Source organism: Mastacembelus armatus, chromosome 3 (assembly GCF_900324485.2).
Source record: "Mastacembelus armatus chromosome 3, fMasArm1.2, whole genome shotgun sequence".
In the NCBI taxonomy this organism is placed as follows: domain Eukaryota; kingdom Metazoa; phylum Chordata; class Actinopteri; order Synbranchiformes; family Mastacembelidae; genus Mastacembelus; species Mastacembelus armatus.
The window spans coordinates 20,268,207-20,340,295 of record NC_046635.1 but is presented as its reverse complement, the minus strand read 5'-3'; the positions used below and the strand labels follow the sequence as shown (position 1 = coordinate 20,340,295).

The 72,089-nt window shown below is 38.6% G+C and overlaps 1 protein-coding gene across 1 annotated transcript; it reads right to left on the bottom strand.

The window, feature by feature from the left end:
• Nucleotides 1-25,529: 25,529 nt before the first annotated feature.
• insyn1 (inhibitory synaptic factor 1) lies at nt 25,530-67,480 on the bottom strand. Its single transcript, XM_026293971.1, has 2 exons — nt 66,354-67,480; nt 25,530-26,374 (listed from the first exon to the last, which is right to left on the bottom strand). The coding sequence occupies exons 1-2, from the start codon at nt 66,495-66,497 to the stop codon at nt 25,565-25,567; spliced, it is 954 nt and encodes a 317-aa protein (XP_026149756.1). The 5' UTR covers nt 66,498-67,480; the 3' UTR covers nt 25,530-25,564.
• Nucleotides 67,481-72,089: the final 4,609 nt, after the last annotated feature.

Below are 72,089 nucleotides of genomic sequence, written 5' to 3'. Positions count from 1 at the left end.
TTATGGAGTATATGTATATGATCCACACAGTTTACTATTTGCAAAATGCTTCTCATGTTTATAGCGCTTGCACGCAACTTTTAAGTAGCTGGAAATTCAAAAGACAAAATTTCCAAATACTGCTGTTACAGGTGAATTCCAGTTTGATGTGTATATTTTCTCTACCTTTAACCTTATACAATATTTATACCAGTGTTTTTGCAGTTTGGTGATATATATTTGTTTGCTTTACCAAACCTCACTGCTCGTTTAACCCATTTTCTAATGTCAACTCAGATGCAGTGCATCCACAGTAATCCCGACTATAAACTACTACATAACTCATTCCTGTGATGGGCTGGTGACCTGTCCAGGGTATACCCCTGCCTTCCTTCTGAAGAGCTGGGATAGGCTCCAGCAGATCCCTGTGACCTTAAACATTAATAAACATGTATAGAAGATGGGTGGATGGATGGATGGATGTTACATCTTCTAAATTTATTCTCCCCCTCCATTTGACTAAATTGCTGGACTGAAAATTAATGCCCTGTGTGAGAATAAGAAGACTGTAAATATGAATAATAAGAAGAATGTAAATATTATACCTTATACTTTTTCATAATTCGGATTTTTGTGAGGACCTTAAATAGAAAGCATGGGAACAATCTTCCTCTGCCTCTTTCCATCTCTTCAGTCCTAGATTAGCCAGTCCTGCTAATCAATGAAGTTTTAAGGACAAGCGTCAAGTCAAACACTAATTTGTGGTTGAAGTTCAACAATGTGGTCTTAGTGCATCCACGACAACCACTGACCTGCTTTCTGTTTGTGAGATTTATTTAAATGTTCTTTTGTAGGTTTCTGACATTATTGGCTATAGGCTGCTGGTAATGGCCATCACTATGAACTGTAGACAGTGATTGCTTGTTTTTTCCATAATAGAGGAGACAACTAAGTGAAGAGACATTTAAAATTGATCTGTTTGCTAAGCAATGGAAATCCAACCCATTGCAGGATTCAGTTGGTGAACTTCTTTAATGTGATGTGATACACCCAAACATTTACCAATAACCTTTTGCCATTTTTAGCTCATGTGCCTATTATAAATACATTTTTTTTTTAGTAGATGGATTATGTTCATTTTGCAGTAGCTGCTGTTTTCATTGATCAAAATGGTTTTTATTACAGGGATTTTTAGAAGATCTATTTCTAAAATTTCAGTGAACAGGTTGTGCCATTGCTATTTATAGTTGCCACAGCTTCTTTTCTTCTCCCTCTCTTCTGGCCAGGTTAGATATAATGTATAGAAACTGTACTTATAGATAGATACAATTAGTGACAGGTTCATCAAATTTAAAGAAACTGGGATGCTTTTGTGTCAACATTGTGTCAAAAGTTAAAGCCCACAGCATGCACACTGGATGAAACCTCACAATTTGACCTTTATGATCAGATGTAAAAACTTGCTACAGGTGTAAAGCAGTGGATGTGATGCTCTGAAGCCAAACTGTGTAAATAAGGATTAAATGAGGAATCGAAAAGGAAGGGCAGATACAATTGTGCCATTCTGTGACACTGCCAGTGGCAGGAAGAAAAACAGAAATAAATGATTGCTTGTAGAAAAGCAAGAGGTGGGGTCAGTGTGACCTAACCGAGGGATGGTCATGGACGAAAACAACATTTACATTCAATGATTCTCATCAAAACACAGTGTATCCTTTAGGTTAGGCAAACATGTTGAGTGGGTTTGCTTCTTCATAAAACATTTTCAAAGTTGATATTTTTCAAAAAATATATTTCAAGTTGCATTGTTTACATATATTTACTAGCCTGCAGCCTTTCCTTTAGATGATCTTGCATAGTTGTCAATCTCCCAGTCAGGAAAAATGGCGGATAACTGCCAGTAATGACTAGATCACTTGATAACAAAGAATATAGATAAAGATAAATTCAATTACCCTCTATGCTTTTGCCCACATTCACGCAACATTGGGAGTGTGCATGTGGGAATTTGTCATCAGGAGACATTGATTAATTATGCCACACACAATTAGCCCATCAAATCGAGTGTGTCCTCCTCTCCTGTGGAAAGGTGATGTCAGAATTTTATGGGGCGTTAGGCGTTAGTGCAGCTTGTATTTTCTTTGAGATCATCAGAATAAGAGCCCTGAAGGAAAGGTGTGTTTGCAGGCTGTTTTTGTTAAGAATAGGGAATCGTGAGGCCTGCAGGGTAAACAGAAGGCTAACTGATCCTCTTAGGTCATTGTCAATACTGATACCCATCACTGTTTGCACTCCCAGCAGGGTCCATGGCCTGCCTGTAATGTCTGTGGCATCACAGTGATTGAGAGGAGAAATGACAGTGAGACAAATTAAAAGAGTGTGCGTAGATGGCTGCCTCTATATCTTCTCGATCCTGACTGCGAATTGTCTCCTAATACATTGTTTCTAGTTGACACTGAGTACAGAGGACTTGGAAAATTATTATGTTCTTTGTGCTAATGTTGCCAATAGATTTGGTTGTATAGTATTTTTTTCACTTAGCTCTCTACATACTGTACAATATATAATTTACCTTTAATACATTGCACATTCCCTCAAAATCTGTCGTCATCTTTATTATATGTGAGGTCCACTTACCACTTTTCTGCTCTTACAAAGTCTGCCTGTGTTAGGACTGTCAGATGTCAAGTTGCCAACATGTTGCCTCATCACAAGACATAAAGTCTTGTGTAAGTTGTAATCTTCAGTACCTTCTAAAATTTCTTCTTTTGTGATAAGCAGTGATTGCTGCACTCTGCAGAGATCAGTTGTCAGTCAAAGACTGTATAGTGAGCACATCTGTATACTTGAGCATCAGATCCCCTATTACAGGCTTTTTCTGATGGTCGCTGCCATCAGAAAATTTACATGTTCTTTTATTTATCCAAGATACACAGTTTCTACTACATGAAAATGCAAAACTTGGTCACTTTCTATGCACAAGAGGATGTTTCTCCAGTTCCACAACAAGATATGTAGAATGTACCAATAGATTTGTCATACACAGGGAATAGGAAAATGGCCATTTCCCTGTAGGTATGTATGTATCGAAGTATTTATTTTATGATTAGGAAAGTTTCTGTGACTTTTTATTAGATTTGTTTTAATGAATACAGGTTATTACATAATCCTGCTCATTTTCAGGATTCATTTTGTATTTCTAATTTTTGTATTTTTATGTATACTTCAGATGACCACTGTAAGCAAGTTTGCTATATCTACGTGTTAGCTGCCAATGAGGATGCTATAAAAGAGCATCATAACATATCAAATAAATTTCTCATGGAGCTCATAACAAGACTCCCTCAGGCAGCTATTGTGCTTTTGTCTTTGATTTTTGTGTTGCCAGACATTGTGGTTCTGTGCCCAAAAAATGTCCTGCAACTTTGCAGGGTATGAAAAAGCTTTAGTTAACCTTTATTCATCCCTTATTTCTTTTGTACTTACAGCCATTTTTAAGATGAGAAATCTATACAATATGTGAGTGCCATCAGTTCCTAAAGCCTTTACAAATTACTTTACAAAAATGACTAGACTTTTTTGGAATGGGATTGTTGTTCAGTCACTTGTGTTCTTTTTCATGTGATTGTCGTTTTAGTTTTGAAGGTCATTGTACAGTTAAGCACCATAGGCCATAGTCTAAAAAAGCATTTCCATGACAACCATTTGCTAAGGTACTTAGTATGAATGCACAAGGTAACTTGGCAATCTGTGCACATTGGTTCTGCATCGAAGAGAGTTGCTGGTAGGTAAGGGAAATCACAGCATTTTCAATGTGTAAAAACACTTCCAGAAACATCCAGGATGATCAGCCAAGCAGTTAAGCTGTCTCTGAATGAGCTTTGGGCTTTCCATCCTTTTACTGTGATTGAATTCATGAAAAGAAAGGCAGTGTATAGTATCAGTGTGATAGTGTGTAAACATTGCCTTGAGAGTAAAGCGGGCAAAACAGTAATAAATAAATTCAGGTATGTGTGTGTGTGTGTTTAAATGCTGACCACTCTATGAAGTCTATTTAGTACCATAATGCAAAAGTTACACTGAACTCTCAGTAGGCAGTGGAGATGTAAACTGGACCATTAGAGCCAGTAGTCTTCTTGCAGGAACCTATTGATTTCCCCTTTAAAATGAAACATGGATCCACACCTTTCAGTGTGGCCAAGGATAATGGCTTGATGAAGTATATATATATTGTATGAACTGTATAAATATTTGCACAGCCTTCTTTTGGAGAGCCATAGTAAATGTCTGTGTGCATGCAGAATAGACTTCTCCATGAGCAACATCTCCAACATGGGTCATTTTTGCAATGACATTATATAACATACCCAGATGAATGTTAGATTTTTATGGTCAGTCGGTGCCGGTGCCTCCTCTTGTGCAGATGGCTTGGAGGGATAAGGGGGGCAGTCATTTATGTAAGGGTCATTTTATAAGATAAATACTACTCTTGTGCCATTATTATGCTGCCTCTTTTCAGAATAGAAAAATAATTCCCTGAAGCTAATCCATGAATGCACTTGCCTGCCCTTGCACACATACACATGTCCATATTTTATAAAACATCCAATCAATACAATGCCAAACCTGCATCTTTATCAGATTAAAGCAGAAGAGTCTGATCATAATTTTAATTTAAGTAGACATTCCTTGTGGTAAGGGTTGGTGTTTTAACACCAGAGTAGATGTTATTCAACCTTGCAGAAATATTGATTATATTTAGAATATAGTACCACATGGGGGTTCTTAATGCACACTGTGTCAAGAGCAAGACATATAAACATATTTAATTAGCTTTTGATGCGGAAACGTCAGTCTTTTTTTAATTAATTGGGCGCTGTTTTTACCTCGGCTTTGCTATGGAAGTTTAGTCATAATTGATGAAGGTCTAATGTACTTATTTATTTGTCCAGCCCCCAAAGAAGAGGGTAAAAGCTGCACCTAAAGATACAAATGTATAATAAGCAGAAGCAAAGCCTTGTCTAATCCCCACCTTATGCAAGTAGTTAATTTCTTCTGCAATCACATAGCTCCTTTCTGTTAATCCCCGCACCTGAAACACATCATTATTTAAGGTCCATTGCACTATGCACTTAACTTATTGTGGAGATGCTTAACTGGTCATTGTACCCTTTTTTAACACCATGGAAGAAATTGTAAAAATATTAATCCTGTCTTTTATTATTGTGCATTTTGGTAATTATATAAGGCATTTATGTTGTTAGAAAAATTATTGAGTTTATTGTATTCTTATATTGGTGTGTGTATGTAAGTATGGACATGCATTAGTGGTTTGTCTTCTCTGACTTCCTTTCTGAGATAGCAAGCAATAAATGTGTCACTTGGAGACTAAGGCATGGCTCTAAGGGAGATTTCAGATCCACCTCATATCATTTGTTAGACAGAGAAAGGGACAGAGAGGTCACTGAATTCACAGCTTTTTTTTTTTTTTTGTCTGCTCCCCACTTACTTATAACCATCTGCCTCTTGGCTCAACCCATTTAACTAAACTAAAAGCCTTTAGGGAAAGAAGTGGGTTTCTGGTTGTAGAGGTCAAGCAAAGGGCTCAAGTCTTATATTTTCCAGTGTCCTTTAGATTCAAGGCCAAATGGTAACACTGAGGGAGGTGCTCAGATTTTCTTCTATGATATTCTCTTAATGAAATGGGAAGCCTGAGATTATGCATTAACAAAGACAAAATGACTGAATGAATGTATTGTGTTTGTCGTAAGAAATCATAAAATGCTTCATAAATGGTAACCTTGTGGTACTAGTGCTAAAGACGTTTTTTTCCTTGATCCATGATCTAAACTAATCACCAGTTTTCAATGAGTTGTATTAAGTAATTATGAATAATTCCCTAAATACAAAACACACAGTACCAAACACATACAGTGCACTTGATGTGTCCACTTATGTCTGTTGTTCATTAATATACTGGAAAGAAGTGTAATTTACAATCATGTGATAATTTCTAGGACAATTGTTTTTAAAAAAGGATTTATTTTTAAGGTCAAAATGATCTATCCAGGTTCCATGTTTTATTCAACCAACATTTCCAAACCCAAACAGATTTAAATTTCTTATGAAGCTGTAAACATCAAATGATTTTCTTGATTAAAATAATTGAATTGTTTAATAGTTTCAGATTATTTTCTGAATGTTGACCGATCAATTATTCTGGTTTTCATTGCAGCTCTGATACTGGGGAGCTTATTGTTGTCTTTGCGTGTTAGGCACGATTAAATCAATACCTGTACAAACACAAAACTGATAATATTCACTTGGCATTTCACGCATTCCTGATGAATATGAGACATATCATCAAAGACACGTTTTGTTTGGCACTTAACATTTGCATTTTGAGGTAATCAAACACAGTAATACATGAATATATAAGTGCCAGAAATAAGACTCATACATTTAAATTTGCTTGTGACTTAACAGGATTTTTTGAAAGCTTTGCTAGTATGACAGGGAATTTAAATAGACTGTATTCTGGATATTGGGCCATGTGGGTAATGACAATTGCACCCTTGTGGAGCACCCTGAAATAGCACATATGTTCAACACAACTCCAACTATATTGTAGCTTGTCTTGCTGAGGCTCAATGTCAGCCTGTACAAGGGTCTGGCGATATCACTGACCTTTTTACAGTGTTGAATGTGTCTCTTCAACATCAGTAGCTAAAATGCAGGAAATTTAACAATTAAAAACTGATTAGAGTCTAAGCTTTTTATAGAAACAGTATGATTAAATATCCTTCAGGCTCCTTAAAAGGAGCGCTAGAACTAAGCTTAAGACTATAAATATTAATTTAATGATATACATTTCCAAAGGCAGTGTACCAGATATTGTTGCATTCAGTGCTGTGGAAAATTCTTGTTCTTTGTGTCCTTGTTAAGTCTTATTAAAAGCTTGGTAACCTGCTGTCCCAAAGATTTTGGATGATGAAATAGCTCTTTCATAATAGTAACCTGTAATGCATCACTGAAAACACATCAGAGTGAACATAGGTTCATATTGTAAGCTTATCATTAGGTGCGTGCAGTGCAATCTTTTCATGTCTTCTTACCAGGTTGGTAGGAATGTAATTACCGTTGATAATCCAAAGATAAAATGTACCACTTATTGGACCGATGTGTCAGAGTAGCGTCCAATTAGACAGGATAATGAGCTGGACAATACCAGGGGGATCCTCCCCACGCTGTGCTGTGCTGATGTGTGTTCAAAGGAAACATCTGGCCTTTGTCAACACTTTGGCCCCTCTGAGACTGTCACTTCCCAAACCTTCATGTCATTGTGCCGGAGGAACATTACTGCAGAATTCTGCACATTCTGTACTTGTAAAGCCATGTTAAGAAAATTTGAAAGAGCAATAACTTTGTTTACAGTAGTGAGAGGACGGATGTTTCTTCTATATTTAAAGCCCACAAAAGCTTGATACAAAAGTGAAAATTGTCCTAAATCTGCAGAACTGAGGAAAAATCATAAACTAAACTGGGAGTGGGAGAGCAGTTTCTATAGAATTAATATTTAAGGGATTAGATGCTGCAAGAATCAAGAGAGCAAAGTTTTCATTTGACACCAGAAAAATACTTGGCCTTCCTCATGCCATTCTGTGGGTTAGCTCTACTGTGAAATGATACAGCAAAATCAAAATGGTACATTAACCATGAAAGCACGACTTGGGATTCTGTATTCAGGTATTTCTCTCTACGGCTCTACCTCTTCAGCCAAATATGTGCTGACAAACAGAAGCAGGGACACTGCACTGGGCCTCTGGAAGGAAATATAATGCACGATACAGACCTTCAAGAGAAGTAAATATCCACTTAAGTGTTTCTTCCTCCTGTGTCATTCTCTCAGTGGTGATAGCTCAGGTGCTGCGAGCAGTTAGTGATACTCCGAAGAAAAGGTGAAGCATGTTGGGAGAGCCTCTCTGAGAGGCTGAGGGTTTCAGTTTTTTCAGTTTATCTTGGATCTCAGCCAGAAACGCTCCTGTCTGTAATTTCATTACCAGTTTTTACTATGTTATTTATTTTGTGACATCTGTGCTGGAGTTTACTCCCCGTGCAAGTGTGAGACGCTGGCGCTAACTGTGATTTTTAATAAGATGTGTACTTAGTTCCTGTTCTAATTAGCATCATGCAGAAGCTGACTGATGCACATTTGAGTTGACAGTGCTTATATACTTTAAGATTACAGGTTTTAATAATCCCCCCTCTTCATGCTTAATTTCCACTGATCACCAGCTGGTGGGTCAATTGAATAATTAAGAATTTAATTAAGCTTCAGTTTGGATCACAATCTTATAACACAGTCAAGACTTGTACTCTAAGCATTAGTAGCAGAGATCAAAGAGGAAAGGGATGATGTGCTAAGCAAGAATTTTAGAGATGTGAGCTCTATCATCCGCTGAAATGGAAAGGTCTGAAGTGGCTTATCTATTTGATCTCTGAATCCTCCAGTTCCACTCCACAGAGTGAGGCTGTTATTTTTCTGCTTGCCCATATTATGCTGCAGATTCCAGTGCAACCCTCTAAGGTATGCAGCATTTCAGTCTATATTATCCCTTTGGACTGCTCCCCTCATCATTGCCAGCATGTAATACAATACTTTCTATTGACTTCTTGGAAAGCAGCTCTCACAGTGAATTGACTCTGTTGCTATGGCCTGAAGTTGGCTAATTTCACTCAATGGTGCATGAGTAAATGTTAAATGAAGCTACTGAACCCTGCAATATGAGAATATTTTATCCTCATGGTGTGTCTCCATATGTTAATGCCCATGTTTTGATGTTTATTGTGTGTGCAGAGCTAAGTACTGCAATTGGCTGTAGTATTAAAATGTCCCTTCACAGTTCAACTAAAAACAAGCCATATATCATTCTGAGTTACAGAAATCCATGCTGCATCTTGCAGTTATGGTTGTAGTGTATTATCATAAGTTGGTTCTCCAACCGTGATGTTGAAGAAGACTTCTCAGAATTCACTTAACATAATACTGCAAATCTGATTTTAACATACTAGACTTATGTTGGTCAGATCAGCATCCCATTGTCTGTGCTGCTGAGACTAATTTCCATCAACATTTTATTGCTAAGATGTGCAGAAATACAATTAGAGTTGTCCTTTCCTAAGCACTTAATCATCACTATTATATAGCCTGGTAATTCAGTATAGTGTGACATAAAAAGAAACATATGGCCAAATTATGGAAGTAATGTGAGAAGTGTGTTATCAACTGTAAATGTGCTGATAAGAGTAATAGCGCTATCCAACAGAAATTATCAGTTTGTTTACAAAGTAATCAAAGGCTTTCTGAAAGTATTTAATGCTCCATAGATCTTTGTGCACATGCAGGTGTTATTTATATTTACATAAACTAGGAAATGGCCTTTTTTTTTTTTTCAAATAAGATTGTAATACTCTATTACACAGAGAACATACACATCACCTAATTCATGTGGCCCCTCACCAGTTTGTTTGTTTACAAATGATTTAGGAAGTTCACCCATTTTTTAAAATATTAATACCAGAGGACAAAATTACACAGCTTTGTTTAATTAATCATAATTGTATTTTCTTTAAACTCAATGCCAGCAGTGGCTCCTGTTGGTATACAGTACAGACATACTCTTCAGGCAAACACACACACGCACATACATAAAGCCTGATTTAGTACTCTGTACACATTGTGCTGACACTGAAAATCACACTATGCATCACGGCACCTGATGAATAGACCCGGTGTGAAGTTATAGTTGGGTTGTAACCCTATGATATATGCAAGTTACAAAGCTGTATGAAGACTGCTTACACATAAAGTAGTATTTCTGGAGCGCTGATAAAACTTTACTTTCTAGACGTTTTATATGGTGTATTAAGCAATAAACTGGCAGGTGCAGGAGTAGATTAAAGGTCCATGAATTGTTGCACTAATTACATATAAATACAGTAAATTTCAAACTAACTCCAGAATATCACAGTAATCAAAATGTACCCTTTACTCAATTGGTGGATCAATTATATTGTTTTAATGACAGCTAATAATGATAATAATAATAATCTAACAATTAAAACACTGACCTAACAGGGTTATTTCCTAGCACCAAAAAAAACTTAAATTGTGCCAAGGATATGGGATATCATTAACATGAAGTACTAAATAAGTGAGTAAATAACTGCCATTATGCTGAGTTTTGCTAATACTGTCTTCTTTTCCTTTCGGCTGCTCCCTCCAGGGGTCGCCACAGTGAATCATCTGCCTCCATTTAACCCTATCCTCTGTATCCTCCTCACCCACAGCAACTATCCTCATGTCCTCCTTCACTACATCCAAGAACCTCCTCTTTGGTCTTCCTCTAGGCCTCCTTCCTGGCAGCTCTAACCTCAGCATCCTTTTACCAATGTATTCACTGTCCCTCCTCTGAACATGTCCAAACCATCTCAATCTGGCTTCCCTGGCTTTTTCTCCAAAACATCTAACATGAGCTGTCCCTCTGATGTACTCATTCCTGATCCTATCCATCCTCGTCACTCCTAGAGAGAACCTCAACATCTTCAGCTCTGCTACCTCCAGCTCTGCCTCCTGTCTTTTTCTCAGTGCCACTGTCTCTAAACCAGACAACATTGCTGGTCTCACCACTGTCTTGTACACCTTTCCTTTCATTCTTGCTGACACTCTTTTGTCACACATCACGCCTGACACTTTCCTCCACCCGTTCCAACCTGCTTGCACACGTCTCTTCACTTCTTTTCCACACTTTCCGTTGCTCTGGACTGTTGAACCTAGGTACTTAAAATCCTCCACCTTCTTCACCTCTACTCCCTGTAACCTCACCGTTCTACTTGAGTCCCTCTCATTTACACACATGTACTCTGTTTTACTGCGACTAACCTTCATTCCTCTCCTTTCCAGAGCAAACCTCCACCTCTCTAGATTTTCCTCCACCTGCTCCCTGCTCTCACCACAGATGACAATGTAATCTGCAAACATCATGGTCCACGGAGGCCTTGCTACCTTTCCACCTGGTCTCCTGAACACACAAGATATCCACCTTTCTTCTCTCCATCATATCAGCCAACTCTCTAGTTTTCCCTGACAAAGTCCCCACATTCAAAGTCCCTACTCTAAGTCCTACATTCCTGCCCTTCCTCTTCTCTCTTTGCCTATGAACACGCCAAGGAGGACCTCTCCTTCTTTGACACTGTGTATGAAAATAAAAACAAAAGAAGGACATTTAAAATCTGTCAACATTTTCAGTTACGTATATGATGTAGTTTTTTGGTGGGTGGTTACAAATGAATGCATTATTTTGTCAGCTGTGAGTCTCCCACGGTGATACAAAAATGGTCAGGTTCAGTAACTTTTAAAGATGTGCTCATATTTGAATTTCAAATTCCTGCCTGATTGTGGGTTTTACCATGCAAAGAAAGATACATTTCACTCATTATCTCTTCTCAAATCATGCCCACAATCACACTACAAGTTCAAAAAAATAGTGCGTCACAGACTACAGGATATTATAAAGATTATCTTTATAGTAGGGGCACACATCACCTAACTTTCTCTCACAAACAGGCTCATCTGTCTCCCTCTTTCTATCTCTGTCACAGCTGCACACACACACACACACACATTTACACTCATATTCACCTCCAAGTCTCCATCTCTCCTTTATCTGTACACTGAAGACACATTGAAACCACTACAATTTTGAGCACATGTCTGGCTGCCTTTCCCTTGTAGTTCAAACTTCAAACCCACAGATAAAACCAGAATTTTGTTTCCATTTCTAACATCCTTTTTTTGTTCTCTTTAATTAATTGCTATTTTGGTCTGTTTTGACCTACATTTTGTCCAGATTCTTCTACAGATGTCAAGTTAAGTCTGTGGTTAGAATTATATGTGAAATTGCGGGTGAATTTTCACCAGGAGGTGATAGCAGTTTAGTTTAGTAGCACATGAAACAGTTTGCTAGTTAACAGAGGCCTTATTGTTTCAAAATAGTATATACAGTACCTGCTCAGTTGTCTGACAGCGACAACAGTAAAATATGGCAATGAGAATAATTTGTGGTGCAACTGGCTTTGCCTAAATATAATGTAAGTTGTCATGAAGACCGGAGGCAGGAGAACAGGGAGGCTGTACCACTCTTTGCTACAACATGGCTATATGCAAAAATTTGTGGTTCACTACGTAAAAGAGAAGTGAGAGGTTTATTTGTCATTATTGAACGTTACTGACATCACAGCACTGATGGAAAAATTATTAGTGAAAATGGCAAGTTCAGTAAGCTTGTTGTCATAAATGTTAATATTTCTAACATGTGGATTCGTATACCTGCTTGGAACTAAGGATATGTCAGTCTTTAAGCTGTCTTCAATCCCATCAGAGAATAGAATTTAATAAAATTGATAAAATCCTTTTGTTAATGTCTAAAAGTAAGAATACATATAAGGACTGACGTCCTCCTTTGAGACAGCAGATAAATAAGAGCCCTGCTTTAATTTATTCAACTGCAGCAGCAAGTCAGGAAACAAGCTGAAATAACACATATCAAAACCCATTTCCTTGCGATTAGGCATGCTTCTCAGCTGCTAAAGGGATTTAAGACATGATAATAAAGATAAAAAGGCGACATTAATAATTTTGTTATGTTAATTAAAGGCAAGAGGATTAACAACAACACAGGAGCTTTGTAAAGCAATAAACACACAAGGGCTCTGTCATTTTCCCAAAACCACTAATAATAAATGAATTCGGTCCCTGCTGTGATCAAACAAATCATATGGGATGAGGAAAACACTAACACTTGATATTCCAGTGTCAGGAAAATCTAGCAGTCACTTTTTGTTGATACATTTTTTTTTTTTTGTTCCTTCAGTGTGTCTGCACCAGTTGGTATTGTTAACATAACTGCAGCCAATTATAACAAATGCGTCTTTGTCATAGTTTTCCTATTGCTTTTTTTCAGTGAACACAACTAGTGGAATATTCCCTCTCAGCTGTGAAACTGCAACCCTGATCGCATGCTTGACTGTCAAAGACTGAAAACGCTTTAGTAATTAGTACCATACATGGTATAATCTTGTTCTTTGTTAGTAGCCTAGATTGTTTGTAAACCAAATGAATCGTTTTACCCTCAACCTTGTATGTTGATATTCATCATGTGTTACAGTGAAGTGTCACGACACGCACTACAAACTCACTCTAAAGTCACACTCTAAAGACCTGACTGTTGTTCATTGGTGTTAACACTTTGTTGTACTTGAGGGCAGATGTACTGTATGTAAATTCACTTGATTACTTTTGATGTGAAGTTGATGGTAAGTCCCCGAATGCACCTTTAAGTTCAGTCTATATAAAGCTGGACAAAACAGGTAAAGCCTTGTATGGCTCACCTTAATGGGTTGTCTCCTTTGAAAATTCCTTTCTTGACAAATACAGTCATTATCACATTTTGTATTGAACCTGAAGGACAGTTCCACAACAAAGGTCTGTCTGGGCATCATATCGCAATGATGCTGTATGAAGATCACCGTGGCAAACCAAATTGTTGATTTCTTTTTCCTCTTCTTCATATCCCTCAACCTTTGGAACATTTTGCACCTAGAGCATATAAACTACTCATAATTACCTTAACAACCTCAGATTACTCTTACCCTGCGCCTCTTTTAAGCATTCACACTTGCAGCTGTGGCAATTATCCTGTCTGTCTTCTTATTTTTCTTGTCATTTTTTAAAAAAAAATCTAATTTTGTTGTCTGTCATTTAATGTAATGTTTTGCTCAAATAGACAAATGATAATCTAGAAACAGTCTTGTTTTGTCCCTAAAATACCTTTATATTCAGACACAAGGCTTTGCTTAGGTCTAGCCTTGCTTGATCTTGCATTGTTAACGGTAATCTGTGACATCTGTATTGTGAACTTACTTGTCGAACACAATCAGCTTTGACACTTATGACATTTAGTAATATTTGCTGTCCATTTAGGTGTACCACTGTTAGGGTGTTGGCATACTGGCTCATACATGGCTTACTCAAAGGCCTCAATGTAACAGAGCCATCATTAATATTATTAGTTACACCTGTTCTTTTCCTGCAGGTCAAAATGTCTGCACCGAGAAAAGGTCTATTGGGTGTTTAAAGGTTAATGATGAATGTAGAGCCATAGATGCGTTTTGTAGTCATACCGCAAGTGGTGGTTACTGCTACTCACTGCTGGTGATGGTCACTGATTTCTAGACAAATGCCATAGAGGGCTGCAGACAAATTGAAATGCTAGCTGCTGGAAAATTACAGACATTGAAATAGACAGAGCTGTGAGGAATGAACAATATTAGTTTAAACTGCTGCAGTCACTCCGGATAGCAATGTGACATTAGCCCCAATGACATGTGCTTGTGGGTTTTAGCCTGCTCGATGCATTAGATTGGTTGTCTGAAACCTCATTGTTTGAGGGGTTAATAGCACAGGATCCAGGTTGAAGATTTCGCTTGTTCAGAGCTGATTGACATGTTAAGATTGATTTTGCATTAGTTAGCAAAATGAAATGGCCTGTTTGATATCATCTTCGGTGGTTTGGTTACTGACAATGAAAGGCTAATGGAAATTTAACAAAGGCAGCAATGTTTGCTGACCCTTAGCAGTCAGAGGTGGATTAGATACTCAAGCTATCCAGTGGAGGTTTCATAACATGTAGCCAGTGACAACACTCTTTTCTGGATAGACCATGTTTTTGTGACAAAAAAGTGACTTTGTGTATTACTTACATTTTATTAATTATTTTTTGTGAAAATCAAGAGCTCTTAGCCGATTTTAATTCTCAACTTGATGTTGGAGTTGGCTGTGCTTTTGTTTAATTGATTTTTATCTTTAGTTTCTGTGGGTGGTGAAAGCTTATTAACAGGGCAAGATAAAAGCTATCACCGCTGTGTTCAGCTGGTTTAGTCTGTATTCTCTGTGACAAAAGAATGACATGTCCTGCACCGTGTTTTGAATGCAAAACCCTGGCTGTGTATCTAAACAGCTGTGCTTATTTAGAGAACAGAGAGTATTATTGAAATCATATTTACACCTGGGCAGTGGGCGGCTCTCATCATTTAAATGATTCTAATTCCCTAACCATTTGAGTAAATGTCACAAACGCTGTATTCAGCTTGGGGACTGGCTGCCTGTAACAGCTGGCACGAGCTCCTAGTTAGTGTGCCATAGTTGACTGTGCCTGGGCTCCTACTCTCATCCTATTTTTTTCCTCTTCTTCTACAAAAAAAAAAGAAAAAAAAAAGAAATCATAGTTATGTTAGCTGCCCCAAAATAAGGAAATGTGAGTTTGAGGTGTGGGTGATCATAGTGCATAACATATTTAATGACAAACTGAGAAGAAAGGAAATGACTTGATTCTGTGTGGAGGTAGAGACAGCTGTGTAAAGGGCGTGGGATAGGTGAAGTGGCTAGTGGGGTGATTCCCTGGGGGGCACACCCCACCCTGGACATACCCATAAAATGTATGAAAAATGATTAGGCTGTGACTAATTACCCGTTTACTGTCACCGAAAGTTGTTAAACACACCATTGCCTTTTAATACCTAAAGTAAGGAACGGGATTAATTAAGCAGAAATGTATTCTTCTACTCTGCCAAGCCTCTTTCTCGCAGTCTCTAAAAAACTATGTGATGGGGTTTGCACCTCAGGGAAATATTTGGTAATGGCCTGAGAAATTAATCTCCTTTTCTCCAAACGCTACTTCTTTTTAGGTAGATGAATGAGTGAATAACGACATAAAATAAAAGACAAAAGGAAAAATGGCAATTAAGAAGACATTACAGCAAAACTGTTCCTTTTAAAAAGCAGAGTTTTTAAAGGTGAAATGCATAATGTTTTTAACAAATATATTAAACTACAGTAAAGAGTAGAAAACCACTTCAATTAGCACACCGGCTACAGCAAGCCTGAGAACATTCTACTCTGTATTCTATTGCTGAGAAATTTTATTTGTTGTAACTTGGAGCATCTATCTATGATGATAACAATGCTGTCTAAATTCATTGCTTTAGTAACACTTCCAGCAATCACTGACATTTATGCTGTGGGTAAAAAGGTGAAACAAGTTTACAAACACAAGATTTGTTGCTTTGTCAGTGATTTAGCCTTTTTTTCTGTAAAGTGTGGATTTATGTAAAAGTACGAAAATTCTTACATTTATTTGAAGTGGATATGTTTTCATAATTTTCATATTTTATTTCTATAAAATCTTTACACGGCTAAGCTATTGGCCAATTGTCAGTGTTGCTGTCAATGTCTTTTAGGACATCATGCTCAACTGAAGGTGTCACGAACAACTGTATTGTGTGCCTTCATACATATATGGCCACAAATTTGAAACTTTCCAAATATCAAATATGCTTAATTCTTGTGCAGATGGTATTAGGCTTCTTACAAATTAATTGGTGTGGATTCGTTCAGTATGGACGTAATTCTTGGGGATACTCGGAACAGTTTTTAGACTTGTGTTCATTCAGAAACACTTTTGTAGGTTTCCAGTATTTATTATGTTTTATATATCTACGTTATAAAGAAAAATGCTGTTGTAAACGAATGTGTTAGACTGGCTTACCAGCTCTTAAGTCAGATGCAGTAGCTTTGCTGGAAGATACTGACAAAAAAGAGGAAACAATTCCTCTGTCATGTTAAAGTTGTTTTTGTTAACTTTAGAATGAGTGTATTCTGTGACTGTCAGATCCAGTTCCCCTTCAGGTAATGCTAAGTCCATTGTGCATGTAAAATAGCAGTGACTGAGTTATTTAATTCATACTCACAGAAGGATAAAGTTGACAGTTTTATTTGTATTTCTGCATGAGCAAGGAAACTTGAATGAGGACAGGGTTAACCTTTTAGCACAGGGGTAAGACTAACCCATAGTTCTTTAGTGTAGTTCATATTAGTAAGTTAGTCTGGAAATAAGTCTATAATCAGAACTAATATAACCAATAGAGCTCAAATGATTAGAAAAAGCTAGATTCATAAGCAACATATTATCTCTTTTGTTACACAAAGCACTTTCATTTGTTGTGCCAAGTTATTATTTTTTTTAACTAATAAACTTCTTAATCAGATTTGATAAGGCTTTCAAAAGGATTAGGATTCGAAAATTTCTGAACTGGATTTAGATTTGATAAAATGCTATCGATCCACATGCATCTCTATTGTACACAGGCACTTAAAATTTCTTTTATTTTTCAAACAGCTTTATTTTGATTACTCTTAAGATTGTGTTAATTGCACTGTGCTGTGACACTGTGCTATGATTACTAATCTAAGCTTTCATACAGTCTACATGCAATTATTAATAGCAGGTGGTGGTACATTTTGCTGTACGGTAATTATTGTCCATAGGTGCATAGGTATATGTGGATATACGTACATACATTTTTGAATGTCTGTGGGTGATTGTCTGCTGCTAGATTTATGAAAAATAAACATATATGTGCACAGTTTTGCACAATTTTCTGTTGTACCTGACTCAGGTTAGCAGCAGACAGGGCCAAGTGCAGTCATCCTCAACATAAGATTACACCAGATTGCCAATTATACACACCTCCTAGTGCACATCTGAACAATTTGCTATATCAAAATTCACCAAAATACCTGTCAGATGCAGGTGAAACACAACAGCAAAATGCCACTTAAGAGTTTTCTAGCTGGCTGCTATTGGTCATTATCCACCTGCAAATTACATAATAAATTCAAACTTACTTTTGTAACTGTCCTAATGAAATGTTATCTTCATGCAAATTATGTAGACACAGGGAGTGTACTGTAAGTTGTCACTGTTATTGTTGTTTGTAAAAAGGCACTGTATGCACAGTGTTAATTTCCTGTTGTAAATGGCATGTTGTTACAGCTGGCTTTTTATAGCTCAATGCAAGGTGGTAAATCCGGTCTGAAGACAGCAGAGATCAGTCTTACAACTTGGAGATTTACTCTTTACATGCTCTTGAAGTCCTGGTCCAACACAGAGGGTGCCAGATTGCCTGACATCAGGCCAGCAAAGGGCCCACACAGCCATTTAACGGCTGTGCTTTTTAGGCTTTATAGCGTGTGCTGATACACAAAGGACGCAAGCAAAAAAGAACATAGATTCACCACTTGATCAAGGCCAAGATGGCATAACTTAAAACTGTGGCTTTATTGCTATTTTTATAAGCTACAGTACTGTCTGCCTTTGGAACAGTTTTAATCAAACAGTAGTGGTGTTTGTGACGTAAATTGGCATCCCACCAAGCACGCTATATCCCACAATAATTCCTTACTTAATACTTCTGTTAGTACTGGGAGGAAATTTTAGTCCAACAAAAAGTATGTTGCAAATTGGTATTCTATCTACACTCTGTGGAGACTGTACAGTGTCTTCATGGATCCATTAGGTGAAATGAAACCTGACCCTAGATGGAGCAAGTCCCAGTTATACTCAGTCTTGTTGAGTTGGGTGGAATGTTGTTTTAATGCCATCTTTTGACTTGGATTCAATCTGTCAAATACTCAAGTGGATCTGAAAGCATCTGAGTGTATTTATTATCTGAGCATGTGGCACACATAATCACAACGGGAGAAAAAGATTTAATTGTTAAACTATTAAACAGCAGTTATTTTGTGTAATTTTATTTACACATATTAGATTATAAATTAGTAGTAATACAGAAATGGAAATAAGGTGCTTCTATAACTTGATATTTTTATGACTTTACATTTACATTGTTAGGGCATTCATATTACTGTGCATTGTTACTTTAGAGTTGATAGCACATTATGCTCTTTCTATTCATGCCTCAGGTTGGGCAGCTAAAGACCACTGCCACATACTATGCAAATGATTACAATATATTGACAAAAAGCCAACAAGATTAAAAAGACATTTTACTTCACATTTAGTGCTTTGATGACTTTGGTTGTTATGTGTTGTTGCACTACATGTCAGGACCTCCTTGATATCAGTACCTGAATAATAAAATAGTCACTTTTTTTTTTTTTTTTTTTTTTTGAAGTTCAGCAAGTTGAACCAAAAAAAAGAAAGAAAGAATTTTGGATCTCAGGGTGAAATAAGCACTTTTTAGATGGTGTTTCTTTTTAAATATTGCTCATTATAGTTTTGCAACAGTTCTGTTATATATGAAAATACCAATTAAAGACCACTTTCAGCTGTGACTATAAAAGTATGTCTAGGTCAATGCTCAAAGCTATTCACGGGTATTGTTTTTGTTTTCTGTTGTTTTTTTGTTTTATGAACTAAATTTAAAATCAGTAAAAGTTTTAATTCACTTGTCTTTATTCTGCCTGTTTCTTTCAAACACCTGACTTAATGTAATCCCACAACTATTAATCTTTTGACTTACCTCTGAGCTACTTTGTCAGCAAACCACTGAAAGAGTGCAAACCAAGTCTGACATTTGACTAATTGCAGTCATTTGAGAATGATCACTGCTGTAATGTATTAGAAATGCACAGCAGCCATAACACAACATTCAGGCACCATTCTCTCTGGTGACCCACTTTGCAGTTAGTTTTAGTAGTAATCTGTTAAACTACCAGTGTTTCCCCTGGGTTAATTGGTCAGTGAAGGTGATTATTTATTTATTTATTTGCACATGACGACTTTGTCCACAACCCTGGTTTCTCTCACCCATCCTGTCTCCTTTACTTTGTACTGTGTGTCTGTGCATAGTGCAAATTATACAGTGACATCTGAGGGGTTGTTTTTCTTCATGGAGGGGTGTACACATCATACTCATGCCCCACTGAAATGAAATGAGTGCACATAAATTATGTTAATTTCATGATGTGATTGCTTTGTGCCATTTTTTTTTGGGGGGGGCAAGAATCACTGATGACAGAAACCGGTTCATGACACAATCAGTCATTCAGTGCTGCAGCATAACCAAACTCCAACATATTCTCCTCCCTTCTGTTTCATAGGGCAGCTTTAGAAGAAGGACTCTTACCTGTCCTTGGCACCCAGCGAATTGCTGTATATTTGATGAAGTCCTCAGTCACAGCCTTCTGGACTAGAGTGGAGAGCTCATTACAGCCAGAGGAGACAAGTGCATAGGAAAGAATGAATATAGAGGAGAGCTTCTATACGTGTTTGAGAGAGAGAGACATGGAGAGAACAAATGAGAGTACAGGGTTTAGACTGTGGAGAAAGTACTAAATATGAGTGATGGGGAAAGCCCTTTGTAAGGTGAAATAAGGGACACTTGGGGACTCGCCTTGTACATTGCACCTGTCTTATCATCATTTAACTATTATTTGTTGGTCTTACTAAACTGTCAGCAATTCCTTGCCTTCTTGGCCTTTACCTGTAAAATGCCAGGGAAATGCTGACAGTCTGCCAAACTGGAGCTGTCTAGAAAAGGCTGCCCCTGCCTTTTCTATGACTTCTACCACATATTGTCAGAATTAGATATACACACACAGAGCTGCACTCAGCTGCATTTACATTCTACAGTTTGCCTTTCAAATACAAATTCATATAACAGTGACTTCTCAAATTGACTCCTTGCTTTTACTACTCACCAGTAACTTTAATACTTTAATACATATTTTCTGATTATGTGGTTCTCTGAAACATGCTTCACCTGTTCCTGCATTTTGTTTAAGTGATGCTTCCTGTAATTGTGTATTTTTCTGGACCGATTCAATTGTCTCCTCATGTATTCCTCGCTCAGCTGAGCATGTCATTACACACATCATTTCTGTGCAAGATAACGCAGTATGCAACAAGGTTACATTTCTGTGGTGGTTCAATTTGAGGACTCGAAGCATTTCAGCTGCAATCATTTCTCTGTCTCTTTTTCTCACCCGCTGTCAGAAATTGTCTCTCCATTGATTCTGTGCTCTTCTGCCTTACTTGGTCATGCCACATTTTAAGTTCACATTGGGAGATATTCCAGTTATTCATGTAAAATGATGAAAATGGTAACTTTCTCTCTTCAGCCTGTGTGTGCTGATCAGTTCTTCTGAAGTGCACTGCATCATGAATTTATATCCATCTGTTACTTTCTATTTTTTTTCAGGGGATATAGTGGTTGTAGAATTTATATGATTATCACTGTGGCAAGTGGCTTTTTGTTTTCTGGAATGCTTGTGTTGTGGAATTGTAAGGACTGCAGTTATCTGGATCAGGCAGAATTAGCCACTACGCTTTCTTACAGCTTACTACCTTAAAGTCAGTACAACCAAATTTGGACAGGCACAGGATTGTAGTGAAGCATGAAGTTTATATATTGTTTATTGTCTATTACTTGAGCTGCACTAATAAAGTACTCTCCAACCAAGGCCAAATATAAACACTAAAAATGATTTGGTAGCTTTATTTGATTAGCACCTTATGGTTGCCCTTTTTTTGACCTATGATATAATAATTATTGCCTCCTATTACCTTTCTTTGTTTTGCCTGACACACTGTTCAATCACAATCCCACGATGTATGTGAAAGTGACAGGGTTCTCATTAACTTTAATTACTATGTGCCAAGTCATCTGAAGGCAGTTTTTTTGTTCCAGGAATCGCTCAGCCCCCCTCCACTTGCAGCCGCAGGCCCCGTCCTTCATCACCTGTGAAGGTGTAATCTTATCTACGGCTGTTGCATGGCCCTTCATTAATCACTCCCCTGGCCCAATCAGATGGTAACTGATGGCTGACGTGGCCTTGTCCAGCCATCCCTCAGGTGCTGGATGGTCTTTTTTGGTTGGCTGGGGGACAATGCATTATAGATCTTGTGACTGATTGTCAGTAATGTGTGAGTGTCCACAGCCATGATGGTGTCTTCTACATGGGGTACACTATGTGCCACGTAAACCTTTCCTAACTGTCCAGTCCTCCTGAAGTTCAACATATTGTTCTGCTGCTGCTGAACGTCTCTTAACGGGAGCTGTGAGATCTTGGCTTTTTTTAAGACTTCAAGCCATGCCATCTTTTGGAAAGCTCAAGAAGAGCTGTGACTGACCAACAATATCATGAATAGAAAGGGGTGTGTATGATGAAAGGGGTTTCCAGGTAGAAGGAGGAGGGTGATGAAATATATATAGTTTGTTCTTGTAGTGGCAGGATATAAATGGCACAAAGATGAAACAAATCAACCTTAGGTAGCACCGGCTGTTAGCCAATCCATAGTAATCAGTGAGGCTGCATTGAGTTCTCCGCTTCATGAACCCTTACCAATCAGCAGCAGAAACACATATCTGTCATTTCTTTTCCTCTGCAAGGGCTTGGGGCAGTGAGAGTGAAGTGTGACAATTATATATGAAAGGTGGTAGGGGTAAGGTGGCAGGGTAGGTGCTGGGAGAATATGTGGTTGTGTTTTGTGTCATAATCACCTTTATAATGTAGTTTTGCACACAATATATGTCAGTCACTCAACGGGGTGTGATGGTGGAAGTGATGGGAATTGGTCAGGAATGTTAACTAATATATGACCATTACTGATGTCAAAAACAGATGGCATGACTCACTTTGCAGCATTCTGAAAGAGATTTTGTTTAATCTCGTCTTATGGACAAGTCTGGCCAAATTGCTTCCAGGGGGATGTGCATCATCCGTCTGTATTGATCTCCATTAATTGCTGTGACAGTAAAATATGAAATTAAATGTGAGGCGATCTGTAATTCAGAAGACATCACTTCACTCCTCACACAATGTGCATGCAAAAAGGCTGTGAACATGCAGACAAGAGATGCTCATGTATGCACACACATATAAACATACAACATCTGTTTTGTATGCAGTGGCATCTCAAAATTATCTTCTTGGTAGGCAAATGATTTGGCATCAGTGTGCTCAGGTTTTCATAACCTTTGGATGCCTCCCATCCTTGTCCTACAGAGAACTGAGGACAAAGCCCTGCCCTATTAGAGATGAATAATGAGCCTGTTGGCAAAAGAGACGTTGCTAATGTTTTGTCCAAATATCTCAAATCTGTTCCCAATGATAATGTATTCTGAGATAGAGCCAAACAGCTCTATATTTGAAGAGGTGATTTTGTCACAGATAGGACTTATAAAATCTTTGAACTGTAAAAAGAAGAAAAAGACATTGACATTTCACTTTGAAATGTCTGGCGGTTGTATAGGCAACACGGGTCTCAGTTTGTTCTTATGTAATTGATGCTTTGTTTGTGTGGGCCTATGGCTTTGTTTATGCTAATGGATGGGATGACCTGTTGGACCCAATCTAACAAGAAAATGGCAGCCAGTGCTTTGGGGAGTGAGCCATTGATCTTTCTTCCATGGCTTTTTTTTTTCACAGGTACTTGGAATTAGTTGAGTGAAAGTGGACCAAAAGAAAAATAATAATAAAAAAAAAAAAAATCACCAAAGTACTTCTGGTATCTTCATGTATAGCACATCAGCTTCAGGCTAATTGATGCATGTAGGGCTTATACCAAGCTGCTTCGTGTAAAAGTGCTCACTCTGCTTCTCTTATATTGGACTCTTGAGGCTTGATGCTCCCTAAACAGCACAGCTGTAATTCCCCTAAGCACTGCACTCTGCAATAACTGTTATACATGAACAAACAAAAACAAAAGGTGGTCTGGAATGGATGTGCTTCTCCACAAAACTTAATAATCCATAGTGTTGTAGTAGCCAGTTGTAGAAGATTGGGCACATCCCAAGCAGTGATTGATAGAATCACATAAGAACAATATACTCACTCTACCTGTGGTGAAATTACTAATTCTAGGCAGAATCCATGTGATTATGTCACTAGTTCAATAGTAAAACTTATTGTTTTTCCAACTGCAATTGCTTGTCTGTCAAAATTGTGAAATGTGCCCTACAGCAAGGTTTAAATTATTTTACAATCTTGTACTGCTTCAAGCAGATATTTTTCAGTTTGTACCAGGTTACAACAGTATGATATTTGCATGTGTACTTTATTAGTATAAAGTTGTCATTTGAGAATATTTCTGCTGACCTGGCTTGCCTTATCTACATGGATTTAATAAAATATTCTAATGATAAATTAACTTGTGCTAAAAAGAACAATCACAAAAGTAGTAGTTACAGAAGGAATAAGCCTGTGATTCAGGGGTAAAAAACACATGCATCAACGTGAAAAACTAATTCACCAAGCTTCCTTATAAAAGAAGAAAGCACTGAAAATGTTAAGAGTATGGAAGAGTAATGTGAATACATACGATGCTTTGACCATGTCTATTGTGGAAGGTTATGCCCACGCTAGGAGATCAGAGGCACAAAGGTCAGGCTTCACAGGAATCAGCAAAGATTTTCTTCTTTATGACTCCAGCATTTTCTTTTCAGAATGGAAAACACAAAATTAGGAATGTAAGGATGAAGTGACCAGGGGAACAGGCTCACAAAGCTGTTCCCTGTGGTAGATTATTGCTTGGTTTAAAAAAAAAAAAAAAAAAAAGAAAAAGAAAAATCTTTGAGCAGGAACACTCTTTCTACCATCAGCTTGCACTCCTGGACATGCATTTTTTGAAATGTCAGTTCTTTAGAGCCACAGTTCTAATTTTTGTTCCACTCAGTGTAAGTAAATACGTCTGACTGTGAGTTTTTGTTCACAGATCCCAGGAGAGTGGCATGCATGCTCAGCAGAGACCTCTCACTGTAACCTCCCTCTAACGTATTGATCAGGAATGGCTATTGGCGTTAGCTCTGTGAATAAAATGCTGTTCTACTGAATTTAGCTCCCCACTGAGCAACCGAATGGAGAGGCAAAACCTTTAGCACTTTTTTATGTATTTAGCTCAACTCCTAAGCCTAATGATGTCACCACCAGGCATAGAGGAAATTCAGAAATGTCACTTTTGTGGACGCGCATTCTCAAATTGATGTTTGCATTAGGTTTTTTTTTTTTTTTTAGCCTGCCACTCTTATTTTCCAGCTTCTGCAGCAGACCAAGAAGAAATTACATTTAGATGATTTCTAAATTAACTGGCAGGTTATCAGTGTTTTCTGACTCTCTGCTCAAAGTTTTGACACACACTAAAGAGAGGCTTTGACATGTGATTCTGAACATTTCTCTGAGGAAAGCAATAATTCCTTTGACATTTGAAATAACTGGACCATGAAAAAAAGACAATATTTATACAGGTTCAGAGTACAGAATGTGCATCGTTTTGTATCGACATAAAGGAACAAGCTTCTACTATGGTATGAGGAGAGAAAAGAACCTCCTTATGCTTCACTTCCGATTTTGAATGCTTAAAATCTTCTAGTAAAAATGGTTGAATTTTGTAATCTGCCAGAGATTATTACAAATAAAGAATCCATTCATTGTATAATTTAACAGGCACTAACCTTTTGGTCCACCAGTACCTTTCATGATCTGTAGTTTCATGTCATTGTGTTTTCCCTGAGCCTCAGAATGACTTTAGGTAGTCAAGTGATTTCCCATATATCATTTATTTATTTAGTAATTAATTTGTGTAATAATCTATGAGCTATGTATTTAATATTAAATAATGCACAGTCCTCTTCATGGGATTTTTGTATGATAAACTTAGGGGCTTTCTCAGTGGTCCTTTGTTTTTTGTTTGGTTGGAATATAGGGCAGTACGGTTTGGGTGCTCTTGTCAGAGACAGTTTGTGTGCTGCTATTTCGTAACAGTTTTTTGCGGCAGCCGGGATTTAAGAGACCTTTCCTGGGTAGTGTGTGAGCTCCTGCTGTCCCCTTCACTGGCGAGGAGATATAGGAAGGGTCCAGACAGTTATGGAGGAGTGAGTACTCAGAGGAAGAACGTTTTGGAGCGACTGAGCTCGCCAGGAGACTGGGCTCAGTATCGCTATCTGGTGTAGCACAGCCACTCTTGTCCTCCTGTAATTCCTCTTGCTCTTCCTCCTCCTCATCATCGTCACAGCACAATGCATGGTACAGAATTTTGTCACTGAAGCGCACTCTTTCTCTCGTGCCGGAGGTACGGGAAGTTTTGTGGCTGTGCGTGGAGCTACTGGCCTCCTCACTGGATGAATCTGGAGTAATAATACGGGGCCCGTTGGGAATGGGCAGTCCACCATTCATCTGGGAGTAGACCGAGGCAGTGGTGGGGGTCTGTGTCTGGGTGGGGATGGTCCCACGGCCCAGCTCCGGCCGTAGATCCACTGGTGGCTCACCAGATCTGCGGGCGGCTGCCCCAGCAGCCTCCAGGTAGCTGCAGAACTCCCAGCTATCAGAAAGCACATCTGCATTGAGGAAGTCTAGCCTGAAGGCTTCTCCCAAACCCCGCTCACTGCTGGATGTGCTGCTGGCTGTGGCCACAGTCCAGTCATCTGGCTCCAGGTCAAAGTCAAAGTCGGACGTTAGTTTATCGATCTGACCCACCACCTGTAATAGAAAAAATAAAAAGTGATGAAAAACTGAAAGATATTTAATTTTGATGTGCATATGATTCACACTTAAGTATATCAGTGACTGCTGGATTGCCATGAAATCTGGTGCAGACATTTACAGTTTATGCAGCACCATCCTCTGGTCAAACATTTGATCAGAAACATGTACTAGTGACATATTTTGTAATACCTGCAAAATGAGTGGAATTTCCATTGTTCTCAGCTGCACCTTTAGTGTAATGTTACAAAGATTACTTTTAAAACTAAGATGGTGGACATGGTAAACATAATACCTGCAAAATAACACCATAATATATAATTAGAAGTATGTTAGCATGCTGGCAAGAGCATGTAGCTCAAATCACAAGCAGGTATAACAAAAGCTACAATTTATTCACAGTTGCTAATAGAGTGTTTGCCTTTACAGCTTTCTGTTACACTATCCTTCATCCATAAATCCTTAATTGTTTGTTCATGGTTTTAAAATTGTTTTTATTTCCACAAAGGTCTCCCATGGACAGGTGTTGTAAATTAGCTTAATGCTACATGAAAAAAAAAAAAAATCCTCAAAATGAGGTTGTAGCATTGAAGATGTGTTACAACTTATCAAAGAGGCTTCTTCAGCTCTGTGAGAATGCATGAGACAGCAACTGAAAATGCCTCTGAGATGAGTGGTCAAAGCTGTACATCCTCAGTCCAATGGCTGATTCAGTTTGTCTTCATTTTTGCACTGTAGCTCTAAGGATGAATGAGATTAACCTACATAGACATGTAGCTTTACGGTACACTTAATCCAGGGCTTTTATTGGTACATTGATGTATATTTTAGCGCAGTGCAAACAAAAATAAACTCAGTTTTTCACATAATTTAAGAAACGGTGTCAAAGGCATTTCGTTTATCAAATTTAACCTCAGTGCTTCTGTCATCAGCAGAGTAGAGTTGAGAGTAGAGTTATGAATAGAAAGCACTTTAGCGGAAATTACAGTGGTTTACTGACAACATCTAAAATCCATGCTCCCCATGCTTGACATTTCAGCACCTTCACTCAGCATGTTGTCCTCTTAACAGTCTGTATTGTTTAACACCAACGCTTAGCGTTCATTTAGCTTGTAAATGATACATTTCCCCAAGCCATTCAGCAAGCCTAGGGGTTGGAAGTCCAAAAAGGTTTTTTGAACATGCACATACAGGTTTGCAACATAACTGCAGCTGAATAACAAGTTTTACCCAGCGTTTTGTGGAAGATGATCCCTTTTTCCTTTAAATGTAGTGTTTGCTTATTTCTAGGTGTTATGACCACAAATGAGTGTGATTGTATCAACAACATAAAGTCTTAGAATTTAAATTCTTATTTATTCTTTGTCAAACATGAAAAATTCTAACTCATTAAAAATGCAAACATAATGATAAAGGAGGAGTAACGTTCGGCTTACTAAAAGCTAAGGTGAAGGCAAGTGTGGCAACTTAAGTTTATAATCTTGTCTTGTGCAACTATCGCAAGATGATTTGGAATATAAATTTGCGAACCAAATGCTTGAATCAAAACTAAGAATTCTGAATTAGATTACCGGCTAAGACAGAAGAATTAAAAAAAAGAATATGACTTACTGCTGCTGCATTTTGCATAAGTCTTTACCTTGTAATAAAGAAACATTGTGCTGTTGCATCAAACCCCCTGCATTTGAATCTGATTGTATTTATCTACAGTGTCTCATCTCATTTTCTCTTCAGATCTGCCAGTTCTGGCATCATATATGTCATGAGTACCTGATCTCTTCCTCTCTGCTGGCAATCTGCCTGGTGGGAACTGAGTTATATGAATTCTCTAATCCTTACATTACTTAACCTATTAGCTGTGTGATCTGCTAACTTTTTATTCGTGGGGTTTTAAATGGATGATGTATTTAGGCCCAGAGGAGGCTGAATAGCTTTGTTTACTTGATTTCTTGCACGAAGAACAACATTTAATCAGTGAATTAGAAAAAAACTAACATGTTTTACCCTAGAATAAAGTATCTATATATCTATCTATCTATCTGTCTATCCTGCCATAACACCAGCTGGTTAACCATTACTGATTGCTGGTTAACAGTTGCTTTGAATGTGCAGCAGGTTGTCTTAAATGAATCTTGCGTCTTGTTAAAACACATGGAACACAAATGTTATAAAGAAAAGGTGAAAGGAAGTTGCCCAACATCACCTGTATATTGCCATTTCTCTGCAGTGGATTAAGACCTTACTTATTTTCTATTTTAGAAAACATTTCTGAATGTTAATGGTAAGCTGTGCCAGCTTCTGCTGCTGGTTAGCCTGACCCTGCCTGCGGCACGTAGGCTAATTTAGTTTGATAACTGTCTCAGCTTGAAGGGTTTGCTGAATCTTTCTAGGTCACAATAGAGCACATGCTCAATGCAGCAATAATGAACACTAGTCTCAGCTTCTTCTTCCGTTCACAGAATGTCTGACGAAGGAACTGTGAAGTGAATTGGAGAAGCAGATTGCTTTAGCACAAAAGATGAATGAAGATGTCAGGAACCAGTCATTAGCAATGTGCACAATGTGTTTGAAATAGAAAACGCATTATGAAAATCTACAAGCTAAAAGTAATTATGAGACTTTACTATGAAATATTTTACAGAGAAGTATTATTGTACCATTATAACATGTCACTGGTGGAGAACACAGTTGTCTTAGAGATTTTTCTGTAGTTGGTTTCGTAGTCCCTCTATACAAGATTACAAGATTAAACAAACACAAATTAGTCCAGTGCTCATTACATATGCAATAACCTGCGTATGTTTGCTGTGCTAATGCTTAATAATCCTGTGCACCTAAGTTTGATCCCATTTGTGAGTGGACAACACTTGTTACGTGTTTAAATTGACTGATATCCTCCTAGGTGTTGTAATGAGAGTTCCTCAAACTGTTGTGAATCCAATCCTACAAGTTGCTTAGTAGTCAATATACCTAAGTATTTTGAACTTCTTATTTCCCTAAAATGTTAAATTCTGCCTATGTAACTTGAAGCTGTGATAAACCTCTTGAGTCAGGCTGTGTATCCCCATGGACTTTATAGCGCTATCACTCAGCAAAGTTTATGATGCAGTGATGGCATATCCTTGTGACTGAAATGACTCCATTAGCAACACAGTTAAGCAGTAATGTATAGTATATGCGTGGATATAAGTGCTGAGGAATTGAGTTTAACTTCAGTCTTTAATTTTCTTTCAGTGTCTCCGCTGACAACTCCAGTTACTTTCTTAGCTGTAAACAGTGTTTAGGGAAAGCTACTAGCATCTTAGAGAGTGGTTATAACAGAATCTGTGACTAGCAATAAATCACAGTCTATTTTTATGTGTGTGTATATATATATATATATATATATATATATATATATGTATGTATATATACACATATATATATATATATATTTTTTTCCAATATGCTCTATCTATTGTAGAAGCAGGACTGCCAAGCCAACACTATGCACACCTAATCTTGTTTATATAGTTCATACAGAGCAATAACTGGTAGTGTAATTTTTTTCTCTTTCATTGCACACTATCAGCCGGCAGCCACAAGTCAAATGTGGTCACAGCACCTGATCAACACAGAGTTCAGTCATTTCAGAGTTCTCAGAGGTGCTTTAAAAAAGCGGCAGTCTCGGCAGCACTAGGCCAGGTTTTATTACTGTACCTCAACACCTGTCTAAGATGATTGGGCTGGGTAATTGAGGGTCAGAGTGAAAGAGGGCACTGGGAGTCTTGTTTGTGACAGAAAGGTATAGTGATGGAAAAGACAGGCAAGGATAATCTAACACAGAGTGATAGTCAGTAATGTAAAAACTCTGTGAAGAGCCTCTTCTCAGGTGAAGTGGTGATTTGTGAAATAGATTCAGTACTGTCCACTATCATTACAAGAGCCCTTCTCTATAATATTCAGCTCCACCTGGTATAATGATTTATTTATCATGAGTGAGTACCCGTTTCTTCCTCCCAAGTGAGCGCCTGTCCTCTGTTAATGCTAATTGAAAATGTACTGGAACATTAGTAGTGGAATAACTTATTCCACTACTAATGTTTATTGTGTTGTTAAAAAATGCAGACTGAGGTCACAATCAACAAATGGGAAGATTTCAGTGCAATATTTCCTCTTGATGTGGATGAGGATATTTGCCACATGTTCTAATCACTTTGTTGATCTTTAAACAGATGTTTAACGGGAATAGCTTGTATTGATGTGCATTGATGGCTTTTCTGTATGAATAGATTTTTGTTAGCTGTCTAGTAAACAGATGCAGATTGCTGTTCTTAAAAAATCTAATATATGATAATGGTCTAGAAGTGCATATTTAACATTTCTAATGCTTTTAGTGGAAAGGGTATCTTCTGTGTCTGTGGTGTGTTACATATTCTAGTATTTATCTGCAAATAGAGAGAGTTCTGAAATATGACATCTGCAGGAAACCAAAAAAAAACAAAAATCAGCTGTGACTAACTAAAATAAACGAGACATTTGAAATGCGTGCTGTATGAGTGGATTTTCTATAGATCACTTCATTACGCTGTGTTTAAGTGGCCTCTCTCCATCTGTTCCTGTGCCACCCATTCTTCCAGCAGTCATTTTCAGACCAGACTGAGAAGTTTGCAGCGCTTGTTTGTTAATTATGCAGCACCCAGCGTTTAGGATGGATTTACTTGTTTCATGGGAAAATCTGAAATGTGAAAAAGTGGAGCCATTTAAACACATTTAAGTGTTATTTCTTTTTCAACATGTCACAAAAGATTTCCAGCCTGCCCCTGTGCAGCACATCCAGCGCTAGAAGCGGTTTATGCCAGTTAGGAAGTCTCAGCAATTATCAAAATGGCCTTGCATGCTGGCTTCATAAGTAAATCGTTCACAAATATTGTTTTAATGAAGTTTCCTCCTGCAGTTTACATTTTCTCTCTACCCTGTACTTATTTCCCATCTACTTATTTCTTCTTTAAATTTTTAAGAGTGAAGCATCTAAGCCACTCACATTGTGGTGTTATGGTTTATCTTATCCCCCCATAAGCTAATTTATCATCCCTGACATACTCTGAAAGAACATATTTACTGAAATCACAAGAAAAATTGTCCAGTGGCTTGTAAACGTGTGTAATCTCTTCCAGACATCTTATTCACTATTGGATGAAACTGAATTTTGAATTTCTCATTCCATACTTGGTATTACCCAGCTGTATGCAAAATGCAGAACATTTCTTATCTGCCTAGGACTTCCAGCTTGAACAGCCATGTTACATCAAAGCTCAGTACAGATTTGTGGAGCAAATTATTTTAACACGTCAAATATACAGTACAAGTGTTTAGAACACACTGAACACATGAATGGGCAGGAGAGACTTTCCCAGGAATCCCACGTAATACTGGTGATTGTAAACTGACCACAGCCTCCATTCTTTTAGACACATTAACTACAAATTTACAGCCCCTTCATCACCTTTTAGAGGGTAAGTAGCTGATGGATGGATTCAGATTGGCATTTGTTAATAATGTAATGATGCATCACATTTATATCTGTTCAGATTTGCATTAATGTTTTAGCTGAGATGTTTAGTGTATTGATGATGGGCGAGTCAAACCGCCGTTAAGTCCTTCCAGGTTTTAATAATGTGTTGGTCAGATCTTACCCCAACTGCAGTACACTCTGTTTAAACTGTCTTGTTTACTTAATGCAGGTCAATAATTTAATAATAATAACAAAGTAAAATTGTTTCCACAACCACTAGATACATATTCCAACATGGTTCCTTTAAGAAATGAGAGGATACTCATGGTATAGTTGCTGGCTAAAACATATTAATCACTGTAGTAATTATCCAATCAACAGCTCATAAGTATTTAGATTATTTAAATTCACACAGCAACACACTCAGCATGTTTTTAAACCTCAGAGACACATACTACGAGTTACGGTGAGTACTACAGAGGATACCTTTTCATTCGAATTTCCTGGGGTATATTCAGTTTTGGATTGAATCTGGTGTGAATCACAAGGTTTGTTGTGGTTAATTTATTTTTGAATCAATTCGATACTTTATGCAGCTTGCATAGTCTAACTTTTATCATGTAGAACTCTGTTGTGCACTTCATTACATATTAATATTGTTGGCAAAGTGTGTGAAGCTAATTTTCTCATGCATTCTGCATATAACTATGGCAGCACAGTTTTGAAAATATCCATCTTGCAACTTTACAGTGGTAGTTAGCCACTTTTTTTTTAGATTTTCAGCCTTTGTTTTTTTTCACTTTTCTATAACTGGTTTCATGTATTTTTCCATGGAATATGAAATTGACCCCATTGTTTGCCTGCTTCTTTCTGAGCTTTTATTCTGTTGGGTAATGAGAAAAAAGGCCAACAAGAGCAACTGCTGCAGGGGCTTGACCTAGCACTAACAACAGTCTTAATATTATTGTGCTTGGCTGCATAGTTGTAGTTAGGGACCAGAGGTTGTCTTTCTGCATGCTGGGAAGGTCACATGACCTTTCCAAATGTGGAATTTTGGATTTGCTGTGTCATTGTTTTCCATCTTTGTCAGTGCATGTTGCACGTGAAAATGACAATTCCAATATATCATCATCAGCATCTTCATCGTCCTGTGTAGTTGTCCTGTCCACTTTTGCTCATTTTTACATTTCAGTGTAATTTTACATTACAGTATATTTATGACTTATTTAGTTTAGCAACACACACCAGCTACACATCCCTATAGCTGTGGCCTAATTGGATGATTGTAAAGTAAGTTGCTGAGATGCAGAACACATTTATTGATGGATAATTATGCATCAGTTTATCATCATTTTGGATGGAATTTTTATTGTAATAAAATAATTTTATTGCCCAGCCCTAGTGTAGCTGCACATTTTTTCATTTGCGCTTCAAAATCTCATTTGTCAAATGGACACAAATTGTGTGAACTTTAGTAAATTAAGACGGGCGCATGCTGCACTTACACAGTACCTTCTTCTAAATCTTATGCCTTAAACAGACAGGACTGCTTCACTAATGGCGCGAAAGGTGCAACTCAGGTGACATCCTTTCTCAAAAGGTGTGCTTATTTAATGACATGAACATCTGTAGTCTCACAAAACATCAGAAGTACAAGGAAATGTTCTTCATTTTAAACACTAATAGAGGAACACATTCGGCATAACTGGACCAATGCATTACTGTACATGCACTGTTGTCTTTTGCCAGTTTGTGTGCCATGTTGTACAAATGTTGAGTACTTGAATGAGGTCGGGTAAATATTCATGTGTTTGCATTGTTCCATGGACTGTAGGTACAACACACCTTTGCTCTCCTCGTTGGCATTGCACATGACATCCTGTAATATTAGATGAAACTAAATTCTCAATATATTTCTGCATCATAGTCAGCAAAACTAATTACTGCATGCTTATTGAACTAGTCAACTATATTGAGTGTATTTGTGATTCTAATGCAGTTGACTCTGCTGAGGTCCAGTGAGTCTGTGGGCGGGTGACATTACAGACAAGCTATGAGGACCTGATTTAGGTCAGGCCATCTTGATTGGTGAGATGAGTTGCGTGGTGTTGGCACAGGGATGAAGTGTCCTTTGAAGTGTTCTCTGGAAGCATTTGGTGTAATTATCCTGTCATGAGAGGGCTATAAGCCTGAGACTTCATTAGGCACATGCTCCTGCTTTTTCATCTTTTCTCAAAAAACACTCATCTTTATGGAGGCCTTAAAGTGCTAAACAATGCTGTGATGAGCATAGGGCCAATACCTCCTGACAACTTACTAATCAAAAGCATCATTACAAACTTCACTGCATAATGGGCCTCATTTATCCCTTTGGGGCTTTAGAAGAGGTGGACTTCTGCAGTCCTTGAGGCCTGGGAAATCAACCACTTCCTTAGCCAAATTTAGGTCATTAGACTGGGCAGACTCCTCCACCTGCTGTGTAGCAAATTTGGAAGGTTTATGCTATTATTCTGGAGAGGTTATGGGTTGTACAATCAGTGAGGGAGCAAGATGGAAAGTCTGTCTTCCAGCAACAGGGAGGCAGCAGATGCAGCATGTGTTGGTGCTGGCAGCGCACACTGATCATTTATTGAGGTTCTCCTTCATTGCCTCTATCCGTGTTGAGAGACCTCGTGTCGGTAATGACCAGAAAAAGATGGTAGTGCCACGCTACGGGGCTCTTCAGTCTGTCTGCTTCCGTGAGATAGCATCCGGATTAGACCTGTCAGGTCACGCTGGTCACATACAAGAAAAAAATATGTGCATGTGGGCACAGCCAGGCCACTCCAACCTATTTTAATGACTCAGTAGAGTTTGCATTAAGAGGTATCTTAAGGTGTATTTGTGTAGAAGGCCAATGATGTTCTAAGTGATTGTAGTTTGTCAGTGTGTAATGAATGTGTGTGGGGGGAGCAGATGTAGTTAGCTTGTACTGGAAAAAGGTTAGAAAACAACTGTACAGGAGCCAACTTAGCTGGATTCAGCAGTAAATCTGTCACCCTGATGCTTCATGCTGCCAGGTTGTCTAAAGGCCAAACCAGTCAACATATAAGCAAAAACACAAATGCAAAGTATAGCTCCATAACTAGCTCTTCAATTCTACAGTGATGACTGTGTTGTATATTTTGTGTTCTGTGCAAAATGGATGAAGATTGTCACTATAGTAGAAGGTAATGTCTCACAATAACACTCAATTCTATAGCAGTACATTTGTATCAGAAATTGTCATAACCATAAACATTTTACAGTGCAGTATAGTAATATATTTTCTGGAATGTCAAAGTCTGTTAAAATTGCTCTGTAAAAATTACGTACACACTGTCTCACTACAGAGTTGTTATGTTGGAATAATTGCTTTGTGTGTCTGTTTTGGGTGTTTTTTAGCTGCGGATTGTAGTGGACAGGGACAAGAAGCAGCTGTAGATTTTTGCATATATTCTTGGTGATATGCCAACTCCAAGTGCACATTTTAGGTCAGTATCAAAGTTATTAAACAAGGAATGAAACTAGAAAAGATGATAGATGAACGGTGCGATGGAGGATGAGATAGCCAGGAAGCTGCTGAAAGAGACAGAAAAATCATCTTTTTCATACAACCTTATTTTCACATGTAAGTTACACAGGTTTTTAAGATCTCAGTTCATTGTGTGTTCCACTTTTTTTTATCTGCAATGCACATATTCATCTCTGTAAAAAAAAAAAACAAAAGCCTTTCAAGGAAACTTAATATCACAATTGATTTTCACTTCTCTCATATATTATTACTCTTATAGAGTAACAGCCATTGGTGCCATTGGTTTATTATAAGTGAGGATGAACCTACACACAAACCATTTAGAAAAACAATTGTTAGTCCCTTCAGCCAACAACAGCGACTCTGAGTTCTGTTCATGGTCATCTGACAGTTCATGTCTAGAGTTAGTATACAGAAATATCCCATGGTCTCTTCCTAATTGAAAATCCTTGTTTCTAGATTTTTGTTCTGGCTTCTAGTAAAACACACCAGGTTGCTATAAACAGCCCCTTTTCATCTGAGGTGAACATGTTTTGACTTTATTCCATACAAGATTCCACAGACTCAGACTTTTCAGCTCTGTTGGTAGTGAATTAATAAAGAAAAGGTGAAGGATCAGATATGTGGAAGTGTAAAACTGGACAACTCTGCCGTGCGCCATGGTGTTAATTGGTCAGGTAGCGCCCATGACAGTTGCCAAAGTGTTGTCACTTGTTGACAGAACTGTACACATATGTCAACAAGTCACACAGTTGCTGCTAACACTTAGATGCAGTAGTTCATGGTAAGTAAATGAGGTTGTTTTGTTAGTCTGTGTTTATAACCTTACAGATGGTATTGACATAATGTTTGTTGAGTTTAGTGTGAGCTTCACACTGTCAACTGTCCATACTCTCATTGTTGCAAGTGAGCAACAACCACAGTTTCCACGTAGCTTAAGCAACTGTTCCTAAAGCTGCAAGATGTGATCTGCATGAGCTCTGTGACTATACAAAAGAAATGATTTAAAACCCTCAAGGACATCTGTCCATCTGTTATCTGGTCTCGCTTAGAGTCCCGTAAGGGGGGCTAGAGCTGATCATAGCAACTCCACACAGAAAGGCCCTGGTTGGGACAGGTTTGAACCTAAAACCTTCTTGCTGTTAACAGTGCCACCCAGAGAAACAGCAAATTCCACACTAAAATATATATATATGAACTTTCTATACAGAAAACAATAACAATTCCAACCAATATGTGTTTGTGTGTGATTATTGATCTTAGTTATTATTCACCACACCTGCCATGAGTAATTAATTTCTTCCTGTGAAAATGACTTGAAATGAGCAAATGTCATAATAGCATATATCCCTTAATATCCACTGGCTTTTGTAGAGAATTGATAATTAATCTTTGATCTGACACATTTATTACAAATGACAGCAACACGATTAACCTGGTAACCACCAACACCACAACATTACTGTAACATTTTTATGAGCTATATAACTGGTGTTTGATCACTGATCCACACTATTAAAGCTTTATCAAACACTGAGCTCCAATAGTGGAATCGAAGGGCGAATACAGCCATTTACTTTGCTGTGCTGTGCATGCTGTGTGTTTTAATCCACTGTTGTTTCAGTGTGGAATTTGAGTTTAGTTTTATTGCTTTTCATTGTTGTCAGGCCATGGTTTTGGATTAAATGCCCAGACTGAGAGAGCAGCAGGTAACCCTACTATATTAATACAGGGCATGCAATCAATATGCCAGTGGCATTTCTAGGTTTCCTTGCCCTGCAGCTCTTATCTTAATGGTGGTGTGCTTCTTTTATTGTGTGAAACCATATATCATTACCCACCAAATATTGCTCGATCCACCATGTTGAAGTGAAAACACAGGAAAAAAAGGAAAGAAAAAAAAAAAAACCACCCACATTTATTCAATTTATTTTTATTTTAACCTTCTCTTTGCAGCTTTTTGATGGTGGTGTATTTCATTTATGCTTCATTTTCTTTCTTTTTGCTATGTACTTTTCAAACATTTGTCTAATGTTTGCAGCAGTATCATTCCTCTTGAACGATACCATGTCGACACAGGGTGATGTACTGTATGTTGAGGGCTTGTCACAAACAGCTGTGGATTGTAGTGGACAATTAACAGTGTAGTGTAGCAGACAGATACTTTCAGTCTCTGTCCTTATTACTGGCCTGGGATAATTATTAAGTGACACACACACACTCACATGGTGCATTATTCTGCTGAAAGACTGTGGCCATGAGGAGATGCTTCTGGTCAGAAACAAGGTTGTGTAATACTTTGTAGCATTCAAAAATTTCTCAGCTGCTAGTATGGCAGGTAATGCCATTTTCATTATTTACTGATGATGGCAGTGACTTGCTAAACTATATCCATGTCACAAGAAACCCAGAGATTTTTGTTGTTCCTCTATTTAATGATTTGGTGAGCACTACCCTTGAGAGCTCTAATCTTGCAGTTAGGTAACACGAGTTAAACCTGGCATGGTTTACTCCTAGACCATCCACATATCCAGGACCTGATGATATGTTTATTCTTAGATGTTCTTTTCACAGTGTTGCGGCACTAAGCCCTTACTTGTGGCTACTCCATTAGCTTGAACAGGTCTCTTCTGACCTCTCATCAACAAGGCATCTTTTTCACCCTCAGGCCTGTTGCTGTGACTCACTATCTGGAGGAGTGTGTGGGTTAAAATAAGTACTTTATTTTCCTTTATGGCAGTAACAGATGTGCTATGAAAGGATGCCATTGCAGTGATACATTTTCCCAAGGCATTATTGACTTTTTAAATTGTAATCAACTGTAAAATAGTTCTAAAAATAAAAGCTGACATTGCATCATACCCTCAATAACTATAAACATCAACAGTTAAACATTAATTTTAACATTAATCCTGTGATCTTAAATTTAGTTGTAATCATGTGCCACTTTCTCCTGAGCTTCAGATGAGAGAACAAGAGAACTCCCAAGTAGTGAGAACTTCAAGAGATTAAAAACCTGTAACTGCTCTATTAAAAATAATTAGGAGACTAAGTTTGTGTACTTGTAAAAATGTTTGTTTGAGTATTTAAACCTCAATGAGTTTTATTTGGTGCGATGCTAGCAGCTGCGAACCAGAAAACATGCCTATATCTCCGTGAAATCACCCTGGCTTCCGTTACTCTGTTCACATTGTCATTCTTGCACTCACAAGGTGGAACAGATTACACTCTTGATGAGTCTTAACTTCTATTTAATAAAATTGTTCATGTGCACATAGCATATGTACTGAAACTATCTAGTGGATGGCTAAAAGTTATAAAATCAAAAATCCTAGACATGTATTGTTTTTGATACTGTTTTCTATATTAGGCATAATAAATGCACCTATCTTTAAATTTCCCAATAATAGTCATAGTATTCTACTTATTACTATCTACTATAGCTGTGTAGTTGTGCAAGTTGCTCATTAGGTTTTTATGTATTGTAACCATGCTGCAAAATTGTGTTTGCAGAGAAAACCCCATTGACGAAGGGTCATGGCACGTACACATGGTCCCCTCATTCCCAAGAACCATGGTGAAGTACTCCACTGATATTGCAATGACTCGCTTTCCTACTTTTTTTTTCTCAGAACAGTTTATCATTGCTTCCAGGGTTCTGCCATTTCTATCTGTGACAATCTGTAGGGCGGTTGCCTCAGACAGTGACAAAACCTGTCACAGTGCGTCACTTTCACTCTTTCCCCGGCAAGTGGCAGGACATCTTTGAGTATGCAGCACCTTTATCAGATATGGCAGTTCCTTAAGCTCTGCCTATAACAGCAGGCAAGTTGGAGGAGAGGAGCCGGTGACTTTACAGAGACCTATTTGCAAACAAAATCACTGGGAGACATTCCCCACAAGGCACCATCTGGCTGCTACACATACCTGCATCACTCCCTCACCAACACTATTTATAGACACTCTCCTGGTCACCCACCCACACATTGCATCTTGTGAAACAGCAACTGAATTCTAGAAAACTGAATAATCACCTTTAGGCGATCACTCATCAGCATGACAGATGTCAACTCATCTCCCCATAATTTGCGGATAACGTCTACCTTTGCTAACAATCGGTATGAGCAATCAGCTGGCTCTTTGGCAGCCCTTGTTGAGATGGCCAGTCCTGCAATGACCTTCTTTGTGCTTATCTGAACTCTCCTCTTATTTTTAGATTGGCCTTGTTAAAGTAAGTAGTGAGATGAGCTATGAAATAAAAAGCACCTTAGCGTGAGGTATGAACTTACTTTGGTGGCTGGTCGGGGGCAGATGGTGAGGGGTACTGGGTGTGATTTAATTGTTCTATTCCGAGTAGAAATTCTGATAAAGTGGGATGTTGGCAGTCAACCACCAGTGGGCTCCCAGAGTTGTCAATAAAGCAATTAGTGTCTCATCTCTGAGGGGAGTTGGGTGAATTCTGATCACTGGTATTATGTTACTGAACAATCATTCCCCAGTCAGGGAACAATATTGAGAGCCCTAACACAGAACACAGACGTGCACTTGCAAGCGAGTCATCCATTTGCAGCATTTTGATAAGGTCCACAGTGACTATATTTTGAATGCTCTAAGAACCCTCACAGCAATGTACTGCTTTGATTGCAATGCTAAATGCCACATATAATTAAACTTAAGCATGCAAGGACTGCAAAATAACTGCAGCACTAATACAGTAGCTGTTCTGTGCAGTCAAACAAATGCTCTGATATTTGTACATTTAACATTCTTTTTATCAATGCTTAAACCAAGGTTTTATCCTCTCAGAGCAAGAAAAATTAAAGTTTAAAATACATCCTTTAAATGTGAAACTAGCCATCAAAACCCAGATGTGCAGTCATGGCTCTCCATTAACAAGCTGCAACAGCCTCTTGCTATTGCTCTCTCTTTATTTTTGGATGAATTTCTTCAGCAATCTCATTGCGAGAACAATTAGTCAATGTGCATGGATCAGCTCCTTTAATTACATATTGAAATATTACTCATAAACTCAAAAACATATTGATTACTTGTCTAAAATGTGCAGAGAATACCTATATGTTCCCCCCCAGAGAAATACCACAGTATATTTTCTTTCCAACAATTCTCTTGATTTGCGTTTTAATGTGTGTCTGTGTGTGTGTGCGTGTGTGTGTGTGTGTCATAATAATTATAGGTTGCAGAGTTGGCACAGAAACATGGTGGTGTGTAGAGAAGAACTACCTCACTCACACAAGCCCTTCCGGCAAGAGGAGCCTGGTAAACAAATCTCACCAAAATGAGAGAAAAAAATTATTTTTTAACTAGGGCAGTATCTTAGTGCACTGTTAACATTTTCCTACTACCTTCTGGACTCATTTTTGATAGCTGTGGGGAAGGGGTTGTAGTCCGAATGAAGGTGTTCTAGCAGATAAGTGCCTCCGTCTTTACTGTTTATTATAATAAAAAAAATGTCATGGTTAACTCAGTTAATTTGCATTCCATCAAAGCCAGTTGTCAAATGTCAAAACTTCAGAATGGATAAATCTGGATTGTCAGGATCATGTACTTTTTATAATAGACATAAATGCGAAGTCCATGGTGAATTGTAACATGAGTCAGATTTCTTCCCATTTGCCATATTCTGCTCTGATGTGTTATACAAAAACACAAAACAGATTGGGGATTCTCCACCTGCCTCCTTCAAGAACATAAAAACGGCAGGTTACAAATAAGCTACTACATGTACGGTGAGGGTGAAGGACAGAAAAAGACAGTTTTCAATCCTTTTCTCCTCTCCTCATGTTGTGACCTTCACCATTTAAAATTCCAGTCCATAAATAGTGGGCAAGTTGTACTGCACTCTTGACAAGTGGAACAAGTGAAAAATGTAGATGTATTGCTTCAGTAAAGCATGTTCTTGTTTTCTAGTTGGCATGGGTAGACACAAAGTATGAAGTTGAGAATAGCGTGTAATTAGCAGGGAGAGGTATAGTGCGGATGCTCCATTGAACCATTTGTGGGGAATGTTTTTGAGGTTCTCTTTGAGTTTCACGGCTTCTTTGTCCGCCCTTCTCCATGAACCTTCCCCCTATATGCTCAGTCAAATCGCCTCCTTCCAGGCCTACTGCACTGCCTGTTTGCAAGTGTGGATAATGTAGTAACCAGTGTTGGCCAAGGCACCTTCTGATGCGAGCTCCTCACTTTTCACACACTATTCAAAAAGGTTCCTGGAAACATCTGAAAAGGGGCTGCATTAATAATCTATGGATTCCGTGTCCATGCATAAATGTGGCGCCAACCTACAAGTGCAAGTCCTTAGTTGGCCACTATTTTGACACCTTTCAGGGTTTCTCCCTCTCTCTCTGGCAGCTGAGCTTTGATTGATGACAACAAAAGGAGTGGTGAAATCTGAGGGCTGGATGGAGAGATAACTGACTGGCTGAGAATGACTCAGTCTGTAGCAGAGTCTCTGTCTGTTGCAGCCTGGAGGAAGAGAGTGAGACAGGAGTGCAAGAGCAAGAGAGAGAGGGGAAAGGAGAAGGTATCACGGGGTAAATGAGGCCTTGCAGTTTCGTAGTGCACACAGCTTCATCATCCTTGGCTCATGTTAGGGCGGCGAACATGACTGGGCTAATGTTGCTTTATTCGAAAAAAGAGAAATATCATCGATAGAGTGATGTGACCAAACACACAGCAGGGCCTTGCCAACGGCATTCTATCTAATCAATCTACTGTGGGAGGACAGAAAAAACACACAAACAGCATACACTCATGCAAGAACACACACCCACAATAGACACCCACAAAACTATGTTATATGCGCACACACTCCCTATACACACAGCCAATCTCATACTTTCTGGCAGATACTCATACACCCACACAAACACATACATCAATCACAGGCTCTGTTTTTCCCTCTCAAGTAACAACACAGTCATATACACACTACAGATATGTATACAACAACTCAGTCTGACTGCCAGACTGGCTCACGCTACTTTGATGCTGATGTGAATCAGTGATTATTCTGATGGCAGCTTGTATGTCTAACCTCAGGGTTATATATTTTTATTTGTAGGCCAATAATAACCGTTAAAAATGTGTATCAGAGCTCTGACTGCATCTCAGGCAAATTCCCTCTTGTGTGACATTGTTTTTTTTTTATGTATTGAATCTAAGTGGAAGCAGGGAAGGTACAACGTGATTAGGGATGTTATGGAAGAGGAAACTACCCTTCCTTCCCATCCCTTTTATTAGCATGTTTTATGTATTTATTTATTTATTTTTCATAAGGCAATGGCTGCCAGTGATGTCAGAGTGGGTGCAATGTGGACACTAGCATCGGGGGCTTTGGCGTGTTCTCCCTCTTTAAATAGCCCCAGATCTAATTTGCAGACAACAGCAGAGTTCTGACAGATTCTGCCTCGGTGCCTCCTCCCACTAGGTGACACATTCTTTATTTATTTTTCCTCTCCTCCGCTCTGGTATTCACTCCATGGAGCACTGGCCCCTCAAGCTATTGTCAGTTCCGTTCTCCTTCCATGTCTGAAAAACCAAATGGATTTACAGGGTTTACTGTCAACCCCTCCCTTTTTCTGGGCTTATGAATGTGGCACAGGCTTCCATTTCCACTCTTTTATTTTCATGCTCTCCATCCCTTCATGATGGCTTGGTCTGTCCTTCTCATTACAGGCCATGCTGTTGCGGCACTGGCTTTACTTGGTCTAAGCGTGTCTTTCACATAATGTGTCTTGAACTGTGTACAATATAGTACTGTCTGTGTTTAAAATGGTTCACAGTTATGAGGCAGGAACTAAATTACATATATTTACATTGATGTAACAAAACCCTCAAGCTGATTAAATAATTATGGTGTGAATGAAGGAGGAACTCAGATGACATTATACAGCCAAGAAAACTTTTTGGTCTGAGAAACCGTTTCCCCTTTCCTAACTGTGAAATTGATTCCTTTTAACCCTGATCATATGCTTATGATATGCTTAGTCACATTATCAATATCATGTAGCCATGATGACGAAGCTCACCTAACCTTAAGAAATATTGCATTTAACGTATACTAAACAGAGAGTACCCTTTTTAAACCCAAACCTCTGTTCTCAGAGGATCCAAATACTCAATGAACATGGCTGTTCTTTAACATCACCTGTCTGTCAGACCTTTGAGAAAGGCACTGAATCTGCAGCTCGTCAAAGATACCATATCTCTGCCACTGGCCAACAATATAAAGTTGTACTTAAATTATACTACACAGAACAGCTTATGACAACTTCACATCCATCCTAAGCTATTATCATGTCAGAGCAATAAGTTATGTGCCTTATGAACTGTGTTGAGACAGTTCATTGTGAGCTTTAGTACTGTAATAGTGCTCCAGAGATGCACTGAATCACTACTGGCACCATCACACTGAACCTAAGTCTTTCAACTGAGACTCACGGTTTTAATTAAATGCCAATAAATGAGTGCAATTGAGTGAAATACGCAATGCATCAAAACAGGGTGAAAATTAAGCACAAAGACATATTGCAGCTGAATGTTGATTCCAATATGGAATTGCCCCTTGATGCCACTCATTTACTCTTTAGATAGTGGCTCCAAAACATGAGTCTACTAAAAACAATAGGAGAGTTCTCAAACACACTTCAGGAGCATTTCACCACATTTGGATTGGGGGAACCATTTTGTGTCATTTGTGGGCTTCATCACATCACTTCTGAAATCACTGCTGAGTTTTTAATTTTCACTAACCAGTAAAAGGATAAACTCTCTATTAATAGTTCCTGAAAGTTTTTACCTCACAACTTAGGCTAAATGTTTAGGTACGAGCAAAAACCTGATATAATCCTGCAGTGGTCTCATTCTCAGTTGACTCTCATAGCCATTTCAATGTAAATGTAGTAAGTACATCCCTCTTCACTCCATGCTGCCTGGAAATTAGCTAATATGTAATGCTGCACCATATCTCTGCACTGCATTCTGTATTCTACTGGAGGCAGCAGCTGTGTGGACTTCACTGGGATGAAAGAGAAGAAAACAAGGAATATAGTTTTACTTTATGCAATTCTGAGATGACATGCTGAAATCCGTTTCTATGAGATATTCTCTCGACCCTCCACACTCCATGCCCAATTAATTTGATACAAGCTAGAAGCATAAATCCTGGATGATTATGCTGTGTTCAGGACAACAGCAATGAATATTTTCATCATCTCAGGACTCAAGAACAGCAGGAGACAGGGAAATTAGTTTTGTTGTATTATGCAGATGCTGGCACATTCTGCAGCATCGACAGGATTCAGCAATTGAGGTGTGTGTGTGCGTTTGTGCAAGTGTGGTCACAGTAAAAAAAAACCACAACAACAACAGAAAAGAAAAAGTCTTTTTTATGTCTATATTTTTTTAAACCAGTCCATATTGGGTTTTTTTTCTGCAATCAATTACAGCATTGTAATGATCGTGACATCCCCCCTTCCTTCTCTCTCTCCCCCCCCCCATTCCTAGAACACAAGCACAATTAAAAATGCAGTTGTTCAAGCTGGAAAGTGGCCAGCTGTTCTGGGTTAATAGATGGGCTTGGCCAGACGTCTCTGAGGTGACCGCTAGCTGGCAGCCTGCTGGATAAGGTTTCAGATTGCAAGTGGACATGTACTTTGCTTCCCTCTGTGTGCAGTTGTCACTGGAGATGAAGTAACATCCTGAATCTCTCCTTGATTTTTAGCTCCGTCGTCTTGCCCTTATTCTAACCTTCCTAGCTCTTCGTTTTCTCTCCAAGGCTGAAGCAAGTGTAATGCTGACACGTGAGTACCATCTCCCTGCCCTCCTGACTTTAGACCCCAGAGTGGAGTGTTTCTATTGACTCAGGGGAGTTGAAGGACTAAGAGTGCATGATGAAAGAAAGTCAGAGACAACAGAATCAAGGACTGTGCCCTTTGATAAGTCTTGTCCAAGCTCAACATATTGTCAACAGTGCTTATTTGGCAATAGCTTACTGTATGTTTTTATATATATATAAAAACATATATATATATGTACCTCAAACCTGGAATTAAATCAGTGCAAGCATTGGTTTTGACCTAGAATGACAAGAAATGACATGCTAAAATATGTACATTGCTCTAAATATTCACCCAGTGTGTCCTGGTTACAGCTATTTCTTATTTCAGCACTGCTCTGCTTAGTGGTTTCGTTTGGCATCTGCTCTGATTTTTAGAGGGAAAAAAAAAAAGAAGAGACCAAGATGGAGGTTGGTGTGCCCGGTCAGCCACAAATGTTGCTCCAGCTTTTCCAGTAGTCTCCAGTAGTTTGGAGTACAGGTGTGTTATCAATGATGAAACAAGTTGTAAAAGTCCAACAGACATATTACCTACTAAGTAGCCAGAAAAGCTTCCCATGCAGGCACTTACTGTAAAGTAACATGAATTATTCATGTGGGTTCTGTATGTGGCAGCATGGTGGCTGAGTGGTTAGCACTGTTGCCTCACAGCAAGGAGATTGTGGGTTCGCAACCTGACCTTTCTGTGTGGAGTTTGCATGTTCTCTCTGTGCTCGTGTGGGTGTACTCCGGTTTCTGGTTTCCAAAAACATGCATGTTAGGTTGATTGGTGACTCTAAATTGCCCATAGGAGTGAGTGTGAATGTGTGTCTATATGTGGCCCTGTGATGGACTGGTGACCTGTCCAGGGAGTACCCCTGCCTTTCACCCAAAGAGAGCTGGGATAGACTCCTGCAGATCTCCGTGATCCTGGTTAAGGAATAGGCGGATATAGAAAATGGATGGTTCTGATTGTTAGTAAAAACCAAAAATTAGAACATGTTAAATTTCATTGACAAGTTGTTACAGTACAACCACTAGATCACAATCAAGGTCTTTTTTATAACATCATAAAATTGTATGTATATTTGCTTTAGAGTAAAACAACATATATTCTGATAGGACTGAATAAAGATCACAAAAAAACAGATTTTTGCATCTCCAACTTCAAGTCTTTGATTATGTTTGTGAATGTAATGTATCTCCTTGAATAATTTATATAGTCGAACTAATGACTGGTTGAGCCACAAAAGTATTCACTCTCTAATGCAAAATTGAAGGAAATTAGCATGTGAGTAGGTCAATAAATAATAAGTTATGTTTGTAGGGTCTCTGATAGATACCATCAAAATGCATATGAAATATTCATTTAATGAGTCACTCTGTATTTGGAAAGTCCAGTGGTGAAAATCAGTATCCCATTAAATGACTGTGTCACTAAAATGCCTTGGGTGTTTCAAATACTTTTCATAATTGTGTGAAAGTACTCAGTATATATCATTTGGCTATAGTTTAACTTAAGCTTAGGGTGACTTCAGCAGTACAGTGTTCTGAGAGCTTTAATGCAGTAAAAAATGAGAAATGCAGGAGTGGTGTTATTGCAGTTCTCTCTGTGGCTTTGCACTGGCCTGATTAGTTTTCTATCTGTAGCATAGTGCACTGGTCTAAATTTAAACAATAAAAAATAAGGAACTGGACTCAGTCTTCCAGTTCATGAGACAACAAAGGTGCCTGGACCTGAACTACTTCTATATCTGCTGGATGACCAGTGTTTGTGAGTTTTTTTGCCTCTAGTCGCAATTCTGGCCAGTCCTGTGTCTGGCATTGATTAGGTGCTCCTAATGACATGCCTCAGTACTGCTGGCAGGCTGCCTTAGGTCCACGCTTGCATCACCACAGCCATGCTAATGTATTGCTGTGATCCACATTACTAAATACTGTACTTACTCTCTCAAGTTGCACGGCATTAGGAAGGCACTTTAATCAGCAGTTTAAATAAACATAGAAACAAACATATTTCAAGACCTCTCATATGGAAAATAGATACTACGATCTCACTTGTACCTATACAAACACTGTAATGAAGGAATCAATTAGTAACTCAGTCAATTAATATTTATTTATATTTCACCTTTCATTATGTGTGTATAATGAAGGTGACTGACAAGATGATAAAATATGTGAGCCTCAAACAGTTTTAAACTAATGCACACAACCAATTAAAAAAAAAATGTAATGAACATTATAAAATAATAAACAAGAGAATAAATTCACAGAAAATAAAAGCTAGGTAAAACAGTAAAACAATGACAAATAAGACATGAGGGAATAAAACATTTTAAAACAGGAAAATAATCAGAACAAGCAATGCTCACAGAATATTTTAATATAAAGCCAGACCAAAGAGGTAGGGTTTAGCTGGTCTTTTTGTCAGACTCTTCCAAAAAAAAAAAAAGTTGCTCCATCAAAAGTTTTTTTCCTGACAAGTAAAATAGTCATGCCAGAGGATGTGAGAGGCCATGAAGTGCTTTAAAAACTTAAAAAAAAAAAAAAAGTATTTTGAAATCAATACAGAAACTGACAGGCAACCAGTGTAATGACTTTAAAACAGGTATAATGTGTTCTCTCCTTCACGTCCTAGTCACCACTAAGGCAGCAGAATTGAGAATCATTTGTAACTGATTTATAACTTTTTTGGGTGTAGGGAGTAGGAAAGCCTTGCAGTAGTTCTGTCTGCTGAATATAAAAGAAATAGCAAAAGGATATAAAAGGAATAAATATAAGAAAAAAAAAAGATTAATGTAGCTGATCTGTAATATGTCAATGCACAGTAGCCTTTAGTTCCTTACTGTACCTCTGTATTCTCACTCTGAACATGTAATTAACTGTCTGTAGATAGCAAAGGCAGATGCTCCTGCCATCACTGCAGTCCACCCAATTCATTAGCCCCCAGATACCCAGCGCTGATCTCAAAAACTCACAATTCTGCTCCGAGTAATGAAAGTGGCAATAAATGGATAGCTTTGTCGGGAGAAGGTGAGAAGAAAAAAAAAGAAAGAGCGCACATCTATCAATTAAATGACAGGGGCAGAGGGTGTGTGGTGAATTAAGAGAATCCGATGGCCTATTTTTCCTCTGTCATTGGAAATCATCAACACTAAATACACCAATCGCAGACAAAGGAAGCAAATCCACAAAGTATAAAATAGAAGGAAAATACACCCAATAGCTGTCACAAAAGTTTACAGCGGGTTTGTCATTACAAAAATTCTCCGCTGCTCCAAAATGGAGTCTCACTGTTAAGGGTTGCTTAGGCTTGCTGTGATGCACCTTTCATCAGATAGATATTTCTAAATTCAACTGCTATGCCAGATTGTTTCTTTCTTTATTGTCCTCAATATAGTGAGCACACAGCACCTCCCACAAGTCCAACATTTTCTCCAGCAGTTCTGAGGCACGAAACGCTTCTTACTGTTATTTTGACAATGTGGTTGAAAAGAGGGTAAGAAGTGGGTGGGTGGGCTGAGTGACGATGCTGTTACTGGTGCCAGGACGCCTTTTTATTTCCTTTTTCTGAAGCTTGTACTTGCCTTTAATGGCTCAATGCCCCTCAAAGAGATGATTCTAGAGGCAAACTCCCATTGTTTTGTGTTTTTCTCTTTCTGTTTTCTTATTAATATTTTTGTTTTATTTTTTAATCATCCAGCTGAAATGATCTTCTGCTATTTTATTTGTCAATCAAAGATAAAGGGAATGCAGATTGAGTGATGTGTATGAGTTGAAAATAAACTTCAGTTTTAAGCATCTTCATGGATCAGATTATTTAATATCTGGTGTTAATCCTAGACAAAGTACTAGAGCTTTGCTTCTACACACACCTCATTACAATGCAAAACTGTTGACCTTGCAGTGTTTGAAAATGATTTATTTACTTATTTGCATGTTCCAGGATGCCAGACTGAGTTTTACCAGATCTTTGTGTGCACAGCCACAGACTTGGTTTTGATGCTCTAGATGTTGAAGCAAAATCATCCCTTTTTTTTAATGTTTTTGTGCCTAAAGCCTGGTGTGAATTCATTATGCAGACTTTTGGCAACAAACTGCAATGCTGGTCTGCTCACTTTGTGGCCATGCGGTTGTATACGCACAAAAAAAAAAAAAAAAAAAACGAAAAGAAAAAGAAGCAATGGCAGTAGCTTCAGCTTTTAGGCCAATAACACTTCAGTAAATACTATGAATATGATATATATTGGTCAAAGCCTGTTGGTAATAGGATGCACTAACTGTACTTTATAACCCAACATGTAAACAAACACGTATTAAAAAAAAAAAGTATAGCCAATGGGTGATTTGCTACTCTCCCTCTTACTGGGATTACACTCATGCATATGTATAGCACTGGGGCTGGCAGGCGGAACTGGGTTGAAAACAGCAAAAGGCAGTGTTTTGCAATGTGTATATTTAATTGTCTGACCACCAACAGCTATATTCAGATTTGAATCCAATGCTAAATGTTTCCTGAGCTTTTCTCTACTTCAGTGTCCTAAAGTCAGCCTCCCTAGGGCCATGTGGAAGCTGAGCAAACAGCTCGTGTACCCGTGGTGAGCACAGGCCAAAGTCAACCTTTATCAATCTGTCAATCAGATAAAGACTGTCAGAATGTTTTTCAGCACATCAAACTCCTGCTACCTCTCCAACTGTCAATGTTATGTCCATAAAATTGGACTAAGGAAGAGGTACTGGTGTCACCCTCTTAAGGATGGGTTTAAGGATGAGCTGCATCTGGGCAGGCAGAGAAGAGGGCGTTTGACAGAATGCAAACAAGGCTTCACATTCATGTATGCAGTACCAGTCAAAACCTGTGCATGCCTTCTCACTCAATTGCAGATTCAGATTAATACTGAAGACAATGCTATGAAATAACACATCAGAAATTGTGTAGAAATAAAAAATATGTAAACAAACTAATTGTAAACAAACTGTTTTTACATTTAAGATTCTTGCAAGTAGCTACCTTTTGTTTTGATAACAGTACTGCTCCCACTGGACATTTTCTCATCCAGCTTTATGTCACCTGGAATGCTTTTCCAACAGTCTTAAAGGAGTTTCTAAATATGCTGAGCCCTCCGTAGCTGCTTTTTTGTTCACTCTGTGAACCAAATCCCAAGCAATCTGAGTTGGGTTTAGCTTGGAGGCTAGGTCACCTGATGCAGTATTTATTCTCACTGTTGGTCCCTTACATAGAGATGTGCTTTGGATCATTTTCCTGTTGAAAAACAAATGGTGGCCCCACTAAGCTCAAATCAGATAGGATGGTGTGTCATTGCAGAATGGTAGCCATGCTGGGTGAATGTGCTCTAGTTTATGAATAAATCACTAGCCATATCAGCAGCAAAGAATCCCAGACCGTCACACCTCTTCCTCTGTGCTTTAAGGTGGGAATTACATATGTAGATAGATACCTTCCATAACACCTTCTCTGTCTCTCACAAAGACATCTGCTGCTCTAATGTCCATTCTTTGTGTGTCATGGCCCAAGCAGCTCTGTTCTCAGTGGTACGACTCAGTGGTGACTTTTTTGCAGCAATTTGAACTCTGGGAATCATTGGTGTGGGTTCTAATGTGAGATGCTGTTAATTGGCAGTTTCTGATGCTGGTGTTAATGACCTTAACCTAGCTGAGGTCACTCTTGTTCATCCTTTCCTGTGATGGTCCTCATAAGAGCGAGTTTCATCAGAGCATTTGATGCTTTTTGCAACTGCACTTAAAGACGCTTTAAAAGTTCTTGATTTTGTCCACATTGACTGTCCTTTATGTCTTAAGTGACTGCTGTTTCTCTTTATTTAGTTGAGGGGTTGTTGCAAGAATGTCTTACCACAAAAAAAAAACAAAAAAAAACACACCAACTGCCTCCAGACAAGACACAGCTGTTAATGGAAAGCCATTCTAGTTGACTACCTAATGAAACTGGTTTAGATTCTGCCAATAGTGTAGGTGCAAGGCTTCATCGAGACCATCATGAGAATTTTTTTTTTTTTGCTACCTAATTCCATCTATTATTTTTTGTTTTGATGTCTTCAGTATTCTTTTACCGTGCAGAAAATAACAGACTCAGGGGAAAAAAAACACTGAATGAGAAGGTGTGCCTAAACTGGTGTTGTTGGGTGTCAAAGCAGCAGATTCTTTGCCTTTTTGCCTCAGGCATCAATTAGTGGAGTTGGAGAGTTTTGTGAGATTTACATTCACAGCTATGGTATGTGCAAAGGTCATATAGTCTCCTGCTGGTTTCAAAGTAGAGACCTAAGCAAAGTTTTGAAACTAGAATCCCTTGCAAGTCTCTCACTTTTATTTTATTCCTCTAGAGAGACACAACTCCCCTAATGGGTACAATATTTGTCTGGACTTCAATGACAAAAAAGTGGTGCAAGATGTCAGGGTTTTCTTTAGTTATTAGATTTCTATACAGCAATTTACTTGAAGTTCTAAAACAATCGGTAAGAAATAGCAAAATCTAAGAAATGAAGTTCTTTATGGATGAAATCCTGTTTTTTTTTGTTTTTTTTTTTTTTTTTTTTTAGAAGTATCAAAGTGAGGCATGATAATGATAGCTTAGCTTTGGATGGAGAGCACTGGAGGACTTTCTCCAAAGCAAAACAAGGGGGAGCACAGATCTGAGCAAATTCATACGGGAACTGAGATTTTTATTTACACAAAAATAATGGAGAAAGTGTGTGTTCATGTTGTGTCATGATGTTTAGTGACCATTTCAATTTCAATTTCAATTGTATTAACAACCATTGGAGAATATGACTCTAATGTTTAGAAGTTAAAATATATGTAGTAATTTATAAAATTTGCATTTTGGATTTAGTTGTAAAAACACCCTTTCAAACTGAGAATAACAGCAGTCTTTGATCATTGTTTGATTTTTGGTAGAAGACATGGGCTTGTGATTTGTATTATTTATTATTTTTAGACACCATAGGTATAGTGGCAGCAATGTGAAACTGTTAATCCAAAGCAGTTGTACATATTCAGATTCAGACAGTTTAAGTTGACTGGCATGTAAAAATGCTGGAGTGGATCAAACTGGAGTTAAGCCATCTCTTTTCACAGCGCATACTGTTTCCATACATCTATAGAGATGCAAAACAGTGAAACTACAACAGCAACTATGGGAAATGCATGTTCTTTTCAGATTTTAAATTGGCAACTCAGTGGGTGTACTTAATTCAGCACTTCTTGCAGTTCCTTGTAAAATGCCTTCAAGTCACAGCGAGATGAATATATATATATATATTTTCATTTTGTCGGCAAATTTTCCCTACCAACACATTTACAGTGAAGTAAATGCCCCCAAAAGTGCTTTTAAAAATGTTCTTGTGCTTTTAAATCAAAATCCAATTTGAATACTAATTTAGTTCTTGCACTTTCTGGAAAATGCCATCTTCATTGCATGCTGCACCGTTAGCCCCCATTGCATAAAAAGTGTTTTTGTTTTCTTCTTAACCAATATTACATTAGGTTACATTTCATGATGATGCAGCCCCACGTTGTGTTCTCTATTCTTTATTAACCAAGAATACTGTAATAATACTATGCATCAACTTAGGGAAGCAAAACAATATTTAGTAGGTGTATTGGGAAAATAAAGGCAGTTTTTTTTTTTTGTTTTTATGTAGACATCATGCTTTGTCTTTTTTCTTTTCTTTATAATTTTAAACTTAAAGATGAAGTTAAAAACACATTCCTTCAAACACTATGTGTCACACCAAATTTAGCTTCTTGCAGCCCATTTAATATTGCCTCCATTTAGGTCATAGCCGATGTCATTGACTAAATGTAGACCAAAGCTATTTTTGGTTGTTACAAATGACTCCACAAAGCAATAGCGATGCGAGGCAGATGGATGTGATGCTTCTTAGGGGTAAAGGACTTGTGAATTTCTGCATCAGTTCAAATAAGTGAGTTCTAAAAAAAAAAAAAAAAAAAAATCAAGCTCATAGATGGATTAAGAAAAATCTTTCATGTGCCTTTGTGAATCCTTGCAAATTTGCTTTGGCTAACAGCCATTGTAGACAACTCGCAGTGCAGATACAGGAATGACAGGTGTTAAATAGCTAGACCTACTTTTTTCTTGTCGCGCATCTGTGACTGACTTGCAGCCATAGAATTATGGAATGAACTGCTGACCCTCTGGCTTACGCACCCTGAAGAGGAGCACACTTTCCCCCTGGGCCCTGTGCACATGGCTCTAGCTCTGAAAAAGAACTGTTGTCTGCAGGCCAGGAGATAAGCCTTCTCTCCGTCTCTTTCCTTTTTCTCTTTTTCTCCCTGGCTCATCCTCTCACCCTGCCTCCCTCTCTACCTCCTTCTCCACATCATCTCTTGATTCTCAGTCTCTAAATATTTTCCATACAAACACAGACACCTAAACAAACTGGGACACCCATCGGACGCCCTGCAGTGCTACACTATTGTCCCATTTGTTTTATGCTGACAAAAGATTCCTCAAACCCAATATTAGATGACCCTGTGGGTCTTCATCCACATCCACTGTGGGGAAATCAGTCCATCAAGCTGCCATCTTAGCCAGCATGAACAGCTGATTCTAGAAGTTATAATTCCACCTATGACCTTGATAGCCACCACAGAGGTCATCATTTGAAGCATCACTCTTCATTGCTCCTTTCTTCCTTCTCCTATTCCATGTGAATAGCTCTAAAGCCAAACAAGCATAGGCTCTAAACACTGGGTCAATTTGTCACATAGTTTGCCTTTTGGCAAGTCACAGATGCCTATAAAGTTGGTGATAAACCTCAAGCTACACACCAGCCAATGTGGCAGTGCCAAAAAATTGAGCTCCGTAAGGCTCAACGTGGTCATTCTAAACCTTACGTCCGTGGTAACATACAAATCACAACACTTAGTTCTTCACACTGCACCACAAATTCTACCATCATACTTTAGTAGTTGACCATTGAAACTATACTGTTTAACAGGAAAAAAAAAATGTGCAAGGACAGAATGTATTTATAATATGATGTAAAATGTGTTTTTCCTCAGTTGCCAACACAGCAACAAAGTATATTACAATAACTTCTATGTAAAAAAAAAAAGTCCTCATCAAATCAGATCCAAAAAGTCGTTCTTTGTATCTCTATCAACCATCTAATTTCCACTGAATAATCTGTGCTCACTCCCTGGGAGCCACAAAACCATGAGTCATAGTTGAATTGAGGACAATGAAGAGGCTTTACTTGTCAGACTCTTCATACCTTCCTTACCACACTCATGCAAATATGGATTTTACTGTGTTGGAGTGAAAGTGCTGTAGCTGTATGTATTATCGTACTTCAATCTGTATATGTGCCTCAGTGTAGACAAATGTAAGAATGTCTTGTGTAATGTATTTACGAAATAAGTGACCATAGTTAATAATTAACTAAGATCTTTAAATATGTTGTATAATGTACATGTATATATAGTATTTTTTGTAAGCTATGGAAAGTGATGGAAGTTCTACTTACACTGTCATAATATTCAAACCATATTAATTTCAATAAACCTTAGTATGCATGATCTCGCAGAGAGTTGTGAGCTTCACTGCCCAGGGTCAAAGTGACCACTAAAATCAATGGGACCTGTCACTGAAATGTGTTGATCTTCATCTTTAATAGCCTGAAATTAATCATGAAATTGACCTTGTAGTAATGTTACAGTAAGAGGCTGAATAACTGATTTTAGGATTGCCATTTGTTACGTTGGCTCTAGGACTACAAGTACCTGCACAGTCTATGTTATTAAACAGTTTTTTCTAGAGGGACCAAAAATGAAACAAAATGTTACAATGCTGAATTGTATTGTGGGCTGCAACTAAAGATTGCTTTCATTAAAATCTCTACAGATTATTACTTTTGTTCGACTTTTTGTTTAGTCTGAACAACATCTGGGAAAAACAACGACCCGTTTCCTACAACTCAAGATAATATATAAACAAGGTCAAATTTCTTTCTGTCCAAAAAAACAGCAATATATTTTTTCAGCGTAAGACAAAAGGAAATTAGTGTAGCGAGTATTATTGTGAATTTATTTGTTTGTGATTGATATATATAGCCAGTTGTCATACAGCTGCATGGTATATAAATATGTGTTTCTCAATTAGTGAATGAGGTAATTCTTGGGCTCTTAGTATTATGAGACCGTTGACCGGATCACTCTTTTAGTAATCATGCAGCCATCTGACAGCAGAGACGGCTTCGCGCAAACCTCCCACCTGGGCCAATTCACTGGAGCACAATAATAACCAAGTAGTCACATGTCAGAATATCCTACAAAACATTTAACAGTGAGTCAGCTAAGACCATGTGGACTCTGCTCATAATACTAGAGAATACTTAATGGAGAACGTTTTCTATATATGCATGAAAGAATTAATCAGGACATTAAATTGAAGTAAAATACTGGATACTATAGCAAACAGTGTTCCCAATAATTTTCACAAAGAATGATTGGCATGGCAGTGTTAGAAACAGAAGACAGCGTGGAAGGTCATTAACCTTGGGGATTTCCTAATGCATCTTCATCAGTAAAATTATCATATTTTTCTAAACTCTTTTTTACATAATCTTAATTAGGATTTCTCTGTCTCATCAGAACCTGCAGCACATGGTCCACTGCATCCTTAGAGAAAAGCAGCAGTCCTAGAAGTCTGATTATATTTTTAACCCTCATAGACCTTGCTTTATTGTCTATTTTGCATAAAAGTCAAAAATCTCTGAATTCATCATCTTGGCTGTAACCTGCTAACTGCACAGGTGACTGCGCATATGACAAAAAATATTAATCACCCAAACAGTTTGTTGACATGTTCTGTCCTCGTCTGCTCTTAGCTGTGTGTCTGAATAATTAGCCTGTCCTCTCTGCTGTGCCTCTTTCATCTTGTCCTGCCCTGAATTAGATGGTGCGTCGTCATACTTTTGACAGTGACAGTGGTGGCAGCCATCCATGCCGTGCCACTGGCAGGGTGTGAACCGCCTGTGGAAGGCAGTGATAGAAAGAGGGAGATTCCAGCAACATGAAGTCTTTGAAAGCACTTGACACAATTTTTTTGGTTTAAGACCAAGATTTTAAAGGTGCTGCCATTTTGAATGAGCTGAATTCACACTGGAGGTGTAACTCAAAATCATGGCCTGCACCCTCAACACCTAATCTACCAACACTCACTGGCACACACCTTGGTCAGTGTTGGACAAACAAACAAACAATGAAATCTAATAAAACCTGTCCAGTTAACAAAGCAACAACCAGCTACGTATCCAAACAAACGAAGAAATAGTGCACTATCATGCTGTTTTAAAGAAAACCACAGGAACCCTCCAGCCATCAACCATAGTCTTGGATTCCCTGTTTATATGCCAATCTCCCAGCATGTAAGCAGGATTTCCGAGTAAACAGGTGTTATGCCTTGATATAGTGTCACTGTTTTACTTGGCTCGTTTTTCTATGTGAATGTTCAAATTTTGTGATTCATGGATTAAGGACAGCTGCAACAAGCTTTTACAGGATTCACTGTTTTTGATAAATATCTCATTCCCCAATAGTAGCTCTGCAATGCCACATTGCTGCAAGGCCATAATACACATATATTACCCATGGTTGGTAGACTTATTATTGACTGTGCCAGTCTCGTCCATTGTGATATTGAAATGTTCATTTGCATAATAAGCGGAAACATAAATAACTGATACAATGAATAAAATGGGGTCCGGTCAGGTTCACAACACAGATTAGTGATGACAGTCTGGGCCATGCTTAGAAAACCTACTTAGATATTCAGACAGACAAGCTCCTCACAAAGTGAAGTAATTAGTGACATTTAAATGTTAAATGGATCGCTGTCTAGTTGGCATTAATTAGGTGGATTAGAAACAAATACCAGTAATGTTTGGCATTTCTAGAGTTCTGATGCTCACATGGTAAGGTGCATTACCATATTTTCTGGACTATAAGTCCTATTTATTTATTTATTTATTTTTTATCTGGCGACTTATATAGTGAGACAACTTATTTGTGTTAATTTACTGTCATTCTGTCGAGTAGTCACTAATGTTAGATGGCAAGTCTTGGCACTTGTGAGTCCAGTGAACCATTGAAATTGTAAAAACAATGTTCATGCTAAACCCAATTGTAACACAAATGAAAATGCTACCCAAAAGAAAGAGTTATACTGCAGACGTCACCTTCTCCCTGACAATGGCTGAGTTGTTCACTTGACATGGATGAATGAATTCAATAGCGCACTTCTACCTGTTGTTATGCCTAGCCTACATTTTTCAGAGGCTAATTTAGACTATAATTACAAATGTGACCTATACACTGGAGCATCTTATATATGCTTTTTTATGGTAGAATTTGCAGCCATTTTTTTCCAGCGTTTTGAAACTAAGAACAGATTAAAAACGTTTTAAAAATTAACATTTTTGAAGTCAAATTCATAAAGATTCTTATGAGCCCAGACTAAATTAAATTACATTAAACTGCTACTTACATTTTATATTTCAACAGACTAATATATAAATACTTTAAGACTCATGTTTCAACAAACTATTTCTAACATTAATCAAAAAATGTATGATTTAGTGTTATCTTTACTTCTATTTCTGCAATGCAGGAAAGTTCATTCATCACGTTCATCAAAATATTCATTTACACTTTTGGTATGTGGACTCCACCACAATCGGTAAAGAAGGCAGGAGGACAGGTAAAGACAGGAGAATGTTGCAAACGTTCCAAAATTTATAGACCTCAAAATGAGTTTTTCATAGCAATGGGTCCTTATGGTGTCCTCCTTATTTTTGCCACTATGTAAAGAAATTAATGTAGTCGAAATGTGCTTAGTAATAAATAACCAGAGACTACACTAATGTATAAATCTGACAATAATGGCCATTTGTACTTTGAGATAACATCAGAACTCAGCACAAATTCACATTGTAACAAATTAAATGATTATGTGTCATTTTTTTTCAAAGACACATCAATAAAACTGAAATATTTTGAGTGAATTTTTCTCCTGTATAAATTTAACTCGAAGACCTCATATTAAATAAAGAATTTTAATGTAGCAAACTTCAGGCACCCCTTGTTTTTACAAGTTGTCAGGCTGCGTGATATTCTATATAAGTGCTTTTCTCCTCCTCCTGTGTTATTACTAGACAAGTTATTATAAGTCATTGGACTGTTACAATAAAGTGACCAATGACGTTTCCTGCATTTATACGGTGATCGTATGGAAATAAAGACCTGATAATGCATTGAAGTAAAATTCCAAATCACATTACCAGAGTATGCACTCCTATACGTTATGTACACTCATTTAGAAATGTACTTCATTGTTAATTATGCGGAGATTATATAATTTCCTATTTCTCTCTTATTTCCTTTCTACTTTCTTCCACTATTCAACATTACAGATGCTATGACTGAATTAGAGCCAGAGAAGTGAGTCATACTGTTGTAACTTGTCACACTCACTTTAGCAACTCTCCACACCATGCAGAAAAAACCACCAGATGCAGTATCATTTTTCCATGGGTGAGATATTAGACGAACTGATTATTCATAGTACTTCGAAATCATTGGTAGCCTATATTATCTTGCTTGACATATGTCAGCATGGAAGACTGTATATACTGTAAATCTGGTAAAACATTTTTTTAAAGCCAGTTGATACAGCTACTTAGTTGTGTGCCATCTTAATTAAACTATTTTAACTGTTTAAAACTAAATCTATTTTAGTACTAGGTTGATTTATGATTCATTCCAGACTATGGCTAAAAATAGAAGGATGGAGAAAAAAAAAGCCTCATGATGATTCTTCAGTAAAGTTCCAAAAATTGAAACTGGATTAAGCTGCTACACTGGTTTGCCCTCGCTGCCTTAAGCACTTTCAGAGCCACCAAATTGGAGGAAAATATAATAACTGCAAAATTGCATTATTATTTTCTATTTCTCATTACACTTCATGTGCATCAATACACTTGGTTAAAATATCCACACCTGCTAAAAGAGACAGTCTGACGGCCTAATGCAGAGCAAGCTGTCCCTCTGCGTACAGTATGCTTTGACACAATGAAATGATGTAGCTATTCTTGGAGGCTGCTTGTGCACTTCGATGGATGCCATTTTTCACACCATTAACTACAGCCTACTGGTTTTATTCACAGCACAGAGATAGGCCAAAACAATCCAAAACACGCCCACGAACGAGCGCAATTGCAACAATTGATCTAAGCTGTTCCACCCAGTCTGTCGCAATTCTGTGCAGCGGGAGAAACCATTATCTCTGTCCACCCTTCATGTCTTTCTCTCTCACTTGCTGTCTCTGTTTGCTTGCAAAGATTTTTCCAGGTTTTCTTTACTCTGCCTTTAACTCCATTTTTTATCCTATTCAGGTCTATCCTTGCCTAGGGACAAGCAAAAGTGTTTGTGGCTGAATCACAAAAGTTCAAACGTGCACTGTGAAAATTTTCACCGGTTTGTCCATAACTGGCCCACAGAAGGCATGTTAGTTGATAAAAATCAATGTGCACAACGAGTGCAATTTTTCGAGTTTGGAGTATAAAGCCCTCATTACAGTCTTTGCTGAGTGCAGAGTTCGCAGAGGGAGGCAGAGCTCAAAGGGCCAGCTAATCCAGTGGGTCTTAGGGGCATGATAGGCTAGTCATTATGCTGGGGCTGCATCCTAAAGAAGCTGGCGCTCCGCAGCAGGGCTAGGTAAAGATGCTCAGGGGAATGCTTTGCATGGTGCAGTTTTATTCTTTCCACAGTTCTCAAGGTTAGATGCTGCTAAAGCCTTAACATATTGTTTAGCACTGCTGTCCTTCCTTATTTGGTTCTGCTCATCTTTCAGGACTCAGTACTGCCTTGATATGGGGATCTGCAAATCAAATATTCTGATATTGCTAGTCTTCATAAATCATCTAAATGCACAGGATGTTTAATATCCTTTCTTTTCATTAAACCAACGATTGGCTATATTTGTATCAGATTTGTCTGATAGCAAACATTCAGTTTGCTGTACAAATCAGTTTAAAATCAGTTTAGCCCAAAGATGATCTGACATTCTACTTCAAATCCCAAAGCCGCATTTCATCAGTCCTGAGAATAACTGATCCTCTAATTCATTCTGAGAACACAGATTTATGTGGAGCTCAGCTCAAGGCAGCAATACAGGTGTGGAGATGGCACGGAGTTTTGTATTCAGTGAAGAGTAGATAAGGCTTGAGGTCCCCTGTTCCTGTTGTTTTCCTGAGCAAAGAGAACTCAGCTGGAGGCACGTCACCAAGTTTAATTTAGGAATTTAATTTCCACACACAAAAGAGGTCAGGCAAGGAGGAACAAATTGACAGACACGGAAGGCGGGTTCTTGTCATTTTCTTCCAAATGGCTTTTAATGAGAAGAAACCCTTTGGCCCAAGGTATGTCATGTTGAAGGGTACTCTCGTGTGTGAGTGGTTGAGCTTTCAATGTTACCCACTGAATGTTGCTAGCCTGAAAAGACAGCTGGTCTGCATGTTCACAGGTTGGAGACTGGGCAAAAACCCTGCCTCAGTCTGAACCAAATGGATTGTATGGTGGAAAACAGGCTTGGCCTTCCTCAATAGAGACCACTGGGCTGTGGTCAATTGGGCAGTAAACCTACAACACTGGCAGCCAGAATCATTGTTTTGTGGGAAGTGATCCACCAGGACACAGCTTTGTGACTGATGGTAATTTCTGATTTTAGGCATTCATTGGGAGAAACAGGAAGAACCACACTCACCTTCCAAGTTTTTGTGTTAGAATAAAATTGGTTTTATTTAAATTGTAATTACTTCGCACATACACAATTGAACTTTTTCTGTGAAAATGGACTTGCTTTCCTCGTATTCTGTGAAACCATATTAAGGTAGATATTCTTACTTGCTGGTGAAGAATTTCCCCATTTCGTAAATTAGAGGGCAAATCTGGAATTTGGAAACACTTTATTATATTATATTATATGTATTTGCAGTGACCCACTTTCCCCACAGGAATCATCAAATTTCCTAATATCATTGACATGCCCTTAGAAATTCCCCAAAATATTGCCTAGTAATCCGATCAGCTATTTCATGGAATGAGAGTATTTTTAGCTGGGTAGGTATTGTTTTTCTCCCTGAGCATGAGCAACAACTATTATGAGAGAAGTGTTCTAGCTGGGCAGTTTTCTTTTCCCTACCCCGCTTGGCAGCAGGATCAGCAGGGGGATACACAGAGTAGGGTGGGGATAAGGCCCCTGCAGAAAACAAATGGCCCTTTGAATTTGGTTTTGGTCTCCTCTGGGCTGCCACTGGGTTTGGAACAGATTAGGTTCAGAACAGAGTGTGGTAGCTTCATCCAAGAGGGACGGTGCTTCCCCTCTTGACGTGGATGTGTCATAAATGGTTTCAGTCTAGAACATGAGGCACTACTGGCTGGCGTGCTGGCTGGCTGTTAGGCTGACTGATCTGGGGCCAGCTGTTTGGCTATACCTCACCTTCCACACAGGGCCTCAACAATGCAGCATTTAAGCATACTTCAGACATGAAAGCGAACTGTCAGAGCCTTTCTGATCAGCACAGCCGTTTCCTTTAACAGACTCCATTTTAGCACAAATGCCTTGATTTGACAGCCAGGCCAATGGGATCGTTCAGTTAATATTAGGTCATGAATAGAAATGGAAAAGACCATCCCATTTGTTCTGTAGTAGTCTCCTACAAAAGAAAAAAAAAAGCAAAACCTAAAACCTAAAACCTTTTGTGTGTTTATGTCAAGTGCCCGTAAATTGCTGTTGCAACAGTGGAATTTCACAGTTTGAGATGAATAAAGTATTTCTTTCTTTCTATCTTTCTATCTATCTATCTATCTATCTATCTATCTATCTATCTATCTATCTATCTATCTATCTATCTATCTATCTATCTATCTAAAAGCAAGGGATGATAAGTCTTGTTGCTGCTGCTGACAGGTAAAAACATCAGTGTGATTGCTGCGGAACAAAAGCGTTCATGACACACTTTAAAAAATACATTATAAAAATCTAAAAGTGTGTGTGGCAGCCAGTGTCATTAATAACGTTGTTACTCTGTACAAGCTGACATTTTGGAGAACAGTTTCTATCTGACTCCAGTACTCCTGGCTCTCTCCTGTCTTCAGCTGGTAGCTTAGTAGAAACAGTAAGCTAGTCTACACACTGTCTTTAGGTTGTGCATACAACTACCCCAAGGCTGACTAATATAGGCTGGTGTCCTGGATGCACTGTTGCTCATAATTACTTTTTGTCCAGCTTATATCCACTCCTCTCATTGGGAGCTTTAATTCTAGTCCCAATTGCCTCCCTGTGTTCATTTGTCTAGAGCCAAACACAGACGAGCAACATTGTCTGCTCATGGCATGATTCTGCATAACTACATCCACATAACAACAGTCTATCACTCCTGTTTGGTTCCATATAAAGATGTGTAGCTCACTGCCAACCCCCCTCCCCACCAGTTCATGCCACTGCCTCTTCTCCCTGTCTCATTTTTTTTTTCTTCAGCACTTCATTAAATTCTTTCAATTTACCAGTCTGCGTCGCACTAATAACCAACATTGGTGCTCTCCAACATTTGCATTTCCTTAGTTGCCATTTTTTTTTCAGTAAAATTCAGTTTGAACAAAAAGAACAATTCAGAATATTCAGAGGGTGCTTTGCAAATATGAGGTGCCTTTTTTTTTTCTTTGTTTATCCGAAGACATCTAAGTCCAAGGTTGACATGATACCTAAATGAATTATTTCCTCTGGAGTTGCCACTCCTGCCAGTAGTGTTATTATTACAAATGGAGTACTTTATCAGTATGTTGCCTTCTGATGTCCTTCCTTTAGATGCGTCTCATTTTGCTTGTCATGAAGCCTGTGATGGGATTCACGAGTAAGACAGGCTGCATTTGCCTGTAAAAGGTTTTTGACGGGAGCAATCTTGAAAAACTGCATGCACTGTGTTACATTTTCTTTGACATGTAAAGGAGATTTAGTGCCTGAGACTGCACTGCAGCATGGAGAGAAAACTGTTCCTTTCACATGCTTCGGTTTAAATGACATTTATAATAATCCTGTCTTATGTACTGTAATAGTATACTGAATAATGATTATATTTGCTCGCTATAATAGCAGTAAATACATTATTTTACAGAAGGAATTTAAATTGTTTTTATGGGTTACCAAGAGTTTGCGGACCAAAACAGCTGAATTTCAGTAAACAAGACTGTCAACCAGTCGACTACATATATCGTACGTCATGTTACTGGCTTTGAAACTGAACTTTTCAGAGCCAGGCATGGACTGCTTTGGAAATTCTAGTTAACATAGCAATGAGTAATGCGCAATGTTAGTTTCACAGGGGTCGATTGGGACTGACTGCTGTCTTTCGGTAATTCAAATACTCTGATTTAAAAAAAAGTTGAACCTGATGTTGCCAGTTTTAAGGATGTAAGTTTTTTTGTATTCTCCAGTGAAGTGATGAGGATGATTTATTCTTTGTAGGCAAATACGTAAACCCCATAGATGACTCCTTTTTAAGACTACAGTGCATTTATGAGGAAAGCAAGAAACTTTGGAGTACAATGATTGGCTGTGAAGGTCTTATAAAACGGCACATTCTCATTGTCTTTTTGATGTCTTATTTTCCTAGTTTATATGTAGTTGTGTGCAAATTGGTCATTCACATGTTTGAAATACCCCACATATGCAAATGTGCCCACTATTTTTAAGAATACTAGATATCCTAGTACAGATTAAACAGTTTTATTGTAGCTACCCTCCTGTGGACTCATAAGGCAAGTCAAGTGTTGTCACATCTGTCTGTAAAACCTCTTTAAACAATATTGTTTTAGCTATTTTTGTGGATGGGAGATTGCCTTTGGGCTGTGTTAAATTTGAGGCTTGTTTAAAGTTATTCAATTAAAAATGCTGGCAGAAATTCCAATAAACATATCATTCCCTGCACTCTAATGGCCTAAAAATCTGCAGAATATGCACTTTTAAAGGTTGATGCATGCAACTATGAAGACCAGACACCAAAACTTAAACACATATGCTTAAATTTTGTGTTGAGGTGCGAATTAAATGAACACTACGGGGTACAAAGTGCACACGTTTGAGTTAATGGACAGAAAATTGAATGTAGGCAGAGTCTACTCCAGTGTGACTAAAAATAGGCTGAAATTATGTCTTTTAATTGATTTTTAAATTCAGCTTTTGACCAACTGGCAAAATGACACTGTACATATGTGATCTTAACTATGAAAGCAGCTCTCTGATAACACTGGCAAATTTCTGAGCATTTATGTGCTACGGAGTGTTGGTTTTAACTTCACAGGCCGCTGCAGTATCTCCAGTTCCCCAAAGACCTTCTGGATGATAATCATTCATTACTGCTCCTTCACTAACTTATTTATTTCACCACTTTCACGTCAATTCATCACTTATTTATGTGACAGTTGTTATCTATTATGTTGTTCCTTTCATGTGGCCAAAAATTAGAATTTTTTATGGAACATTAGGCTTCCATGCATCCGATGGTGTTACAGTGATTGTGTTACTTCATCTCTTCTTTGATACAATCTGCAATCACACAGGCCAGCTAATTGTAGGATATTGGTACAAGCATTATGACTGCACTGCAACTTATATGGTTTCTTAGCCATTTTGCTCTCCCAGTAAAAAATGACATTTGAGCCACTGTGCAGAACCCTTTCTAATGGGGTCTGGGATAAGAATGGTAATATGCGTCGGAGCTGGCAGAGGCACAGGCTGTGTTTTTGTTTATAAATAGCTCCAGCCAGCATTATTCCACTTGCAGTTGTCCCATAATCATCAATCACTTCTGCACACAGGCTGGCCTCTCCTGCTAACCAGAGAGAAGGTGCACTGTGAGTTGTGCCCTTGCACCTTCAATTGTGCAAGTACATAAAGTACAGCGCAGTGAGTGGGACAGAACTGGGAGTCACAGAAGAAGTCGGTCAGTCCATCACCTGTGCTGCAATCGAGTGAGTTATAGCAGTTTCATCATGGCTGTTCAAAAACGTCCTCCTCCTTTCAGGTCATTACATGCACCAACATCTACTGTTTTGCTTTTCCAACACATGCAGAAACACACACTTATGCACTCCCTGCATCCCTGATCAGAAGCAGGTGGGAGGCCAATCATGTGATGCGCTTGGAGGGTGTGGGATGGTCAGACACAACTGTTTGCTGAGGCTTCAATTGTCTCTCCCTCTATATCTGCCATTATTTTTTTTTCTTTGGAGAAGCTTTGCAAGAACAAGCTTTGTTGGTACTGCTGGAGGAAGATTACTGAGGGCCATTTTGTACTTTTGCATCCATGAACAGATGTACTCTGTTAATTAGTCAGCACCACAATTTTTTATACCATATCTTTGTAGATGCATGTAAGAGTACATGCACACATACAGTATCTCACTTCTCTGATCCTTTTCAAACTGCGTGCGGTATGTGCACACACACACACACACACACACACACACACACAAATCTCAGCATTACCGCAGTTGCAAAAATACCGTGGGAATACAGATGATCCTTAACAAAACGGTTATATAACAATCGCGGTGCTAAGTTTTGTTTCTTATCTAAGCCTGTTTCTTGTGCATCTCCTTTGTCCTGGCTTTGCTGCTTTTCAACAGCTTTTCACATCTACTGTACCTCCCACAAGACACAACTGAACACATTAAGGACATTTGTAATTGGCAGTGAGTGGTTGTTTGACTGGAAAAAGAAGGCAGAAGCTGCAGTTGTAATCAAAAATATCCTCCGTTTACAACAACAAAAAAGTGAGATCTCATCACTTTCAAATCTTAATCAAGATCTCCATGCTGCGAAAAGAATTTTACACTTACTTAAATGCAGCTTATGTTAGAAGCACACCCACCTGGCAACCACGTTTTCTTCCTGTCTCTGTCTCTTTGTGCCCTTATACCATAATAAATCCCCCCAAAAGCCCAATATGTGTAAGCTGATTTTGAACCTCACCTCCCGGAGTTCCTTGGCCACATCCTTGAGCTCTTTGAGAATGCCTTCTAACTGGTCGATCACCATCTTCATGTGGCTGCGGATGCGTTCTCTCGGGCTGGGGGTCTCAGATGTGTCCCGGGCCGGAGCTCTGCTGAGGGACATCCTTTACAGGGTGACGTGGGGCCAGTGGCCAACAGGCTGAGGGCGTGGGGGAGCCGAGTCGGGGTCCATGTCTTTGGCTACAAGGAGCCTCAGTGCTACTGATCCGAACAGGGGCCCCGGCCACGCAGGGAGACCTCAACATCTTAAAAGCACCTGGGCAGCCAAAACACCTTGCCTCGCCCGCACACTCGGCACAGGGTCACACTCTGGCATCCATGCCTTCTCGTAGACGCTTCCGAAAACGAAGAGAAAATGAGCATGGAACAAGTCAAATGCAGTAAATCCATGAAAAAGAAAGAGACAAAATACATGGGCTAAAGCTGGTTTGAAACTCTTACATAATCATGTTGAGCCAACTCATCTCATGTGTCATGCGTTTGAAATTGTTCCCAAGGAGATGCTATTTAAAATGCCTGTGTATACAGAGATGGGGGCTTCTCCCTTCTTTCACTTGTCTTCCTTAATCTTTTGTACATTTAAACACAGTGACATAATGGCAGGCTAACATGAAAAAGCAAAAGCATAAAAGGGGGTCCATACTGTACTGACACTTTTATAGAGTTAGCTATCCAACACTGATAGAAAAATAGAACTCCCAGCAGTGGCTCAGTTTTCAAAATTATCGTGTTCTACATTACTGGAGACCAACGGGGACAAGATTTGCCTTCTAAATATAGTCGCTCAGTGAGGGCTACTGTCTTAAAAGAGAGAACGCACAGATCCTGTTTAAAAAGGGGATATTCCTCCATGCAGTGTGTCGTTTCCTCCACCAGAAAAATAAAAACATTCTCTGTAGAAACTCGCATCAAAATAAACTTTCCTTCACACCCATTGTCGTTACAGATGATGACTTTTGTCCATGGAAGGGAGCAAAGTAGGTGTGGATGGTCTTTACACACAGCATCCAGTTTCCCACTAAAGCAGGTCTTATTCCAGGTGGCGTGGGATCAGAATAAATTGATTTCTAAGCCAGCGGAACATGACTTGTGATGAGAATTTGTGAAGAGATAACAAAAACATCATGGTGTTGATGAGACACAGTTACAAAGGGGGAATGAGCACCTACCCCTGGAATTTAGGTGGCAGCTTGTCTTATGCAATAGCACTCTCACAAAACAGTCCTCTCACAAAACACTGACCCACAGCTGTCCACAGGGGTGTGCCCAAAAAAAAAAAAAAAACAAGGGAGCAGAAAGAGAAAAGGATTCTCTTCTCTCCTTCGGTTGTTGCTAAGGAAACCCGGTCTGCCTCCTTGTGCTGTGATTGGATAATTATTTTACTTCTTATCCATGTAGTGTATGTTTTTCTTGTGTGGACTTTTTTTCAGAGAGGTTGAGAGCTCAGTGCCATCCAGGAGGACAAGATAAATCCCATGAAAGCTTCCCAGGGGAGCCCAAGGGAACAAGCAGTTTCTCGCCAGATCCGGGGCGATGCCACTGCCAGGGGGTGCGCTGGCCAATCACACATGGCACCTGGACAGACAGGGAAGGAAAGAAATCACTTATTCTCTCATGTTTAATCCTCATTTCTATTCCTCTCTCTACATCATAGCAGCAAGCAACAACAATAAGAGTTAAAGAGGAACAGGAATTAACTGCATTTTAGCTGCTGTTAAAATGCTTCTTATATTTCTGGAAGCTCTTGCCTCACCTCCACACACACGCACACACACACATGCAGGAACACACACCTACTCACCTTTCCTGTGCATCACTTTGCTGTTGCTATGCTCAGAGCTCACTGTCCACACACAGCAGGATCATTCAAGCTACACACAACCTGCTGGTTCTTTAGCAGTCCTTCTGTCTCGTACACTAACATCTTCTCGCCGCCTTGCTGTTCTCTCTTCCTCTCTTTCTGTCTCTGTCTCACACACAGACACACACTCTCCCTCTCTCTCCCTCACACACACACACACACACACACACACACACACACAGAGTTCTCTCCCTCCCTCCTCTACTTACTGTCTTGACAGAGAGAGAAGCTTCTCTCAGCAGGGTTATTTCACTCTGAGGCTGTGGCTCATCAGAGGAGGAGTAGAAGTGGAGGATGAAGCTGTAGAGGAGGCAGGAAGCATGAGGTGGGAACAATAAATGGCCCTGATAGCACTCTGAGAAGGGAGAGAGGAGGCTGAAGATGACTAAGAACCAGAGCAGAGAGGAGAGCTCTCTGCTTTGGATTGTGATGCAGCCGCGGCCGATACCATCACTCACATATCTGCGCTGCCAAAAACACGCCAACCCGTCATCCCCCCCCCCCCCCGTCAGCGTTCACCTACATCGGGAGGCAGCAGACAGAATGGCTGAGCTGCTGCTATGAAAAAGGAGCTGTGTGATTCCTGTGACAGCCTCCTCCTGTCTGTCTATCTGCCTGGTTTCGTCTCTCTCTTCCCCCACCCCTCTCTCTCTCTCTCTCTCTCTCTCTCTGTCACTCTTTCTCCGTCCCCGTCTCTCTGCCCCGGCGCCCTCACTGTGTCCTCGCTGACTGCCGGATGAAGGGAAGCTGATGCCAGAGTTTATCGTTGGGCTCAGGCTCCTGCCAGCACCACTCGGCTGTTCTGCTCAGCTCTGTGGAGGAGGAGCTTCACGCTTTAAAGGCACAGTCCCTCCTCTGCCTCGCTCTTCTCCTGTCGTCTCTACACTCCCTCACTATCTCCTCTCACACTGCCTATCTAGGTTTTGTCACAGTTTTATCGGGGGTGTTATCTCACTCTTAAATCAAGATGAAGTCTTCCTCTGCCGCCAGCCAAGCAGACTTTAGGGACAGGGTGTCCAAAAAAAAAAAAAAAAAAAAAAATCCTGGGCTATTACATCATTAATATACAAAGCAGGTTGGTGTTTGATGACCTCATCTGACTGAGAGACAGAAAATAGGGAGGGAGGGAGAGTGTGACTTTTTCTTCATCCTGTTGTCTTCATCAGGATTTTTTTTTTTTTTTTTTTTTAACTTCACAAGACATAACCCTGCATAACCCCACCAAAGGCTTTTACCCTAATATGAAATGAGTTTTCTAAAACACATAATGTAACAATAAAGAAAATTCATAATGACAGTTTCTTGAGCAGAGCATGCCAGTTACCAGTTGATTTTGGCAGAAAACTGCTGTAAACGACCAGAGGCTCAATGCATTCTTTAGCATAATTGTGAAGTGAAATGCAAAATGAAATCAGGTTTAAGTGGATCTTCCATGGATATGAATTTCTTCTGGGGTCCTCTGTGTTTTCTACTACTAGGATCACAGACTTTATGCTGATGCTGAGGCGAATTCTGCAGTGTATTAAATTTGGACTTTGCATGTTTTCTTTGATTAAGAAATTATTAAGTTTGACTTTTAAAAAAAATATATAATAAAGACAGATTCTCTCTTATCTTTTTTTTTTTTAAGCACAGAGTCGCAGTGTGTCATCTTAGGACTTCATCAAATTTTTAATATGCCATCACATTCTGAAGTACATTATGGCTTTGTGTGGCGTTGGGGAACTGCGATGGGATCCTGCACCTTTTTTTTTTTTTTTTTTTTTTTTTGCTTTTACACATGGCTGGTGCAGTGTTGCACAGACAAGATGCTTCTCACAAACTGTTCCCTGGAAAAAACAGGTGTCCTTGAGCATGTTTTCTTTGTAGCTTAGTAGCTACAGTAGTCTGTGCACATATGGGAGACTCCCTTCTTAGAACACGGCTTGCAGCGCATTTTTGCTGTAGTTTTTTTTTTTTTTTCTCAACCTTTTTGCTTGGATATTCACACAGTATTTCATAGAGCTGCTCCTGCAAGAAAGAATGTATACTAAATGACCTCTTAGTGGAAAGGCCCAGGTGCACAGTACAGATAGCTCCATGTCAGTGATGCCTTCATTGGAAGGGAATTGGATTATTCCCCCATGTAAAATATATTTTTTAATGCTAAGGGCATCCCAACTCATGGGTTTCACTGGAAATCTGGAGTGGGTCCAGCAAAATATTGGTTCCACTTAATATTTCTGGCTTGGATTTATTGTGCTATGCCATTTATGGAGACGTTTTATAGAACGTAATTTTTTTCTAGTTGGGCATAGACTCACAAACAAACACAATGATGCATAAATACACTAACACACAAAGACACACTCACATCCACAATACTCTCATAAACACCAGGCTGGGCATTCCTGTCCAAAGGAAACTATATTGGTAATTTGGTATCATAGGAATAAAGCTTGGGAGAGATTTTATTTGACGTGCATTGTTTACCTCCCAATAAGCTATCATACTCCTACTTATTTGATACAGCAGGGATAAAGAGTCTTATTTATTATTCTTTTTTTTTTTTGGCTAACTTCTCCACACTTTCTGGTTTCACAGCCACTGATAGAGGATGTGCACAGACTTTATTTTTCATAAGGCGGAGAAAGGCAACCAAAAACAATCAATTTAGATACTCTATGTAATGCCTGCATGCACATGTATGATTACATGGATAGGTACAATGATCTTAAGCATTTTTCCTTAGTTATGGGCAGGCACACTCATGCGCCAAATTAATATACAGTATAATGGAAACGCTGTATACACGTCCAAAATAGAAAATGCCAACAATTAATTTGTTTTGTTTGTGTTTATTCCTAAGTGCCATTAAAGTAAATAATTGACAATTAAGTGTAATATAGAAGATCTATATAAGCAATTGTTTATACACAGGAAGATCAAAAAAATGTTTTGATCAAAAGGCAAAGATTTATTAGATTTCATGGTATGAGCATTTCAGGTACACATTAATAAGTCATTTTGCATTTCAATGTGAAGTAACTGTGTTGGACCATTTTGCCTCCACCTCAAGAGTACAAACTACCTTTTGTCTAGCAATTTATCACTCTTTCCTGTTCACTAATTAGCTCTCATTCAGTCCTTGATGCCCTCGATTACCTTCACTGCTCAGAAAGCTGCATAACACACGGAATGGTCTGTCTTCTAGAAGACCCTCTTAAGTGCTGAAACCAAATGACTCTTCGTGACCATTATTTAGAATGTCCATTCTCTCATTGTTTTCTACCAATCTGTCTTTAATACCAACCCCAACAATGCTCCTGCACTCTTTTTTGAACTTCAAGGTAGAATTCATTTGAATATATGTGAACACACATCATAACAATGCACATAATTGATAAATCTTCCCTTTCTCAACATAGCTTATGCATATTTGAAATATGCAACCTTTATAACAGTGACTTGTGCTTGTTTAATGTTTGTTTTTTGGGGTTTGACCCTGAAATAAACTGACAAAGTCTGTTTTTTTCTCTCTCACAAATTTAGTACCTGTATGTTGGACTTTCTTAGCCAGCAGAAATCTTGCCACTTGGTCATCATCATATTCTAATAAGCTGATTCCTGAAAGATTTTCTCTGAATTGCAGCCAAAGTTTCTGATATTGTAATAATAAACACTGTAATATAAATTTATGGATGTTTTGATATATGACAAACAGACAAGCTGATGGAAAAAACTTCTTCCCACTTTAAAACACCATCTTAAATTTATGGCTTTATCCCTTTAATTAAGCTGTATTGATTATGCTTTCCCTCTCCTAGCCATTGTGTGGCACTGTGGTGTAGTTAA

What these genes read in the sequence shown, in the direction of transcription:
- insyn1 (XM_026293971.1), bottom strand. Translation starts at nt 66,497, where the DNA reads ATGTCCCTCAGCAGAGCTCCGGCCCGGGACACATCTGAGACCCCCAGC. An exon ending in TGGCCAAGGAACTCCGGGAG is followed by an intron (nt 26,375 to 66,353) that starts GTGAGGTTCAAA and finishes TTTCTATTACAG; the next exon opens with GTGGTGGGTCAGATCGATAA.